This window comes from Lolium perenne, chromosome 4, assembly GCF_019359855.2.
Source record: "Lolium perenne isolate Kyuss_39 chromosome 4, Kyuss_2.0, whole genome shotgun sequence".
Lineage (NCBI taxonomy): Eukaryota > Viridiplantae > Streptophyta > Magnoliopsida > Poales > Poaceae > Lolium > Lolium perenne.
This window is the reverse complement of record NC_067247.2, coordinates 31212692-31284780: the sequence shown is the minus strand read 5'-3', so window position 1 is coordinate 31284780 and position 72089 is coordinate 31212692. Positions and strand designations below refer to the sequence as shown.

The following is a 72089-nucleotide window of genomic DNA, read 5'->3' as shown; positions in this document are numbered from 1 at the left end:
CGACCTCGCCCCGTCGTTTCTTATGCGAACCGCCGCGTCCTCTCACTGACAACGCCCCCACCCACGAAAACCGTCGTTCCGCGAGGCGTCGGCGCCCGATTCGCGCCCTTCGCCAAGGGGCCGGCACGGGGTTACCGGCGCTTCTATTAGGCTCAAAAATTAGCCGGCGCCGTTTGGGGCGCACCGGTGCGAGCCTAAAAACCACGCCGGCTCCTAAATCGCTATCGGGGCCGCTATGGCGCCGGTGGAGATGCTCATAGTCTCTTATTGATGATCCCATTGCTTAGAGCATCTCCACTCGCCTCCCCGAGAAGCCCCCCACAAGCCGTTTTTTACATCCGGACGGCGAAAAACGGCCCAGTCGCGCCCCCAGGTCCTCGTTTTCGTCCGGAAAACGGCATAATTTCGTCCGGACTCCCCGGGCCATCCTCGGTTTCCCGGGGACCTCTCGGGGACTCCGGATGGAGCAAAACCAACCGCCCACGCCCACGTGTGTCCTCTTTCTCCCCCACGTTCTCTGTCCCGAACGTTTCTCTCTCCCCCGAAGCAACCACCACGCCGCTTGGGGAGCACACGACTGGAAATATACTGCCCCCATGCCAAAAATTGATCCAATCCGGGGCTATTTTCATCCGGAATTTGCCCTGAGGGCCTCCAACGGCTGGGGATGCTCTTACCTGCTCGAGGATATGTCTTCACATTTCTTTTTTTTTGGAAAGGAACTGTTTTTTTGCTTCGTTATATGGAGTGAGATGAAAGGAATGCCCTTTTCTCGGTATATCAAGACTTGGAAATTTGCCCATGCATTGCGACAGATTGATTTTCTATTTAATATTTTGTAGACCGTGAACAATTAATTTGGGCTTGAGTGAGTACTGAAAATTAGAGAAATACTATTTCTCGAAGATGCGAACTTACAATAGCTGTCCATATAAGCAAAATTTTATGTCATTCCGACAAAACTCGGAAGTAGTACATCTTGGTAGGATCACACAATTTCCAAAGGAAAACACATTTATCAGTAATACAAAGTCCATAGGAAATTCCATATCTAAAAAAACATTATATGAGACATGCCTCACAAGAAAATGTTCTTGCATGGAAATTTATTTGACATTGTGTTTTGTTTGTTAAATGAAACAATTATTATTATTATTATGGGGAATCTGTTATTGTATTACAACAATATCATGAAGAACATTAATTTTTTTTTGAGGTAATTACACGATTTCATCTGAATTTTCAGTACTTGCTAGTGATGTGGAAACCATCACCACCGCCCGGGCAACAGGAATCGCTGGTGGTTTCTTTTTTTTTGCGAATGGAATCGCTGGTAGTTTCAGTAGGCAAATCCATCCCAACTAATTCCCTCTTTTCTCTATGCGAAACTTCACGGACTCTTGACCAGCACGAGAACACGCATCAACCGGGGCCAACGCCAGCCGTGCAAATCGACTGTTCTGCTATGGAGTCTGGAGACACTTCGTTCTGAGCTTGTGCAATGGAAGAGCAGACGCAAAATTCCAATTCCTTCTTCCACTAAAAGAGAAACTAATAATCCATTTCTCACATGCCAATGCTGCTAGGTACCATCGCCTCCTATGTATAAAAAAAATTCAGAGCCAACCTATTCATCTGATTACAGAAACATGACTTTCCCCAAACCAGGGAATCTCGTCGATTCCACGTCAAACCGATTGAAGCAACCGCTGTGCTTGGGCCGGCAATGCAGCAGCATGGTTTCATGCAACTCGTGCTCTCTGAACCGATGAATGTGTGCCAAGGTGAAACCAGTCTCATATCCTTGTGCACATCATGATGGCCCTCCTCACCGGCGTCAGTGGGCGCGTCCTAGCAAGCCGGTGGATCCGTACACCTCTTCGTCGAGCACCCACACGCCGGTTTCGATCATATGCCACCTCCTCATGCCGCACGATGTGTTCGTTGCTGCTCTCCATCGCGGAGACGATCCTTGCATCCAGTGCGTAGGCGACGTATGTCAGCTGTCGTACGCCCTGGAGTTGTCTTGGCCACCACACAACCGCCCGCCGTCGAGATCCTTCCCGCTATGTACCTTCCATCCTCGGTGATCTTCTCTGCCTCAAATCTCGGAGTCACCAGCGAGACTGACGAGAGCAACATACTTGAGCATATCAGAGGGAGAGGAGGCCGCTCAGCCGTAGAGGCGGGACTGGGCATCGACCTCAGCCTATCTTTTTTTTTTCTTGCCGTGGAGGCTCGTCGCAAGCGTAGTCGAGGCGAGCGCGACATGTCGGCTCACGCCGGGAGCCCTCTCGCTGGCTCGATAGGCCGCTAGGGCGATAGGAGCCGCGCCAGCAGCTCTCTCGCCGACGCCGCGAGTAGCAACGTCGGAAGGTTATCACAATCAGTTGTCTTCCTCCATGCATGTCATGTGAGTCCCGGGCTCTGTGTAGAGTTGGCCGTCAACAACACCGCCCTCCTCCTCCCGATGCCCGACCGTGCGGTCTTCCCCCACCTCCTGCGAGTCCCAACACGGTGGAGAGTATAGCTGCAGAAGGCGCTCCCCTCAGCGACCATGGCCTTCCGCCTGGCTTCTCCAGCGGCGATGCCTACGTCAATGGTCCTTCATTGCGCTAGCCCTGACGCGCGGTTCGGCTTGTTGCTTCAACTTAGATGTTGACCGTCGCGTTTGTTGATTAGTTTATATTAGTAATCATCAGGACACGGGTTTCTAGTCTTACACGTTACTCCCGGGTGAGACCGGGCGGCATGCATGCCATGCCTCACTTAACAAACAAACTACTCACTCCGGATCAGATTAACCGGTGCCATTTGCAAAGGTGAACGCTGGGCATCGGTCGCCGGATCTGGGGCCAAAAATCGGTTGTCTTTCGCGCCGTCCGATGGCGATCCGACGTCCAGAATCAGTCGCATAAGAAGTTTACATTATAGCCCCCGATTTTGTGGAGAATCAACCCGCAGTACTATATTTCTCAGATAATAGTTTAAATGCAGTTTTACATTTGCCACCCTCCTTTTTTTGGAAACCAACCCGCAGTACCTCCCTAATGTGAAAAGTATTACAACAAAAATCATCTCTCCGCGTACAAAACATATATACTATTACAACAAAAAGTCGCAACATTTTGAAAAAGTAATGTCACAAATAAAGTGGTTAAACCAACAAATTGTTTTATTGGAGATCAATTTACAACAAAAGTAGCCATTATTATTAACAAAAACCGGAGACTATTACAACAAAAATCCATATGTTTACAAAAAAAAGAAGAAAACATTAATTTGTTACATATTGAATTACAACAAAAATCACCAACTTTTTTTACAAAAAGTCACAAACGATTACAATAAAAAATCAATATGTTTGCAAAATTGATGCAAAGTGGTCAAGCGATATTTAATTTGCTACAGATTGAATTACAACAAAAATCACCTACTATTTTATCCAAAAGTCTCAAATGGTTACAACAAAAAAAGCACTTTATTAGCATCAACAACAAAAAATGTTGTCTCTTTACAACATTTGTTAACAACAAATCCTACAAAAATTACGAATTGTTTACAATAAAAAGTTCATCATCTAACTCATGTGTTTTCCAGCAAAATCATTGTTGGGCCAAAAACACAGGGCCATTAAGCCGAAGGACGACCGATCGCTGGCGAGCGATTGCTCGCCGGATCGTAAGCGTTTTCCATTTGCAAAACATGCAGTTTCTTTTCTCCGTGTTGATTTAGGCGTCTTAGCATTAATTGCTGTTTAATTAACATATAACTCTCTCCTCCCGCAGCCCCTTCCCTCGCTCTCAGCCATGCGCCCATCCGTGTGTCGCGCCGTTTCACAACCATCGCACGGTTCCTTTTCTTTCCTTCACATTTAACATTTATCCCTTTTATTGGTAAAAAATAATCGCAAAAAATACCACAGAAATACATGTCTAGTCCCTCCGAACGTGTGATGCCAACGTGCTGGAGCTTGGAGCTGATAACTCTTTTTTTATAATGGGCGCTTTATTACTCATCAAAAGCAATTACACCCATAGCGGACGACGTCGCTGGAGATGATAACTCATGGTGGGCGACGTCGCTCGAGCTGATAACTCATGGTGGTCGCCATCACTGGAGATGATCGCTCGTGGTGGCCGATGTCGCCGGAGCTGATCACACGTGACCGCCGCCTGGTCAGGCCGGGAGCACCACCATGCACCTCTCTCATCATCATGCTACCATCTTCCATCAATTATTGCTGGTCTTTATAATTTTTTTTATTGATGGTCAAGGAGGTCGTGCGGATGAGGTTCATCAGCGCTATATGGAAAAGAGAAGAGTAAAACGGTACCCCCCTCGGGTTGTCTCCTCTAGGAGACTCAGGGGCGGAAACCCTAACCCCCCCACCACCGCCTCTCCCACCCCTCTCCCCTCTCCTCGCTTTCCCCTAAGGCTGTCGCCGGTGAAGCCTGGCACAGCCGGTGATGGGGGCGGCGGGGATCTACTCGCGGGTCCCCTGGTGTGGCGGTATGGAGGCAGGCCTCCGCGCTGGGGGGATGGCCCCGACATCTGGCGGCGCGGCGGACCTCCTCTCCCTCCCTCGCCTTGGCTCACCGGTGCTTGGGTGGCCGCGGGGTATTGCTCCTCGTCCAGGTCCGGGACCACAGTAGCAAGGGCGGCGAGCTAGGATGGCGGAGGCAGCGTCGACCTGGCAGCGAGTAGCGGGCGTCCGGTGCTGCTGACCGTGGCTCTCGGCCGTGTGAGCGGTGAGGGGGCGGTGGGTGTCAGCGAGGTGCGGCCGTCTGGCATCAGGTGAAGGTTGCTCCTCCTCCCCGTGTGCCCGTCTCACCTCCCCGACCACATATCTAGATCTGGTGGTTGGTGGATGCAACCGAAAGAAGGGCTCTGGACTGGGGAAAACTCTTGGCTGACGGTGGCGGTCACGACGTCGACGATGCTGCCGGCGCCGATCTCTTTCTTGAAGGCAACATCGAGGTCTATTCCCTTCCTCCATGACCTACCTATCTCGGGTGAAAGCCCAAAGCTTTGGTTTGGGCGGCGGCGCGGAGCGCCGTTCCCTTGTTGAAGGCGTCACCTTGAAATAGCAGGGTTGGTGGATGTGCTCGGCGGTGGATGGTAGGTAGCTGGTTGCGGTCTCATCGCATCTTCGTTGTCTTCCCTCGGCAGTTTGGTCTCGTTTGTTGCGGTTGATGCCGCGGGCGACAGTGAAGTCTGTGGATGGCGGCGTGGCGAGGCGATTGCGCGGAGCCTTGTCCTCTGGCGGCAAGTGTACAATGCTCATGCGTGCTTAGGGAGAGCTCTCTACCTTTTGACAGGTACGGCGCCCTTCGATCCGGGGCGAGAAAGCAGGGAGCTTTCTTCAGAGGTGGAAATGGATGTCATTGTGGCTTGGGTTGGCCTCTGGAGGTTGGCGAGGGTGAATACCTCAAGGACGTCCTTCTTCTCCAACTTCGCGTCTTCTTCAGCTGGATGGCAAGGCCGGACAATGGACTCGAAGTAGCTATTTTTTCATTCCTTTTCTTTTGTTTGCTGGTTGTTCTTCGGTTCCTGTTAGCTAATCTTCAGCATTTTGTGTCTCTCTGCCAGCAACGGCCTTATTAATTTAAGGCAGGGCTACGGCCTTATGTTTAAAAGGTATGGAAAAGAAAGAGATGAGAATTGCGAAGCCCCGTTAATTGTTCTTGTCTGCTGCTGCTGCTCCATAGAAGTTTCTGAGGAGGAAACCATGAACAAAGTAAAATAGACAAGGGAGAAGAATAGAGAAGGAAGAAGAGGGAAATAATTCAATCAAAAAAGAAGAGGGAAACAAGCCAGACTTGTGAATTTCAGCAAGTTCAAAGGAATTCACGTTTATATTGGTGTAATCTCTAGTAATTAGTCCTAGTGCGCCGCATGATTATCCATACAATTACCATATAGAATTGAGGTCCAGTATAAGATCTGATTGGTTTGATTGTTAGCTAGCTCGCGATTGTTCGCCTCTGCTCGTGGATTTGTGTGATACCCATGTTTCTCCGGACGCCTGAACACAGTTTACAGACGCGGTGTTAGAGCATCTCCAGTCGCGTCCCCCAAACCGTCCCCCAAACCGCGCCAGATTGAGCGTTTGGGGGACGTGTTTCGTTCGTGCCGCGTTTGGGGGACGTCGCTCCCCAGTCGCGTCCCCCAAACAAAATTTCGCAAATTTTAAACTTAACTAGATTCGATTAGATTCATCCAAACTTACATAGATTCGAACGAAATTTGACTAACTTTAAAACTAAACCTAATCTAGAACCACTTGCGGCGGCCGGAGGCGTCGTAGTACTGCTGGAAGTTGTACATCTCGTCGGTGACAACCTCCTGCTTGCCGCGCTCGTCGACGGGCTCGTCCACGGGATCGTCCTTCACCAAGCCGCTTGGTCCTGCCTCGCCGTCGTCGGTGAGGTCCACCAGCGGCTTGCCGGAGTCGCGGATGGACATGGCGATCGCCGCGTCCAGGTCGCCCCTCCAGGCGTCCTTGTCGTCCATGGACGCCATGAACGCCGCCCGCAGCCCTGGGCAGTCCTCGGGGTCGTCGCTGCTGGCGATGAGCCGCTGCTGCCGCTCGTACTCCGCCAGCAGCGCCGCCTGCGACGCTTCCTCCGGCTCCTCCTTCACCTCCGGCTTCGGGATGAGGAGGGCGCCGCCGCGCCTCCCTTGCTGCCGCCCGCTGCCGCTACCGCCACGCCTCGTGTTGACGAGCGTCGCCGGCTCCTCCTTGACCTCCCGTTTGGGGACGGTGTAGGGCGCCGACCGGTACGACGAGGACGGCGTCGATCGCGCCGGTCCCGAGGAAGAAGAGTGCGAGGAGGACGAGTACGTCGTCCTCCTCGGCTGCCATTGAGGAGACGGCGGCGGCGACGACGGCATCTCCAGCCTTGGAGCGCCGTTGCGGAGGCCGCGGATGACGTTCTCGAGGGTGCGCCCCGGAACGCCCCAGAACAGGGCGCGGCCTTCCCTGTTCCAGCTGTTGGGGCCGCCGACGAGCCCGTCGGTGCTGTGCATCTCGACGTCGTACTTCGCCTGGAAGTACGACGTCCACCAGGCGTCGTTGTCGTTGACCGCCCATGTCGGATCCCTCCGCTCCTCGGCGGTGAGTTGAGCCCGACGGGCCTTGATGGCGTCCCTCCATTGGTCCGTGCGCGGCTTGGGCGGCGGCGGAACGCCAATGCCGTTCACGGCCATCTTCCAGCCGCCGCTGCTTGGCAGCCGCATGTCCGGCGGGACTGGATACCGGGCGAGGTACAGCGCCCACGCCTCCGCCACGGTGAGGCTGCCGCGTCCGAAGCCGTTCGCCTCGGCGATCTTGCGGGAGGACGAGCTCGACATTTTTTGAGCGGCGAGGAGAGGATCTGGGAGGGGGGAGGCGGCGGCGACGAGAAGGATTATGAGCGGCGATAACTGCAGGGCGTCTTAAAACAGCGGCGGCAGCGGGTGGTTGCACGAAATAACTCCGGCGCGGACGGCCACGCGGCCATGCACGACGAGACGCGTCCCTGCGTCGCCTGGGAAAACAGGGACGCCATTAACGTCGCTTGACCAAAGGTAGGCGACGGGGTTTTAGCCTTCCGTGCCGCTGACGGGTCGGCCCCGCGTCGGTTGGCCTCGCTTTTCGTTGTGTCCGGCGTCCCCGGAGCATCCCCTGTGGGACGGGGACGGGCTCGGGGCGCCGGACACCGTATAGGACCGCGCCGGACAAAAAAGAGCTTTGGGGGACACGGCTGGAACGCTTTTTTTGTCCGGCGCGCCCAAATCTCTTTGGGGGACGCTTTGGGGGACGCGACTGGAGATGCTCTTAGCAGCCTTGGCTCAGGTGATCGGCTCCTCCTTCCGTCTGCAAGGGAGCCGCCGGCAGGCCGGCCGGCCGACGCCTGCTGGTTGTTTGTTGACTCGATAAATACGGAGGGAGTCGTATGATAATCCGTATTCACTTACCTTTTCCTTGAAAGAAATATCTCTAGTAGAGAAAAACACGGTCAAGTTGTTGGATGTGAGCGGCGCACGGATGGGCGCATGCATGGCCGCGGGGCGTAGACAAGTCCCGTCCCTTCCTTTCCCCTTCCTTCGCATCATGCGGGTGTAAAACGCGGACATGCAAGTGTCATGCAACTAATCTTTCGTCTCCAGCATTTGTTTTCTCATCATTCAGCGAGACAAAACAGCTCCACCTCTCGTTTTTCACAGCGCAATCTTTCTAGTTCGCGGGTTAATCCGATCCGGAGAGAATAACTACTTCAGGTGTGAATAAATGATGGACCGTGATGTGTGGATTACCTGCGAACGTTTTGACTAACCTTAACCAGATCAGCCATTATCCAATGTAATGTTTATCCATCCAACGCACACTCCAGCCATCTATATATTCGTGTGCACTCCTTGTTGCTTTCATTGTCTCCACACGTGACTGTCTTCTGCTCACTGGACATCAACATGGCCGGAGGTTTTGCAGTAGACGGTAAGACCAGCGCCGGCTGCCATCGAGAATTCAAGGCAAAGATTACATGGTATGTATGGATCTGTGGAATAATCGCTGCTACCTGTGGGCTCATGTTTGGATACGACATTGGGATCTCTGGTATAGTTGTGTCTCTTCTTCAATTTAATATGATTTATTATCGTGGATCTAGTGCATCCAAGTGATCTGATCTGATGGATGATATTACGTTTGCACAGGTGGTGTGACAGCCATGGATGATTTCCTGGTGAGGTTCTTCCCAGCCGTGTACGCGCGGAAGCATCGTGCCAAGGAGGACAACTACTGCAAGTTCGACGACCAGCGGCTGCAGCTCTTCACGTCGTCTCTCTACCTGGCCGCGCTCGCCACCAGCTTCGGGGCATCAATGGTGTGCACACGATTTGGCCGCAAGCGCACCATGCAGGCCGCCTCCATCTTCTTCCTCATCGGCGCCGGGCTATGCGCTGGCGCCATCAACATCGTCATGCTCATCATCGGCCGCATCTCCCTCGGCATCGGCGTCGGCTTCGGCAACCAGGCGGCGCCGTTGTTCCTCTCCGAGATCGCGCCGGCGCACATCCGCGGTGCACTCAACATCCTCTTCCAGCTCAACGTCACCATCGGGATCCTGGTCGCCAACGTCGTCAACTACTACACCTCCAACATCCACCCGGCCGGATGGAGGTACTCGCTCGGCGGCGCGGGCGTCCCGGCGGCGGTGCTCTTCCTTGGCTCCCTCATCATCACCGAGACGCCCACGAGTCTCGTCGAGCGCGGGCACCGCGAGGCCGGCCGCACCATGCTGGAGAGAATCCGCGGCACCAAGGAGGTGGACGACGAGTTCGACGAGATCAAGTCCGCGTGCGAGACGGCGGCGGCGCTGTGCGCGGAGGAGAAGCCGTTCCGGAGACTTAGGCGTCGGGAGAGCCGGCCGCCGCTGGTGATCGCTATCGTCATGCAGATCTTCCAGCAGTTCACGGGCATCAACGCCATCATGTTCTACGCTCCCGTACTGTTCCAGACCATGGGCTTCGAGAGCAACGCATCGCTCCTCTCCGCCGTGGTGACCGGTGGCGTCAACGTCGTCTCCACCCTCGTCTCCATCATCCTCGTCGACAAGATAGGCCGCCGCAAGCTGCTCTTGGAAGCCTGCGTCCAAATGCTCATCGCCCAGGTCCGGGCACTGACTAATTAATCAACACTCAGAAAATTCTTAAAATCCTCATGCATGGCGCGTGCTCATCTAAGATTATATATCTGCATTGCATTGCAGGTGACGGTGGGTGGGATCATGTGGGTGCAAGTGAAGGCGAACAACAGCCCTAGCCACCCGTGGGCGCTGGCCATTGTGGTGCTGATCTGCGTCTACGTGTCCAGCTTCGCGTGGTCGTGGGGTCCACTCGGCTGGCTGATCCCGTCGGAGACGTTCCCGCTGGCGATCCGGACGGCGGGGTTCTCCTTCGCGGTGAGCTCCAACATGTTCTTCACCTTCGTCATTGCGCAGGCGTTCCTGTCCATGATGTGCACCATGAAGGCTTTCATCTTCTTCTTTTTCGCCATCTGCATCGTCATCATGGGGGTCTTCGTGCTCGCGCTGCTGCCGGAGACCAAGGGCGTCCCCATCGACGAGATGGTCGACATGGTTTGGCGGCGGCACTGGTTCTGGAAGAGGTACTTCAGTGACGCCGACGACGCCAAGATCAGTAACTGCTAGTGCTAGCTGCTGCTGACGATAAGACCAGATTCAGTTGTGTATTTATCATTTGATATGATGATGATGGTGATAATTTCTGGGATGCGAGTAAACGATACTCGATGGAATACTGCTGGCTAGTAGGAAACATTAATTTACGCTTCTTTTGGTCAGAGGATTCTGCTACGGTTTTTATTTAAGCCCGGCAGGATCTGAGGCTAACAAGAGTTCACATTACAACTTTTATTTTTTTGAAACATTCACGGTACAACTTGGAGACGGTACATGCAAGCCAGATTTTACACAATCTTTAAGATGAGACTCGTGAATGCCTCACGGTGTCACACTTGGAACAATTTACAAATAACATGCCACCCACGGTTGTTATTCCGCAAACTACTGGAACTAAAAACCAGGCGACTCCCGAACAATATGCCACCCTTATCCCGCAAACTCTCTACAAAATAGACACCTCATTTATCTCAACAACGAGTAACAAATATATCATACTCTGCTACCATCGCTACACCTCCTCGTTTATCTCAACCAAACTGCTGTAATCTAATCGCTAAAGGTCGTGCCTTTTCCCGTGTCAAACCCAATTCTTCGATCCTCCCCAACAAACCACTAGTTTTCAATCTCACCCCGCCACCAACCGAGCAGCCTCCACAGCCACCGGTAACAGCCAAGCAATTCAAGCCGTAACTACCGCCGGCGAGGTCGATGAAGCACGCAGCCCCGTCCGGTGTCGCCGCGTCGGGCGATGCAGTCGTTCGGGATCGGCGTCTGGCTTTTGTCGAGTTCGGAAGGAGCAGGCCAACACCAAGTCACAGTCACCACGGGTGCCACACGGCAGTCCATCAGTTCCGGTAATCATCCTCCCATCCTCGCGTTAATTAATTCTAAATTAATCACATACATGTCTCGTTTTCTCTAGGGATGTGGAGGAGGAGATTGAGGCTGTAGCTGCACAATCCTGTTCCATAGCCTTTGAGAGTCCCGGGCTTGCCAGCCAGTTGAGGCCGAACAGAGCTGCCGTAGCTTCAGCTTCTTCTGCATCAGCACAAGTGGCCAAGGGACAGTAGGTAGCGAGCAGGACAGAGAAGACAAACTAGGTGCTGGAATATTTACCAAGAGGCAAAACTACGTCTGGGTAACCTTCATGAGTATGTCATTGAGCTATCCAAGAGAGAATGAAACATAGTTGTTGATTCACTAGCCAAACTAACCAGCTCCAGTGGACACCAAATGTTGAGAGATGATATCCCACTCTCTGATAAAGAACTTGTAATGAGCGATGTAGACTCATGTAACAACCCTTAATATATAAAGTTTTCTGTTCTAAAAAAAACTATTTTGCTCGTACGATCTTGGCTATCACTCGTCTCTTGTGACAATGGCAATGAGCCAGGTACACCGAGATACAGGTCGGTGGCGGCAAAGTCGGCTTGGACGACCAGCTGGTGATCAACTTGCAGTGACGAGTTGCGGGCTGTATCCCCTTTTCCATTGATTAATTGCTAAAGATTTCGAAGAAATTTTCATTTTTATTGCATGCACTCCATCGAACAGTAAAGGATAAGTAGCTATTTTATTGACACTTCAGGCAGTTCATGAATGAGTATTGGCAACTATTTCTGTGAATTTACCATGCAGGAGTGAATTGCAATTTATTCTGCAGTCATAGTACTTATGGTGTTCTGAGTGTGTCAAGCAAGTCTTCTATTTTCTAATGACAACTAGGAACCAGATGCAAATGGACTTCATGTGGTGACTACTACAATGGATGCTATTGCTTCCTAGATGAATGGTATAACTTTTTCATAGTGTACCCTATCATTTCCATGATTACATATGGTTATTTCACTTGCATCCTTAGAGCATGTCTAGCAGCCCCTCAAAACGCTGGTACCCTGTATTATTCCGGCGGGATAGGGGGTGAGAGCGAAATGGGCCGTCTAGCAGGCCCCGTATTCGGGCCGGCCCATATCGGCAGAATACGGGGCCCATCTGTTATCACCAGAATTTGACCGGATCAGAGGTGGGCCGCGATTGAAGATGGGCTTGAAGGATATACATGGAAGAAATACATGAATCGGCCTTATATACAAAGTTTGGGCTAGTTTGCCCGTGTATCTGTAATATAGTAGAATACGTGTCGGTTAGTTAGAGTTTGGCTCGTACACGGTTGGGATTATTCCCACGTTAGAAAGTCTACGGACTATAAATATGTATCTAGGGTTTATGAAATAAACAACAATCACGTTCACCACAAACCAATCTAGGCGCATCGCCAACTCCCTTGTCTCGAGGGTTTCTTCCGGGTAAGCATCATGCTTGCGATCTAGGCAGTACAAGTTTATTCGCCGTTCATGCGTTGCTCGTACTGAACCCTTTTTGATGGCGAGCAACGTAGTTATCTTAGACGTGTTAGGGTTAGCATTGTTCATCGTATCATATGCTGTCATCGTGCAACCCTGAGACGTCTAACCGCCCTTACGCCTATCTTAGGTGTAAGGGCGGCACCCCGCTTGATCATTATTTAGTAGATCCGATCCGTTATGATTGCTCCTTGTTCTACAAGGATTAGTTTAATATCTGCATAGTTAGGCCTTACAAACGGGTTGAAGGATCCAGTGGCGCGTAGGGTGTAGTTTGCTAGCCCTAGACAGGATGTTCCGGGGATCAACCTCGTGTTGGGTTTTAGGCCTTGTCTAGGGTCGGTTTACGATCACCGTGCGTGGCCGCCAGGCTTAATCACGAGTAGGATGTTCCGATTATATGGTGAAAACCCTAAATCGTAGTAGGTCGTTTTAGCTTTATCTTGATCAAGCAGGATCACCATATATTCGTACACCTCGTACGGATCATGGGTGGATCGGCTCTTTGAGCCGATTCACAGGACAACCTGAGAGCCGATCGAGGCTCGTATTTAATGTTTACGTGTATGCCATGCAGGAAACTAAGCGAGGCATATCCATCACCTTCCTGACCAGGTATAGGTCAGGTGGCACGCCCTTGCACCAGCATCGGACGTGTGTGCCGAGTCTTTGCGGGCCGTCGCTCGGAGGGACCAGGGCCAGCCGCAGTCCTGGGAGCCTCCCGGCTCTACTGTGTTGCCCGTCGCTGCTCGCCGGTGGGTTTCTGACCGCAACACATTCTGGCACGCCCAGTGGGACAATCTTCGACATCAACCGCATCGCCATCTACATCTGAGATGGCGGAAGGCACCCCAGTCACGTACGAGGATCTGACCGAGGAGCTCAAGAAGAAATATGACGAGGTCAAAGCACTCCTCGAAGCCGACCTCATCGGCTCTTTTCACAGAACCCGCTCACATGGCATCAGGTGGAAAGGGTTCGCGCCTGAAGGCGCACTCGATGGAGTGGACCTGTCCGCCCCGTCAGAAGAACGCACCAGGTCCCTGCGTCAGGAGATTAACTTCATGGTAGCTCACTCGCTGCACCGCCATTCTGAGAGCCTGGTGAACACTTTGGAGCGTGTCGCTCTTCGCGTGATCCAGGAAATCATGAGGCACCAGTACTCTCCGTTAGGACCAGCTCTCGGGACTTACCAAGGAGAGATGCCACTTCAGTCCCGTCCACCGCTGCCATTCGCGCTGGCAGCACCAGAAGTGCCGAATTCACCGGCATACGTCGTCTACAAGATCGGTGGTGACCCTAGTGACTACCAGTTCTTGCATGAGGCGCCTAAGGAGATCCCTCACGGATACACGTGCACATACATGCCAGACTGCAGTAACTGGGCACTCACAAACCAGACTGCAACAGCAGGGACTTCTGGAACAACAGGAGGAACTTCGGGAACAGATCTTGAGAAGCAGACGTGGCTAGCTAAGTATGCCACTCCGACAAACCTCCAGAGCTCAGCTCCTGCAGTTGGCTCAGAGCTGGAAAAGCAAGCATGGCTGGCTAAGTATGCCACTCCGGCGAATCTTCAGAGTTCGACTCCTGCAGCCAGCACCGCGGATCAGATCAGTACCATCCTGAGAGACCAGTTCGGCATGGTGCCGAAAAGGAGGGCAATCGGCTATTCCAAGCCGTATCCCAACGAGTACGAGGTGATCCCGTTACCACCCAAATATCGGCTCCCTGATTTCTCCAAGTTTAATGGATCAGATGGTTCCAGCTCCATCGAGCATGTGAGCCGATATTTGGCACAGCTGGGCACGATCTCAGCATCAGATGAGCTGCGTGTGAGGTTCTTCGCACAGTCCCTCACAGGATCGGCTTTCGGGTGGTACACATCGCTGCCACCAGACTCAATCCGGACTTGGAAGCAGTTGGAAGAGCAGTTCCACATGCAGTATCACTCAGAGGCTTCCGAGGCTGGCATTGCCGATTTAGCACAAGTACGTCAGAAGCGCGGAGAAACAGTGTCAGAATACGTCCAGCGCTTCAGGACCGTTAGGAACCGATGCTATTCGGCTCGTGTGACTGAAAAGGAAGCTGTCGAGTTGGCGGTGGTGGGTCTCGCATCATCGATCAAGGACGTGGCCTCCCAAGCAGACTACCCTTCACTAGCGCACATGGTGCAGAAGCTGTCAGTATGTGAACAGCGCCACCCAGATGTATACCAGGATAAATTCAAGCGTGCGATGGTCCTGGTTGAGGCAGATGAAGACGAAGGCTCTGCGGGAGATCAAGAGGTAGCAGTGGCTGAATGGACTCGGGGGGCAAGCCCCGTGTCCTGCAAGTGGGTTAAGCCACAAGGTCCTCCCAGAGGGTTTGACTTCGACGTTACCAAAGCTGAGCAGATTTTCGACCTCTTACTTAAGGAGAAGCAGCTAAAGGTACCCGAAGGCCACAAGATCCCCACGGCGCAGGAGCTGAATGGAAAGCCATACTGCAAATGGCATAACACGTTCACCCATGCCACCAACGACTGCAGGGTGTGGCGGCAGCAAGTCCAAATGGCGATAGAACAAGGACGTCTAATTTTCAGCCAGTACGCCATGAAAGTCGACACACACCCTTTCCCCGCCGTTAACATGGTGGAGTGCACTTACCCAGGAGGGTGCCAGCCAGGATTCTCGTTCGATATCAACATGGTAGGACCTGGACACCACTCTGGTAAGGACGGAGACGAGGGCAGCTGCTCTCGTAGCAAGGACACAGAGGAAGCCGCTCCACGCGATCGGCTCCGGCACAATGGCAAGCGCTATGTCACAGAGGGAGAAGTGAAGAATATACGATACCAACGACCTCTCTCTGATCACCTCCTCAACAAATACGTGAGTCAATACGACCAGCACCGGCGATGTGACGACGATGACGAAAGAGATCGTCTGGCTAGTAGAGACGCCAGGAGAGACCGCCGGCATGATCGCGACGAAGAGAGATATGAGCGCTATGCCAAGGAAAAGTCAAGAGAGCAAGACGACGAGGATAGGCACTGGGACTGTCCCTTCTTCAGACACTGCTGGGATTCAGGAATGAGCCGATTGCCTACAATCGGCAACTGCCCAGAATATAGACAGAAGAGGAAGGATGCAGCTAACGTGTCCGTGTTCAAACGTCTAGGGCCTCTCCCGCCTCGGAACAGGCACGCTGAGTCCTCTCGGGTGGAAGACCTCGAGGAATTGGAAGACGATGAAGAAGAGGAAGATAAGTACCACCGGCCAAGGTGGTGCCCTGATGGACTCAGCCGTTCCCAAAAGCGTAGGGTTCAGCGACTACGTGGTTTGGAGGAAGCCGAAAGGTTATACCTGCACACGTTGAGGAAGGCGCGGCCTGATCTGGCCGCTAAAATTCAGCGAACCCTGGACGAAGAAGGTCGGCCACAAAGGAAAGAGTGGCGCCCCAGACAAAGGAAAGCCGATGATGAAACATCGGCTGGCACAAACATGGTGTTTAATGGCGTGTAACTCACACGTTCGCTGGGAACCCCAAGAGGAAGGTATGATGCGCACAGCAGCAAGTTTTCCCTCAGAAAGAAACCAAGGTTTATCGAACCAGTAGGAGCCAAGAAGCACGTTGAAGGTTGATGGCGGCGAGATGTAGTGCGGCGCAACACCAGGGATTCCGGCGCCAACGTGGAACCTGCACAACACAACCAAAGTACTTTGCCCCAACGAAACAGTGAGGTTGTCAATCTCACCGGCTTGCTGTAACAAAGGATTAGATGTATAGTGTGGATGATGATTGTTTGCAGAGAACAGTAGAAACAGTATTGCAGTAGATTGTATTCGATGTAAAAGAATGGACCGGGGTCCACAGTTCACTAGAGGTGTCTCTCCCATAAGAAATAGCTTATTGGGTAAACAAATTACAGTTGGGCAATTGACAAATAGAGAGGGCATGACAATGCACATACATGACATGAAGAGTATTGTGAGATTTAATTGGGCATTACGACAAAGTACATAGACCGCTATCCAGCATGCATCTATGCCTAAAAAGTCCACTTTCAGGTTATCATCCGAACCCCTTCCGGTATTAAGTTGCAAACAACAGACAATTGCATTAAGTATGGTGCGTAATGTAATCAATAACTATATCCTCGAACATAGCATCAATGTTTTATCCCTAGTGGCAACAGCACATCCATAATCTTAGAGGTTTCTGTCACTCCCCCAGATTCACGGAGACATGAACCCACTATCGAGCATAAATACTCCCTCTTGGAGTTACAAGCAATGACTTGGCCAGAGCCTCTACTAGCAACGGAGAGCATGCAAGATCATAAACAACACATAGATAGATTGATAATCAACATAACATAGTATTCTCTATTCATCGGATCCCAACAAACACACATGTAGCATTACAAATAGATGATCTTGATCATGATAGGCAGCTCACAAGATCAGACAATGAAGCACAATGGGGAGAAGACAACCATCTAGCTACTGCTATGGACCCATAGTCCAGGGGTGAACTACTCACACATCAATCCGGAGGCGACCATGGCGGTGTAGAGTCCTCCGGGAGATGATTCCCCTCTCCGGCAGGGTGCCGGAGGTGATCTCCAGAATCCCCCGAGATGGGATTGGCGGCGGCGGCGTCTCAGTATGTTTTCTCGTATCGTGGCTCTCGGTACTAGGGGTTTCTCGACGAGGGCTATAAGTAGGCGGAGGAGATAGGTCAGGGGGCCGCCCGAGGGGCCCACACCACAGGCCGGCGCGGCCAGGGCCTGGGCCGCGCCGCCTGGTGGTGTGGCCACCTCGTGGCCCCACTTCGTCTCTCCCTCGGACTTCTGGAAGCTTCGTGGAAAAATAGGACCCTGGGCGTTGATTTCGTCCAATTCCGAGAATATTTCCTTACAAGGATTTCTGAAACCAAAAACAACAGAAAACAGCAACTGGCTCTTCGGCATCTCGTTAATAGGTTAGTGCCGGAAAATGCATAATAATGACATATAATGTGTATAAAACATGTGAGTATCATCATAAAAGTAGCATGGAACATAAGAAATTATAGATACGTTTGAGACGTATCAAGCATCCCCAAGTTTAGTTCCTACTCGTCCCGAGTAGGTAAACGATAACAAAGATAATTTCTTAAGTGACAATGCTACCAACATAATCTTGATCATACTATTGTAAGCACATGTAATGAATGCAGCGATCAAAACAATGGTAAATGACATGAGTAAACAACTGAATCATAAAGCAAATACTTTTCATGAATAGTACTTAAAGACAAGCATCAATAAGTCTTGCATAAGAGTTAACTCATAAAGCAATAATTCAAAGTAAAGGTATTGAGGCAACACAAAAGAAGATGAAGTTTCAGCGGTTGCTTTCAACTTGTAACATGTATATCTCATGGATATTGTCAACATAGAGTAATATAACAAGTGCAATATGCAAGTATGTAGGAATCAATGCACAGTTCACACAAGTGTTTGCTTCTTGAGGTGGAGAGAAATAGGTGAACTGACTCAACAATAAAAGTAGAAGAAAGGTCCTACAAGGAGGAAAGCATCGATTGCTATATTTGTGCTAGAGATTTTATTTTGAAAACAAGAAACAATTTTGTCAACGGTAGTAATAAAGCATATGAGTTATGTAAATTATATCCTACAAGTTGCAAGCCTCATGCATAGTATACTAATAGTGCCCGCACCTTGTCCTAATTAGCTTGGATTTACATGGATTATCATAGCATAGCACACGTTTCAACCAAGTGTCACAAAGGGGTACCTCTATGCCGCCTGTACAAAGGTCTAAGGAGAATGCTCGCATTGGATTTCTCGCTTTTGGTTATTCTCAACTTAGACATCCATACCGGGACAACATAGACAACAGATAATGGACTCATCTTTAATGCATAAGCATTCAACAACAGATAATATTCTCATAAGAGAGTGAGGTTTGTTGTCCAAACTGAAACTTCCACCATGGATCATGGCTTTAGTTAGCGGCCCAATGTTCTTCTCTAACAATATGCATACTCAAACCATTTGATCATGATAAATCACTCTTACTTCAGACAAGACGAACATGCATAGCAACTCACATGATATTCAACAAAGAAATAGTTGATGGCGTCCCCAGAAACATGGTTATCGCACAACAAGCAACTTAATAAGAGATAAAGTGCATAAGTACATATTCAATACCACAATAGTTTTTAAGCTATTTGTCCCATGAGCTATATATTGTAAAGGTGAAGAATGGAAATTTTAAAGGTAGCACTCAAGCAATTTAATTTGGAATGGCGGAGAAATACCATGTGGTAGGTAGGTATGGTGGACACAAATGGCATAGTGGTTGGCTCAAGGATTTTGGATGCATGAGAAGTATTCCCTCTCGATACAAGGCTTAGGCTAGCAAGGTTATTTGAAACAAACACAAGGATGAACCGGTACAGCAAAACTCACATAAAAGACATATTGTAAACATTATAAGACTCTATACCGTCTTCCTTGTTGTTCAAACTCAATACTAGAAATTATCTAGACCTTAGAGAAACCAAACATGCAAATCAGATTTTAGCATGCTCTATGTATTTCTTCATTAATAGGTGCAAAGTATATGATGCAAGAGCTTAAACATGAGCACAACAATTGCCAAGTATCACATTATTCAAGGTGTTATACCAATTACCACATATATCATTTTCCAATTCCAGCCATATAACAATTTAACGAAGAAGAAACTTCGCCATGAATACTATGAGTAAAGCTAAGGACATATTTGTCCATATGCAACATCGGAGCATGTCTCTCTCCCATAAAATGAATGCTAGGACCCATTTTATTCAAATAAAACAAAAACGAAAACAAACGGACGCTCCAAGCAAAGTACATAAGATGTGACGGAATAAAAATATAGTTTCAGGGGAGGAACCTGATAATGTTGTCGATGAAGAAGGGGATGCCCAAGGCATCCCCAAGCTTAGACGCTTGAGTCTTCTTGATATATGCTGGGGTGAACCACCGGGGCATCCCCAAGCTTAGAACTTTCACTCTCCTTGATCATGGTGTATATCATCCTCCTCTCTTGATCCTTGAAAACTTCCTCACACCAAACTTAAAGCAACTCATTAGAGGGTTAGTGCACAATTAAAATTCACATATTCAGAGGTGACACAATCATTCTTTATACTTCTGGACATTTCACAAAGCTACTGAAAGTCAATGGAATAAAGAAATCCATCAAGCATGACAAAACAGGCAATGCAAAATAAAAGGCAGAATCTGTCAAAACAGAACAGTTCGTAAAGACGAATTTCTAACAGGCACCAGACTTGCTCGAATGAAAAAACTTAAAACTAATGAAAGTTGCGTACATATCTGAGGATCACTCACGTAAATTGGCATAATTTTCTGAGTTTCCTACAGAGAATTAGCCCCAGATTCGTGACAGCAAAGAAAACTGTTTCTGCGCAGTAATCCAAATCTAGTATCATACTTTTATTAGAGACTTTACTTGGCACAATAATGCAATAAAACTAAGATAAGGAGAGGTTGCTACAGTAGTAAACAACTTCCAAGACTCAAATATAAAACAAAATTACTGTAATAAAAACATGGGTTGTCTCCCATAAGCGCTTTTCTTTAACGCCTTTGAGCTAGGCGCAGAAAGTGTGTATCAAGTAACATCAAGAGACGAAGCATCAACATCATAATTTGTTCTAATAATAGAATCATAAGGTAACTTCATTCTCTTTCTAGGGAAGTGTTCCATACCTTTCTTGAGAGGAAATTGATATTTAATATTACCTTCCTTCATATCAATGGTAGCACCAACAGTTCGAAGAAAAGGTCTTCCCAATATAACGGGACAAGATGCATTGCATTCAATATCCAAGACAACAAAATCAACGGGGACAAGGTTATTGTTAATGGTAATGCGAACATTATCAACTCTCCCCAAAGGTTTCTTCGTAGAGTTATCAGCAAGATTAACATCCAAATAACAATTTTTCAATGGTGGCAAGTCAAGCATATCATAAATTTTCTTAGGCATAACAGAAATACTTGCACCAAGATCACATAAAGCAAAGTCATCGACCTTCATCTTAATGATGGGCTCCCAACCATCCTCTAGCTTCCTAGGAATAGAAGTTTCACGTTCTAGTTTCTCCTCTCTAGCTTTTATGAGAGCATTTGTAATATGTTTCGTGAAAGCCAAATTTATAGCACTAGCATTAGGACTCTTAGCAAGTTTTTGTAAGAACTTTATAACTTCAGAGCTATGACAATCATCAAAATCCAAACCATTATGATCTAAAGCAATGGGATCATTGTCCCCAATGTTGGAAAAAATTTCAGCAGTTTTATCACAGGCAGTTTCAGCAGTTTTAGCAATTTCAGGCGGTTTTGCTCGCTTTGCATTAGAAGTAGAAACATTGCCAACACCAATTATTTTATCATTGATAATAGGAGGTGCAGCAACATGTGTAGCATTAGCATTGCTAGTGGTGGTAATAGTCCAAACTTTAGCTACATTATTCTCTTTAGCTAGTTTTTCATTTTCTTCTCTTTCCCACCTAGCATGCAATTCAGCCATTAATCTTATATTCTCATTAATTCTAACTTGGATGGCATTTGATGTAGTAACAATTTTATTTTCATTATCCCTATTAGGCATAACTTTCAATTTCAAAAGATCAACATCAGCAGCAATACTATCAACTTTAGAAGCAAGTATATCAATTTTCCCAAGCTTTTCTTCAACAGATTTGTTAAAAGCAGTTTGTGTACTAATAAATTCTTTAAGCATGGCTTCAAGACCAGAGGGTGTATTCCTATTATTGTTGTAAGAATTCCCGTAACAATTACCATAGCCGTTGCCATTATTATAAGGATATGGTCTATAGTTGTTACTAGAATTGTTCCGGTAGGCATTGTTGTTGAAATTATTGTTTTTAATGTAGTTTACATCAACATGTTCTTCTTGTGCAACCAATGAAGCTAACGGAACATTATTAGGATCAATATTTGTCCTATCATTCACAAGCATAGACATAATAGCATCAATCTTATCACTCAAGGAAGAGGTTTCTTCGACAGAATTTACCTTCTTACCTTGTGGAGCTCTTTCCGTGTGCCATTCAGAGTAATTAATCATCATATTATCAAGAAGCTTTGTTGCTTCACCAAGAGTGATGGACATAAAGGTACCTCCAGCAGCTGAATCCAATAGGTTCCGCGAAGAAAAATTCAGTCCTGCATAAAATGTTTGGATGATCATCCAAGTAGTCAGTCCATGGGTTGGGCAATTTTTAACCAAAGATTTCATTCTTTCCCATGCTTGTGCAACATGCTCAGTATCTAATTGTTTAAAATTCATTATGCTACTCCTCAAAGATATAATTTTAGCAGGGGGATAATATCTACCAATAAAGCATCCTTGCATTTAGTCCATGAATCAATACTATTCTTAGGCAGAGATAGCAACCAATCTTTAGCTCTTCCTCTTAGTGAGAAAGGGAACAATTTTAATTTTATTATGTCACCATCTACATCTTTATACTTTTGCATTTCACAAAGTTCAACAAAATTATTGAGATGGGCAGCAGCATCATCAGAACTAACACCAGAAAATTGCTCTCGCATAACAAGATTCAGTAAAGCAGGTTTAATTTCAAAGAATTCCGCTGTAGTAGCGGGTGGAGCAATAGGTGTGCATAAGAAATCATTATTATTTGTGGTTGTGAAGTCACACAACTTAGTATTTTCAGGAGTAGCCATTTTAGCCATAGTAAATAAGTAAACTAGATAAAGTAAATGCAAGTAACTAATTTTTTTGTGTTTTTGATATAGCAAACAAGATAGTAAATAAAGTAAAACTAGCAACTAATTTTTTTGTGTGTTTTGTTTTAGTGCAGCAAACAAAATAGTAAATAAAATAAAGCAAGACAAAAAACAAAGTAAAGAGATTGCGATGTGGAGACTCCCCTTGCAGCGTGTCTTGATCTCCCCGGCAACGGCGCCAGAAAAAGAGCTTGATGGCGTGTAACTCACACGTTCGTTGGGAACCCCAAGAGGAAGGTATGATGCGCACAGCAGCAAGTTTTCCCTCAGAAAGAAACCAAGGTTTATCGAACCAGTAGGAGCCAAGAAGCACGTTGAAGGTTGATGGCGGCGAGATGTAGTGCGGCGCAACACCAGGGATTCCGGCGCCAACGTGGAACCTGCACAACACAACCAAAGTACTTTGCCCCAACGAAACAGTGAGGTTGTCAATCTCACCGGCTTGCTGTAACAAAGGATTAGATGTATAGTGTGGATGATGATTGTTTGCAGAGAACAGTAGAAACAGTATTGCAGTAGATTGTATTCGATGTAAAAGAATGGACCGGGGTCCACAGTTCACTAGAGGTGTCTCTCCCATAAGAAATAGCATATTGGGTAAACAAATTACAGTTGGGCAATTGACAAATAGAGAGGGCATGACAATGCACATACATGACATGATGAGTATTGTGAGATTTAATTGGGCATTACGACAAAGTACATAGACCGCTATCCAGCATGCATCTATGCCTAAAAAGTCCACTTTCAGGTTATCATCTGAACCCCTTCCGGTATTAAGTTGCAAACAACAGACAATTGCATTAAGTATGGTGCGTAATGTAATCAATAAATATATCCTCGAACATAGCATCAATGTTTTATCCCTAGTGGCAACAGCACATCCATAATCTTAGAGGTTTCTGTCACTCCCCCAGATTCACGGAGACATGAACCCACTATCGAGCATAAATATTCCCTCTTAGAGTTACAAGCAATGACTTGGCCAGAGCCTCTACTAGCAACGGAGAGCATGCAAGATCATAAACAACACATAGATAGATTGATAATCAACATAACATAGTATTCTCTATTCATCGGATCCCAACAAACACACATGTAGCATTACAAATAGATGATCTTGATCATGATAGGCAGCTCACAAGATCAGACAATGAAGCACAATGGGGAGAAGACAACCATCTAGCTACTGCTATGGACCCATAGTCCAGGGGTGAACTACTCACACATCAATCCGGAGGCGACCATGGCGGTGTAGAGTCCTCCGGGAGATGATTCCCCTCTCCGGCAGGGTGCCGGAGGTGATCTCCAGAATCCCCCGAGATGGGATTGGCGGCGGCGGCGTCTCAGTATGTTTTCTCGTATCGTGGCTCTCGGTACTGGGGGTTTCTCGACGAGGGCTATAAGTAGGCGGAGGAGATAGGTCAGGGGGACCGCCCGAGGGGCCCACACCACAGGCCGGCGCGGCCAGGGCCTGGGCCGCGCCGCCTGGTGGTGTGGCCACCTCGTGGCCCCACTTCGTCTCTCCCTCGGACTTCCGGAAGCTTCGTGGAAAAATAGGACCCTGGGCGTTCATTTCGTCCAATTCCGAGAATATTTCCTTACTAGGATTTCTGAAACCAAAAACAGCAGAAAACAGCAACTGGCTCTTCGCCATCTCGTTAATAGGTTAGTGCTGGAAAATGCATAATAATGACATATAATGTGTATAAAACATGTGAGTATCATCATAAAAGTAGCATGGAACATAAGAAATTATAGATACGTTTGAGACGTATCAGTGTTCATCCTTCCGACGGAGTTTAGTGCTCCAGGATTAGACGAAGCACCTTTTGCACAACTTGACTGCGGCCCACGGCCGGTTATCTTTGAGAAGCCACGAGAAAAAAGCTACAGACATCTGAAGGCCCTGTACTTGCGAGGTTATATGGATGGGCAGCCTATCAACAAGATGCTGGTGGACACCGGAGCGGCAGTCAACATTATGCCATACTCCATGCTACGTCGGTTGGGACGCTCTAGCTCGGATCTGGTCAAGACCAACGTGACATTGAGCGATTTCAACGGCCAAGCGTCTGACGCACAAGGTGTTCTGAACGTGGATCTGACCGTAGGAAGGAAAACCATCCCTACGACGTTCTTTATTGTCGATAGCAAGAGCACCTATGTTGTCCTGCTAGGAAGAGATTGGATCCACGCCAACTGTTGCATTCCGTCCACGATGCACCAATACGTAATACAGTGGGATGGAGATGAAGTAGAGGTCGTCCATGCAGATGACTCAGCCGAGATTTCAACGGCTGGCATGAACGTTTGGGAGACAGCAGGCCAAGAGCCACTCTCAGGCATCAATTTGGACGACTGCGAGCGCATCGACGTCACGAAGGACGGGGTTAGGCTGGTCTTATCCACCGGCCTGACTGTGTAGCAAGAACAAACCTAGGAACAAACGTGGCGAGGCCGGTCCTTGATCGGCCCCAAAGATCTATGGAGGAACATTGCAAAATCTTCATTGAGCGATTCAATCAACGTGGAGGCCGATTCCAGCAATCGGCCAAAATTATCTTCACCACACGTACTGCCTGTGTTCAGCGTCAATCTAATGGGCAGCGGTTTTACGTCGGCTGATGAGCTGGAAGAGTCAACATTGGTCCTAACGGAGCCGACGTCCAAATACAGTGCCTTGGCTAACCACAGAGCCAATATCCGCAGTTACCTGGCAGATTCGGCTCGGGGGGCACCTAATTAGATAAACATGTGCGATACATGCGCAATGAAATATTGGGGGCCGATAGAAAATCGGCCAGTAAAAAAAAATTCTCATGATGTACAGCCGATGCACGGACATCGACTTTAGAACTAAGAAACAAAGCCGATGCACAGCCATCGACTCTAGTACAAATTACACAGGATCTACCCGCTGCGTGTTCAAGACGCGGATTTTCACTAAGTTGGTCTTCAGTTCAGGTTCAAGGCCTTCTGCTTCCTTGAGGGAGTGAACAATGAGAGCTTCCTCACGGCAATGAGCCGATCTTGGTGCCCGAACCTTCTCTTCGAGGACTTCCAACCCCTTGCGCAAGGTCGCCAGTTCAGCAGTACTGTCAGAGGCATCAGTTTCGGCATGCAAGGCAGTCTTTTGCTCATAAGCCGTTGGTGTTTTCGTCTACAATATCGGCTTTCAACGGAAGAAGAGGCAATCGATGGGGGCAAGTGTGGCCGGCTCGGCATGGTGGCTGTCTCAGAATTACCTGAGTTCAAAACCCTTCGTCTGATCTGTGCATCCTCACCGCTATTCTCGCCTTGACTGAGGCTCGGGGGGCAGCTGGCCTGGTAGATGCTCTGTTTTAGAAGCCGATTGAGGTGTCATCGGCTGGTCCTTCGTCGCAACCTTCTTCAAAAATGGGAGTTCGCGCAGAAGAGGATCACTGGGGCTGGTGGGAGGAATTTTAAAGCTCTCTTGAAGGCAAGGGTCTTCCACATTATCCACCAGATCTCAAAGTCATCATTTGAAGAGTTGAAGGATAGATTGTGAAGAACCGATGCGTTGCTATCGGCTCATTGGGCATTGGCTAAGTGAGCAATCGGCAAAGTCAGTATGAGGGGGAATCGGCTAAATTAGCTTAAAGGAAATCGGCAAAATCAAACTGGGGGAAATTCTTCATTGATAAATAAGATTTCTTACATAAAGAGTTGATTGCTCTCAAAAGGAAATACTAGTGGGTACATTGCCCCATCTACTACTGCTGATCCTATGCTAAGGGTCCTATCTACGGGCTATCGCTGCCCTCGTCGTCGCCGTCGTCGCCGCTGTCGGCGCTACTCCCGGCGGGCTCGTCGTCGCTGCTGCAGCGGCCACCGGCCGGGCCCTCGTTGTCCTCGTCCTCCTCGTCAGCGTCGTCGTCGTCGCTGTCGAAGTCGCTGAGGTTCCCCGGCCAGGGGCAGAAGCGCTTGGCCGGCGGTTCGTCGGAGGAGGTGTCGTCCTCCTCCTCCTTCTCCTCCTCCTCCTCCTCGGGGGAGGTGAAGTCATCCCAGGAGAAGCGATCGTCATCGCTCTCCTCCTCCGTTTCCCCGTCGGCGAGGAAGCGGAGGTCACTTTCCCCGTCGGTCGAGGACTGGTTGTCCTCAGACCAGACGGAGAAATCGTGACTGGATTCCTCCCCGGCTTCGATGGCGCGGCGGATCTTGGCCGCGTGGGCCTCCTCCGGGTTCCACTCCGGCGTCGGCTCGCGGGAGGAGGAGGACTGGGTGGAGAAACCCGATGAGGCAAAGGAGGAAGAAGACATGGTGGCGCAGGAGGTCTTTTGGAGTGCTAATGCGAGGGGGATGAAAAGGTGAACTGCAGGATGCGGTTAAAATATATGCGATATAGTGGAGATTCAATGCCACAGCAGTTTCCGAAAAAGTGGTGCCCAAAGAAAAAAAAAAACTGCAAAGTCACGCGGAGAAGTTGAGAAGGCAAGGCATCATGATGAAGGATACTGCGACGGTTCTGCCACGACATGACTCGACGAAGAAAAAGCAGAGTGATTTTGGAAGTATCAATTCCAAAACCAGGGAGGCATGTGTTATCACCAGAATTTGACCGGATCAGAGGTGGGCCGCGATTGAAGATGGGCTTGAAGGATATACATGGAAGAAATACATGAATCGGCCTTATATACAAAGTTTGGGCTAGTTTGCCCGTGTATCTGTAATATAGTAGGATACGTGTCGGTTAGTTAGAGTTTGGCTCGTACACGGTTGGGATTATTCCCACGTTAGAAAGTCTACGGACTATAAATATGTATCTAGGGTTTATGGAATAAACAACAATCACGTTCACCACAAACCAATCTAGGCGCATCGCCAACTCCCTTGTCTCGAGGGTTTCTTCCGGGTAAGCATCATGCTGCCTGCGATCTAGGCAGTACAAGTTTATTCGCCGTTCATGCGTTGCTCGTACTGAAGCCTTTTTGATGGCGAGCAACGTAGTTATCTTAGACGTGTTAGGGTTAGCATTGTTCATCGTATCATATGCTGTCGTCGTGCAACCCTGAGACGTCTAGCCGCCCTTACGCCTATCTTAGGTGTAAGGGCGGCACCCCGCTTGATCATTATTTAGTAGATCCGATCCGTTATGATTGCTCCTTGTTCTACAAGGATTAGTTTAATATCTGCATAGTTAGGCCTTACAAACGGGTTGAAGGATCCAGTGGCGCGTAGGGTGTAGTTTGCTAGCCCTAGACAGGATGTTCCGGGGATCAACCTCGTGTTGGTTTTTAGGCCTTGTCTAGGGTCGGTTTACGATCACCGTGCGTGGCCGCCAGGCTCAATCACGAGTAGGATGTTCCGATTATGTGGTGAAAACCCTAAATCGTAGTAGGTCGTTTTAGCTTTATCTTGATCAAGCAGGATCACCATATATTCGTACACCTCGTACGGATCATGGGTGGATCGGCTCTTTGAGCCGATTCACAGGACAACCTGAGAGCCGATCGAGGCTCGTATTTAATGTTTACGTGTATGCCATGCAGGAAACTAAGCGAGGCATATCCATCACCTTCCTGACCAGGTATAGGTCAGGTGGCACGCCCTTGCACCAGCATCGGACGTGTGTGCCGAGTCTTTGCGGGCCGTCGCTCGGAGGGATCAGGGCCAGCCGCAGTCCTGGGAGCCTCCCGGCTCTACTGTGTTGCCCGTCGCTGCTCGCCGGTGGGTTTCTGACCGCAACACCATAATACCCACCCCGCCGCCCCCTACAAATAGAGGGTGAAGGTGCGAGTGGGGGTCCAACCCCTCACTCGCAAACCTAGCCCCGCCGTGCGCTGCCGCCAGCCATAACCACTCCGGCGAGCCATAACCACTCCGGCGATCCATAACCACTCCGGCCCATATCGCCGCCAGCCATGAGCGCACAGCGTAGGTGCATCCTCGCCCGCCGCCGGATCGAAGCCGGCCACGTTGGAGGAGGCGTGGTGCCGCCACTGCAAATTGTCCGCCGCCGCAAGTCGGTGTGAGGCGTGCAAGTACGTCGGCTCCGAGTGGATGCCGCCGACGCTCCGGGACTTCGCGGAGGCGGCCCCTACCACAAGATCGACCCGCTGTTGAAGCCGTTGAGCGGCGGCGATTTCGAGAAGTGGTGGCACGCGTGGGAGAATGAGCGCGCGTGGAAGCCCGCATGGGAGGGGAGCTCCAGCGGCGGAGCGCCGCGAGCCAGCGACGAGGAAGAGGAGGCGGAGGAGGGGGAGGACCCCCTCTTCTTGGAGGCGGTGGCCGTGTCCAAGAAGGAGGCCGCCGACAAGGCTCAGGCGGACGCGGAGGAGGCGGCGCAGGCCATCGCCGCCGTCAAGGAGCTGATGGCTCGGGAGGCCACCTCCACCACTCCGATCATCATCCTCGACGACTAGGCTAGCACTGTAGAAGTCACGATCCAGTAGGATCGTGCAATTTTGTATATCCCCTATCTATGATCAATGTGAAGAACTATCTATGAATTCTCCCGGGTTTTGCATTTTTAAAAATACGGGGTGAAATAAGGGGTCTGTTAGACGGAATGGTTCGTGCGTAGCAATTTTTTGATACATGGCCCTGTATTCACTCGATACGGGGCGAGCAAATATAGGGTATGTTAGACATGCTCTTATAACCTTTTTATTTAGAGTAAAGTCTAAAAAGAACCTTGAACTTGTAGCGGATGTTGGAATCAAACCTCGAACTTGGAATACCGGAAATCAGCACCCTCAACTCAGAAATCCCGGTCGCTTCTAGTAGGATGCTTGTTTTAGGTGGGATTCGCTGACGTGGCCATAATCAACGCTGGGATTGTTCACTTTTCCTGAATTATTAGCATATCTGAAGAGGAAACAAAGGCGTTCTGTTGCCATCTTCGAACCTTGATATCTCCGATATCTCTCTAACACGTACGTTACATACCAGCAATTATCGAGCAGCTTGCACATAGCAGCAAGGCAGCAGCTAGCGCTACCCAGTAGCTAGCTTAGCACGCAGCAGAAGCGAGCACACAGAGCAGCTGAGCCACAGCAGCGCGCCCTGCAGCAGAACGGGAAGTCGGGCATGCAGTGCAGGCCAAGCTGCACAGCCACGGCGGAGGAAGATGGCGCCTTCGATTCGAGCTAAGAAAATGCCAACATGGGATGAGCTCGGGCAGGCGCCTCGCCAGGGCAGGAAAGGATCGACGGGAGTGTGAGCCGACGCAGCTCTGGGCAGTCCATGGCAACGCGGTCGAGCTCGGGCAGACTGCGAGGTGAGAAGCGGCAGGAGTAGCACCATCACCGGCACCCGCTCGCCAAGCTGCTCTTCGCGTTGTCCTTGTCCATACTCTCGTCGCAGCTCCGTGCACCACCTCTTCTTGCCCAAGTACACGACGCCCATGGCGCCCATTGACCATTACGTACGCGGGCGTCTCCGTTGAGTAAGCAGGTGAGGTGCGGGCGAGATTTGGCGGAGGTGCTACGGCGGCATGTTCGGGCACTGGTGGCCGATGCATAGCGCGCCGCTGCGAGGTGGCTGGAGTTGCCGGCGTGCAATTCACCTGTTGCGTGCACCACTCAGGCGTGTTCCGGCGCTCGTCGAGGGCGGCATGGACAACCCGAAGGTGGCGAAGAGGTGCCTCACCGACGTGCCCGTGACCGATGTCGACCAGCTTCGTTGCTCTCTGCGTGGCTGCTCGGCGCTTGTGGCTCCCAAGAAAGTGTCAGCAGAGAGCTCACACACGCACGAGATCCAGAATAGGGATGAAGAAAGGGGAGTGGAGAAAGATGATAGATATGACATGTGGTCCACAGTTGTCATTGAGAGAGAGATTTTTCATGTCACCAATCCTGTTTGGTAAGTAAATTATGACCGGGAATTAAAAGTTCAGGGTGCTGATTTCAGGGATTGGGAGTTCGGGGTTTGATTCGGACTCCCTCTACGAGTTCAAGGTTTTAAACAGACTTCACTCTTTTATTTATCAGGTTCCATGTCCTAACATTGAGTGTCAATCAGAATGTCACGACCAACCATGTTCGGAACTGAACGGTATGGCAGCATGGAGTAACCCTTATAGTACCAAAAATAATTAATAGTAGGTTTTTTTGGTCTAACTATTGTGTTACACATACAATGAAAGTTTTTTTACATAGCATTTCAAAGCCTATTTGGATATGTTACTCACTCCTTTCATGGCGGAACCAAGATAACACACTATAAGACCTGTCAATTTTTATCAAAATATTCATCATATTTTCATCAAGATAAGCTGCATCGCAGGCCAGAAGCCTGGACGCGTGCTCAGGCTTAGTGACGGTTGGACCTGCCATTGACCTTTCCATATTAGTTGTTGAAGAGGGAGTAGTTTGTAATTAATTATATTGATTCATTTATTCATAGGTTTCATTGCTTTTTAATTGTACACTGCAAGTGCACTAGCACGTGAGCTGCTGGCTATCAATACTTTTCTAGAATTAAAAGTGTTGCCACATTAAAAAAAGGTTAGCTCATAACACTCTGGTGTAGATCCTAGCTTTTTAAACAATATTGATTGATTTTTATTTAAGACCTACTTCATGTGCAGAGGAAGATATTAAATTTGCGTACACATTTTGCTTTTGAAATAGGTTAGCAAAATTTGAAGAGCTTGAAGTCCATAAAGGAGAGATAGTCAACAGTTTTTTTGTTCTCCCGTTTTACATGATCATATAGTTAAAGCGCTTTTTGCGAGGGGATTTGAGTGTGCCTTGGACAGTTGCGTTGTGAGTAGAGGTGCAGGTTCTTGTTACACCGCATGTACTCCTCAAAGTATTGTGTTGTCCGGTTTGTTATTTCTAGAGAATAATATCTTGGTTGTATATAATTAGGTGGAACCGCTATCTGCGAAAAGAGAGTCACCCCGAGTTTTTTTCATTCAGCTATTGATGCGCATGTAAACTTTCCATTCTTTTTGTCCGTAGCCTAGGTTAGCCTCTCTATAACTCTTGCTCCTCAACTTTGAATAAACATTTTATAGTTTCCCTCCTTTTGCCGGATATGGTCCAATGACAAAAAAAAAAATCCTTACATAGGCTAACTTACTTCCTTCTGCTATTAGTTTCAGACAAAAAACTTATTCAACTTGCCATTATATTAGAGAAAATGTTTATGTTTTCCCTTTTTGTTGTCCGCGAGGTCATAAATTTGATCGTATGTACCATCCCAGTGTTGATTCCATAATATGCATTATCATATATATTTCAATTTCGCCTCTTTTTATAGGAAAAAAGTGAAGTAATATATTGAAACATTTTTGTAAGGGAGATCAACGATTCAACTACCTCTTGTTTGCATGATAGAACTTGATGCGGAAAATTGACAGTTTGCTTTCTTTTGCATTCTCGAAGATGGGCATACATGTGTATTCACGATTTTGGTTTTCATTATCTCTTCTGGCATCTTTCTGATCTTCTTTACCTGGTTGTGGAACAAATGCTAAATAGTTAAAAAAATGATAAGTTTTGATATGTGCAATTATGCGATAGAAATACTTATTTTATGTGCAATGTGCCATCAGATTTTGTCATATAATATTTTTATTTCATATTCCATTGCCAACTTTATGATTCTTTAGAAACAATGTTGAGCAGTATGAGTTTGCACCATTGTATTTTATTTGGACATCTTAAACATTTCAAAAATCGCATTGATCTATACCAATGTCACCGGCACAGTGCCACAGCGAACCGCACATAGCTTGCTAGAATTAGTGTTGAATTACAACTTTATTGGATTGTACTTATAGTGAAGTTAAACCTCAATGTTTTGGAAATATCATGCGACATCTTTTAATACACTTAAATTTTCACTTGTATTGTATTGTCATGTAGTGCGATGAAATAAAATTTTGCGGAACCGTAGCAATACACGGGCATTCAACTAGTTTAGTAGTACTTTTTCAATGTTATGTAAGAGCATCCAGTCTCCTGGAGAAAGCCCCCAAGATCCCTTTTTTCATCTGGATGGACGAAAACGGTCCAGTCGCGCCTCTGGATTCTCGTTTTCGCCCGGATTTGGGCTTTTATCCATCCGGCGAGCCCAGGTCATCCCGACCCCCCGGGGAGTGCTCGGAGAGTCCGGACGAAACGAAAGCGCGGGAAACATCGAGAAAACTTCCTGCGCGGCTGGTGGCCCCGACTTGTCGACGAGAAAGGCCAATCGTCTTCCGCGCGCTGCAAAAGTCTGTCGCCGGTCAGTCTTCGCCGGACGCATAGCTTCCGTCGCCTCGAATTCACGCGCGGCTCCCTCTATTTATCGCGCAACTACCGCGTCTGGTCGCATTCACCACCGCCATCTCCCTTCTCTCCACAACCCAGTGTTCTTTCCCCAATCCTCCTCCAACGAGCAATGGCAGGCCACGGCGAAGGCACAACGAACAATGGTTTTGGCCGGCGTTCCCTACACCAGCGATGAGCAGTGCCGGCGTTCCCTACACCAGCGATGAGCAGTGCGCGGAGGAGCGGCTGAGCGCGCGGGGGGGGGGGGGGGGGGGCGTCCCGATCCCGTCGCTTCCGGTGGAAGGCGACGCGCTCGACGCCACGATCGACGATGTGCGAGTCACCCTCAGCGATGAGCAGTGCGCGGAGGAGCGGTACCTCCCCAACAACTACGACGCCTGGAACGAGTTCTTCCGTCGCCGGCACGAACGGGAACTCGTAGCGTACGACGGTCTTCCTGTTAGAATAGATACCGTATATGTATAGGAGTCCTATGTAATTGTATTATGTACACCTATATAATGAGAAGAACCCTACCCAACGAGGCACGTTGGGTCAGACAAATCAATCTACGTTTTACTTTTATTATGGTATCAGAGCGAGCGATCACGGCCTAGTTTTCCGCCGAGACGTGATCTCCGCTAGTTTCCGCAAACCGTCGCTGCGCCTCCGCCGCGCAAATCAAGCAACGCGATCTCCGTCCCTGCCTCTTCCGCGCGTCGTCGCTGCGAGCGATGACCACGTCCGGGACGACCTCGTCAATCTCTGCCTCTTCCGCGGGATCTCCAGCACCTGCCGCGATGCTACCTTCCGCAGGTTCCGCGGGGCTTTCAGTGCCTGCCGCGATTACTTCTTCGGGGCTTCCAGCGCCCGTGTCTGTCGCGGCGCCGCCCCCTGCTCTGAGCGCCGGCCATGGCGCGACACCGCCCGGCGTGTCTCCTCCTATGCCCCCTGCTTCAACCCTGGGCGCCGGCGCTCCAACTGTGGTACAGCAGCACGCGATCTCCGTCGGGCAGCAGTCCGTCGTCACGGACGTTCCTCCGCTGCCGTCCGCCACGATGGACACCATCTTTTCGGATGCGGCAATCTACTCCGACGCTCTCGCTGCCTCCCTGCGCTACCCTGGGTATAACTACCCGCAGATGGCAGGGTTTCCCCAGGGCACATACCCCCTTGCACTAGGGTTTCCTCGAGCGCCACAGCCGTCTCACGCCAGCACGTCATCGCTGCCATATGGTGGCGCCCTGCCCTACAGCTCGACGCCGCCCGGCTTTCCGCCCCAGCAGCAGCAGCCACCGTTCTATGGTGCCGGCCAGTTCACCAATACCGCACTTCCCAGCATCGTCACCATCGCGCCGGCTATCACCATCAAGCTGACCAGCGATAACTACATGTTCTGGCGTGCTCAGGTTGGCCCGCTGCTCCGCAGTCATATGTTGATGGGCTATGTTGATGGATCCTTCGTCTGCCCCGACTCGCATGTCGTCGTCAGTCATGCCGGCAGCCTACACCCACAGCCGAACCCGGCACACCAGCACTGGATTCAGCAGGACCAGGCCATCCTCTCGGGCTTCGTCTCCTCGATGACCGAGGGTGTCTTGGGCATGATCATGTTCGCCGGTACTTCTCGCGAGGCTTGGGAGACTTTGAGTGGCGCCTTTGCGTCGACGTCTATTGCTCGTGCCTCGGCCCTCAGGCAAGAGATGGCTGACTTGAAGAAGGACAACAAGACTATCAATGTCTACTTCCATCAGATGAAGGCACTCTCGGACTCGTTGACTAGTATCGGGATGCCTCTACGCGATGACGAGTTCATATCTTCCCTCCTCGCCGGCCTCGGTGAAGAATATGATGCCCTGTTCGAGGTGGTCAATGCTCGTACCACACCTATGCAGATTCGTGACCTGTTTTCGCAGCTCCAGGCTACTGAGCAGCGCAAGCTGGCGCAACGCCGCACTCACGGAGGTGCTTCTCACTATCCGGCGGCGCACACTGCTGCCTCCACTCCCGCTGGACCTGTCGCTGCATGGACTGCTCGTGGCAGCCCCCGACCCGCTGCTCCACCGCCCAAGACGGCGCCCCCTCCCACGGCTTCTAAGCCGACTGCTGGGCGTGGCAGTGTCGTCTGTCAGCTCTGTGGAGTCCCTCGTCATACTGCTTCTCGGTGCTACAAGCGGTTTAACCGTGACTTTCTCGGCATTGGCAATGATGGGCGGGACACTGAGAAGCAACTCTCCATGGCGATGACTGCCTCCCATGGATCCTCCTCTGGCGCCCTTCAGATTGCAGACCCAGCATGGTATGCAGACTCTGGCGCCACTCATCACATTACTCATGAGTTGGACAAGCTCACCTCCCGTGAGCCCTACCACGGCACCGACCAGGTTCATACAGCCAATGGTTCAGGTATGCGCATTCATAATATTGGTCATGCTATCTTACCTACTCCATCCTCTAGGTCTCTAGCCCTTAATCGTGTCCTTCATGTTCCTAAAGCAACTCGTAATTTATTATCTATGAGTAAACTTTCATCTGATAATAATGTATTCATTGAACTTCATCCCCATGATCTTTTTGTTAAGGACCGGGACACGCGGGCACCCATTCTTAGAGGTCGTTGCAGTGGTGGTCTCTATGAGATTAAAGCTCCTGTCATCAAGCAAGCACTTAGCAGCGTCAATGTGTCTCGTGATATGTGGCATCGTCGTCTAGGACATCCAGCATTACAAGTCGTTCAACATGTTCTTCGTAGTCATGAATTACCATCTCTCCATGAGTCCAATAAAATTGAGTCAGTTTGTGATGCTTGTCAGCAAGGGAAGAGTCATCAGTTACCCTTCTCCTTGTCTACTCGTGTAACAAAGTTTCCATTAGAGATTATTTATTCTGATGTATGGGGTCCTGCCCAACCCTCTGTTAGTGGACATCGGTTTTATGTCAGTTTTGTTGATGCTTATAGTCGTTTCACTTGGCTCTACTTACTTAAGCATAAATCTGATGTCTATGATGTGTTTCTTCAGTTTCAAAATCATGTTGAGCGCTTGTTAAGTCGTAAGATTATTCATGTCCAAACTGACTGGGGGGGTGAGTATGAGAAACTTCACCCCTTCTTTCACAATTTGGGTATCTCACACCGTGTGTCTTGTCCTCACACTCACCAACAGAATGGCACTGCCGAGCGTAAGCACCGTCACATTGTTGAGACCGGTCTTACCTTGCTTGCTCATGGGTCTGTTCCCTTATGCTACTGGAGCGATGCTTTTGCTACTGCCTGTTTCCTCATCAACAGGCTTCCTAGTCGCACCATCGATATGAAAACTCCTCTTGAGCGTCTTCTCAAAGAAACACCGGACTACACCTTTTTTAAGGTGTTTGGCTGTGCGTGTTGGCCTCATCTTCGTCCATATAATAATCATAAACTTGAGTTTCGATCTAAGAAGTGTGTGTTTTTGGGCTACAGTTCTCTTCATAAAGGATACAAGTGTCTTCATGTTCCCTCCAATCGAGTATATATATCTAGAGATGTCATATTTGACGAGAATGTCTTTCCTTTTGTCAATTTGCCCAACTCACATACACTACCACCCATATCGGAGTCGTCTTTACTTTCAGCTGACCAATTTATGGATGATGCACATGCCTCTCCGTTGCTTGCTAACCATGGTGCAGTACTGGACGAGGAGGTCGACTGAAAATTTTAATCCCGCACGCGCCGCCACGGAACGTTGAACAAAATGCTCCTGTTATGCATGGCTTGCAGCACATGCATGGCTCGGCCTCGGGCTGCGTGCAGCCATGCAATACAGCAGCCCCAGCTAACCCCGCCTCGGGCTGCGGTGAGCCATGCACCAGCTCGGCTGGAGGCTCAGCCGGCTCTGCCTCAGGCTACGTGCCTGCATGTGACGCCATGCACAGACCCGAGCCTGAACTGGACAGTGCTGCTCCGTGCATGTCTCCAGCTCGGTCCCTGGACGTGGAGAAATGGCCTGCTCCTGGCCTGTCCGCGCCTGTGTCCGCGCCTGTTCCTGGCCTGTCCGCTGATGGGTCCCTTGACGCGACGTGCACGCCAGTGCGTGCGTCTGCTTCCCGCGCGTCGACCGTGTCCCCTGCTGCTTCGACGCCTGTGACAGCTACTGCTCCGACGCCTGTGATAGCTACTTCATCGCCCGAAATTGCACTGCCTGTTTCGTCTGCTGCTCCTGTTCCTCCGCCGATTGGTCCTGTGACACGCCTGCGTCGAGGTATTCAGCAGCCTAAGCAGCGCACTGACGGTACAGTTGCTTGGAATTGCATTCTTCAAGCTTATTCTGCGTCGAAGCATACTCAGGAACCCCGGGATTATAAAGAAGCTCTGCGTATTCCGCACTGGCGTGATGCTATGGAGGCGGAGTTTTCAGCTCTACAGGATACTGGCACGTGGCGACTAGTTCCTCCTATTCCTGGTGTTAATTTGATTGATTCCAGATGGATTTTTAAGGTCAAGCTTCATGCTGATGGCTCTATTGAGCGGTACAAGGCCCGTTTAGTTGCTAAGGGATATAAACAGCGCTATGGTCTGGACTATGATGAGACTTTCAGCCCTGTGGTGAAACCTGCTACCATTCGGTTATTACTTGGTATGGCTCTCTCTCACCGCTGGTACCTTCGTCAGCTCGACATTCAGAATGCCTTTCTCCATGGTTATCTGGATGAGGAGGTTTACATGAGGCAACCTCCTGGCTTTGTTGATTCTGCTCGGCCGGATCATTACTGTCGACTAGTCAAATCACTATATGGACTGAAGCAGGCCCCTCGTGCTTGGCATGCTCGTCTCAGTTCCGTCCTTGGCTCCTTGGGCTTCTCTCCGTCAGTGGCAGATACGTCTTTGTTCATTCTTCGTCGCCCGGATGTGACTATCTTTCTGTTGGTTTATGTTGATGATATCATTGTTCTCAGCTCCTTGGAAGGTGCTATTCCCAGGTTGATTGGCAAGCTTCGGTCTGAATTTTCTGTGAAGGATCTTGGTGCTCTCCATTATTTTCTGGGTATTGAAGTGTCATCACCTTCAGCTGGTCATCTTCTTCTTCAGCAGCGTAAGTATGCCTTGGAGCTTCTTGCGCGCGCTGGTATGTTGAAGTGTGCTCCTGTGACTACTCCTATGGCATCTTCTGAACGTCTATGCAGCTCGGATGGTGATGTGCTTTCTCCTGAGGAGGCCACTCAGTATCGCAGTATTGTTGGAGGTCTTCAGTATCTCACAGTGACACGACCAGATTTATCTTTTGTGGTTAACAAGGTCTGTCAATTCCTTCATGAGCCTCGTACATCTCATTGGTCTGCTGTCAAGCGAATCCTTCGCTATGTGCGTCACACTATTCACTGTGGCTTGCATTTTCGGTCTTCTTCCTCCACACTACTATCGGCATTCTCTGACGCTGACTGGGCTGGCAATATGGATGATCGGCGATCCACAGGGGGATATGCTATATTTTATGGAGGAAATTTGATCGCCTGGAGTGCACGGAAACAGTCTACTGTCTCGAGATCGAGCACGGAGTCTGAGTATAAAGCTCTTGCTGATGCTACAGCTGAGCTTGTTTGGGTCCAGTCCTTGTTGAGAGAGCTTGGTGTGACCCAACATCGTCCTCCAGTCTTGTGGTGTGACAATATTGGTGCAACTTACTTGTCATCCAATCCAGTTTTTCATGCGAGGACGAAGCATATTGAAGTGGACTTTCACTTTGTTCGTGAGCGTGTGTCACGGAAGCAACTTCAGATTCGGTTTATCTCATCAAAGGATCAAGTTGCTGATATCTTTACTAAACCACTCCCTTTACCTTTGTACGAACATTGTAAGCGCAATCTCAATCTTTCATTAGTTGAGATTGAGGGAGGGTGTTAGAATAGATACCGTATATGTATAGGAGTCCTATGTAATTGTATTATGTACACCTATATAATGAGAAGAACCCTACCCAACGAGGCACGTTGGGTCAGACAAATCAATCTACGTTTTACTTTTATTACTTCCCCCTCCTCCAGCGCGTAACAACACCGTCGGCCGCCGCCGCTGCGCGCCGGGCCGCACACTCGATGGTGTGCTCGCGCACATCGAGGGCGGCAACTCCCCTGTCCTGGGGATGCCGCCGTTGGTGCCTTCCGTATCGCGCTGACACGTCCTCATCGGGGTCAACGTCAAGGTTTCGACATGTAGAACGCCGTTAAATTTTAGTTTATGTTTCTCCTTGGCCGAATTCAAATATATTACAGATTCGGCCTATATATGTACAAACTCGCTATATATGTTAAATATCTCTAAATTTCACCTATGTTTGAACTTATTTCGTCTGGTTATGTCTGAATTCGCCTATATTTGTTCAAATTTTACATCTACCCTGGGCTCGCCGCTGGCAAAATGGGCCTCCCAGGCCGAATTTTACATCCATCCGGCGCTAAATAGCGCCGGATTTCGGCCTGGGGAGCCCCAACCGTTGGGATGCTCTAATTCTTCGGTGGTAATTTTTGAAGGTGCATAGGCAATAATCTTTAGTAGTAATTTCTCAATCTTAACTCTGCTATGTTAACTGCGACAAACAAAATACTCCACTATTCGCTGCCTCTTTTATCCGAAAAAATATCAATACCTTCCATATGAGATTAATACTACCTTCTTTCACGGCAACTTTAACAAAAAATTACTACATTATCTATTGCTTCTTCTATTAGAGAAAATTGTTACTATGTTTTTATTGATCACTTGATGATTACCTTACGAAGTGTGCCGGCGTGCCAACGCTTTCTAGTAATTATATATAACTTCATCTAGTAGGATTAGCTAGAGTTCATGCATGAACCGTATAGTTTATTTACCTTTTGTTAATAATAATAAGATATACACGTCAGGAACTGCACATCGCCTGCATCTTTTCTTTTCTTGTTCAAGAGACGTGCACGGCGTATATGCATGGAATATCCAGTGAAGCATCCGCTCCGCCCTCCGATAGTCCGATTCCTCCTAGGTAGGTGCGCTGCGCATTGTCATCCATGGCCAGCGGCAGCACCCATGCCCGCCACCTCTACCACCATTGCCTCCTCCAGCTCCTCCTCTTGCTGCTACCATGCCAGCAGTTCGCTTCCCATCTCGTCGATGGCGGCGGCATTCCGACCACGCTGGACGGGCCGTTCACGCCGGTCACCCGCGCATTCGACCGCTCGCTCCGGCAGGGCAGCGCGGACGTCCCGCTCTCCGACCCCCGGTTGGCCCCGCGCGCCCGCCCGCCGTGCCCGGAGCAGATCACGCTCGCCGCCTCCGCCGAGCCCACCTCGCTCTGGGTCTCCTGGGTGACCGGCCGTGCCCAGGTGGGCACCCACCTCACCCCGCTCGACCCCGCCGCCGTCCGCAGCGAGGTCTGGTACGGCGAGCGTGCCGGCCACCACCTGCGCGTGGCTACCGGCTCGGCGGAGGTGTACAGCCAGCTGTACCCGTACCCGGGCCTCCTCAACTACACCTCCGGCGTCATCCACCACGTGCGCCTCGTCAACCTGACGCCGTCCACCCGCTACTACTACCGCTGCGGCGACAGCTCCCTCCCCGAGGGCGGTCTGAGCGACGAGCGCTCCTTCCGGACGCTGCCAGCGCCGGCGCCCGACGCGTACCCTCGCCGCATCGCGGTGGTCGGGGACCTGGGCCTCACCGGCAACTCCACCTCCACCGTCGACCACCTTGCCAAGAACGACCCTTCCCTGATCCTGATGGTCGGCGACATGGCGTACGCCAACCAGTACCTCACCACCGGTGGCACAGGAGTCTCCTGTTTCTCCTGCTCCTTCCCTGATGCCCCGATCCGAGAGTCCTACCAGCCACGTTGGGACGGCTGGGCAAGGTAAGTTTTCGAATTTTTTTAATAATATATTTTTACGTTATTTTCACAAATAATACTCGTTTTAAACAAAATTCACAAATAAATACACCGTTAGGATAATGTTTTCCGATTAGTAGTTATCGAGCAAACGTTTCCGACTACTCGAACTTCGGTGGACAGTCTGATATGAAAAAAAAATATTTCACAAATAAATACACCGTCAGGGTACTGTTTTCCGATTAGGCCATCACCAAACGGGGCGACGCAAACGGACGCTGTGCGACTGTTTGCATCCGAGCGGACCGAAAATGCGTCTGCACCATGCTCTAGCGGGGTGATGCATCGTGTCCGGGACGTCCGCAGCGACGCAAACGCGACGCAAATATGCGGCACGTTTCCGTCTCCGCGGACATTGCGCGGTCGAGCCGAGCGTCCGCTCACTTCCCCCACGGGCCCGCCTGGCAGTGACCCCGTATCAAGGGCATCGCTTCTGCAGCCAGTGCTTCCGCGGTCAGCGCTTCCGTGTCTGCCTGTTCTGCGCGCGCACTGGCGGGCGCCGACTAGGCTTCTCTGCCGCCTTCAATGTCATCGTATCCCGCGCGCGGCCGGCCTTAAAAGTCGACCGGCACAGTTCATGCCCTCGCCTACACCTCCACTCCCACCTCCACCGCCGCGCGCCGCCGCAGCACCATGGGGAAGAAGAAGAACGACTTCGAGGCGTCCGACAGCGGCACCAAGAAGGGGGAGCGGACGCAGAGGGTGCCGCTGGCCATCAACGTGGGGAGGCTGATGCACGGAAAATGGATGCCATGCGACGCCTGGTCGGGCGTACAATTGCCTGGCGGCTGGCGGCTCAGCTACCGCCGGGTGCCCGTCCCTCCCGTGCCTGCACGCGAGCCAGATAGGACCGCCGAGATCCGGCGAAGGAGGTGGTACCTGCCGCCGGACCTCCACGCCGATCCGGCGTACGCCATCGACTCCGACAGCTGGCGCACGTATCTCATGTCCGAGAGGGATCCGAGGAGGAGGGCGGGCTTCATGGGCGACAGGGACTTTCCCTTCGACCGTCCACCGCCGCCTCGTCCTCAAAGACTGCAGGCGCCGACGCGTGCGCAGTACGACGACGACGACGACTACATCGAGGCGCTGGCGTACCACAATGAGGAGGTCAAGGACGACAGCGGCGACTAAGTTGCGGTCGTCTTCCAGGAATGGCAGCTGGCCATGGCGGAGGGCCGCAAGTTTGAGTACCCGGACAACATGACGGACGACGAGATCGCGAAGCTCGGCGTCCTCGTCTCCGAGAACGACCGACCTGTGCAGCCGCCGCTGCCCCGCCACCGGCTTCATGCCGCCGGGCGTGTCGGAGGATGAAGCCCTACGACTGGCGCTACAGGACTCGGCCACGCCACAACCGCCGCCTTACAATCCCTGGGCTCCTCAACCGCTGCCACATCCCTGGGCGCCTCCACCGCCGCCACATCCCTGGGCGCCTCCACCTCCGCCGCAGCCTTGGGCGCCTCTACCTCCGCCATAGCCACAACCCTGGGCATCTCCACCACCAGTACCACCGGTGCACCCGGCGTATGTTCCGCCGGCGCGCCCGGCATACGTTCCGCCGGTTCCCAACTGGCCGTGGGTGGTACCGGAGCTCATCGTGCTCGACAGCGACGAGTAGAAGCAGTAGGCGCATGCGTTTAGGGTTTATTTCCATGTGAACAACTATGTAAATTATGTTTTCATGTTATAAAAAAATGAAAATTCGAGCAAAAAATGCGTTGTGCCGCTGGAGCCACCCCGACGCAAATGGACGCGCGATCGATTTTGACCATTTCGGCCGACGCAAATGGACACGCGAGGACATTTTTGGATGGAGAAATGCATCGCGCCACTGGAGATGCCCTTAGTAGTTATCGAGCAAACGGTTTCCCACTACTCGAAATTCGGTGGACAGTCTGATATGGAAAAATATATTTTTATTAATATATTTTCCCGTTATTTTCACAAATAATACTTATTTTTAATAAATTTGGAATTTGGTGCACATGGGTGTCAGTGCTCCCTCCGCTTTCAGTTTTTTGAAAATTTTAAAATCTCACTTTTTTATGTTTTTAAAAATTGTGGCATTAAATATATAGATAGATATGTTCATGAGAAGTGTATGCAAAAAAGTCCCGGTAAAAAATACTTTAAATTTTGGGAAATACAAAAAAAAACAAATTTCTGACAAAAGGATACACTATTGTAATACTAATTTACTTCCATTAACTGTCAGAAATTTGTCTTTTTTATATTGTTCAAAATACAAAGTATTTTTTAACGTGAGTTTTTTGCATACACCCCATCCATATATATCTATTTATATATTTAACGTCATAATTTTTTGTGACTTAGAAATGTAAGATTTTAAAATTTTAAAAAATCTAAAAGTGAGGAGAGCACTGGTACCCATGTGTCAAAGACACTTTCCGATAAATACACCGTTAGAGTACTATTTTCCGATGAGTAGTTATCGAGCAAACGTTTCCGACTACTGCCTGTCCCATTTGATGAATCTTGTCAGGCTGCTGCAGTCCAAAACCACAAGGCGTGAGACGTGGAGCTGCTGCTACCTATGCTACACAATAATAGTACGTGCAAATAGTGTTGCACTGTGCACCATGAGCAGCTGCCGGTGAGCTCGGGCTGGCTCACGCGTTGCTGTTGGAGCGATGCCAAAAGCGAGGAGCAAGCTGAATCGCTGAATCTCTGGCTAATCAGGTTACGACAGCCCGACTAGAACTAGTCCGGTTCAGCTAGCCTGGGTAGTGTGCACGGAATCACGAGCTTTCGATCAATGTTTGTCCGATAAGTACTAATCGAGAAATAGTAGCCGACGTGTATTATTTGTGAAAATTGTTAAAAACGAGTATTATTCGTGGAAATAAAGAAATAACTGTACTATTACTAAAAAAATTGGTAACTTTCATGTCGATCATCGACCAATGGATCGTCACCGTTGATTTCTTCCTTGTCAACCGAGCGGGTTCTGTGTATCACGTTCTGATCGTGCTTGTGCTTGCGTGCTGGACTCGATCAGATTCATGGAACCGCTTGCGTCGAGGGTCCCGATGATGGTCATTGAAGGGAACCACGAGATGGAGCCGCAGGGGCACGACGGCGCAGTGACGTTTGCCTCCTACTCGGCACGCTTCGCCGTGCCGGCTGAGGAGTCTGCTTCCAACACAGAGTTCTACTACTCCTTCGACGCCGGCGGTATCCATTTCATCATGCTCGGCGCGTACGTCGACTACAATCGCACAGGTATAATTATTGAGTTGATTCATCACCGCCGATCCTCATGCATGAGTGAAAAAAATGATCTACATATATATATGTAGGAGCTCAGTACTCGTGGTTAGAGAAGGATCTGCGGAGAGTCGATCGAGTAGTCACCCCGTGGGTCGTTGCTTCTTGGCACTCGCCCTGGTATAACAGCTACGCCTCGCACTACCAGGAGTTCGAGTGCATGAGGCAGCAAATGGAAGGGCTCCTGTACCAACATGGCGTCGACATTGTCTTCTCAGGACATGTAAGTCTGTCAGCACATTATTCATTTACTTTGTCAAATGGTTTCATCACCCTGAAGAAAGAACCTACCCATTTTACTTATCCAAATGCAGTAAGAGAGAAACAACCTTGATCACTGTAAGAAAGAATCAAAAGACTCTTTAAGATCTGTTATCTCCGTTCTAAATTACTCCTTCCATCTCATGAAACTACTGTCTAGATACATTTCAATTTAGACAAACTTGTGACATATTTCATGGGAAGGAGGGAGTAAAAGCTTTCTTAGAAAGTTAGCTTAGCTTTCTAAAACAGCTTATGTTTTGAAACGGATGTAGTATTATTTACTATTCATCTAAAGAGGACATATAACCACAACACATCCATGGTAAATTAAATCCAAAAACCTCTTGATTTACTTGATTCTCCATGTTTGTTTCATCCAAATCTGATTTACTTGATTCTAAATTTATTGGTTGATTAAGGTACACGCATACGAAAGGATGAACCGGGTATTCAATTACACGCTCGACACCTGTGGACCGGTTTACATTACGATCGGAGATGGCGGTAACATTGAGAAAGTCGACATTGATCATGCGGATGATCCTGGAAAGTGTCCCTCCCCAGGTGACAACACCCCTGAATTTGGTGGGATCTGCCATCTGAACTTCACATCAGGTCCTGCGAAGGGGAGGTTTTGCTGGCAGAGACAGCCAGAATGGAGCGCGTTCCGGGAAAGCAGTTTCGGCCATGGGATTTTAGAGGTAACACTGGTGGAAAAAAGGGCTTTGGTCGCGGTTGGCAACTGCCATTAGTCGCGGTGGCGCAACCGCGACCAAAGCTGCGCGACTAAAGGCCCCCCCCTTTAGTCGCGGTTCCTTACGAACCGCGACTAAAGGCCCGTCCACGTGGGCCGCAGGCGGCGAGAGGCGGAGGACCTTTAGTCGCGGTTCTTCTGGCCAGCCGCGACTAAAGGCCTCCGCAGGGTTTAGGGTTTTAGCCCCCCTCCCCCTAAATCTGGTTTCTTTTTAATTTGTATTATTTTATTTCTTTTGGGTTTTAATTCTGAAGGAGTTTCACATATTTAGGCCAACCGCGACTAAAGGCCTCCGCAGGGTTTAGGGTTTTAGCCCCCCTCCCCCTAAATCTGGTTTCTTTTTAATTTGTATTATTTTATTTCTTTTGGGTTTTAATTTTGAAGGAGTTTCACATATTCTACGGTACTGTATACATACATGCATATGAATGTACAATTTCAAACAAATTTGAAATTAGAACCAAAAAGAATTCAAGAGGAATATACAATATATATTCAATATCGGATCACCATATACAATATATATTCAATATCGGATGACCATATACAATTTTGAACAAGTTAGTTACAAATTCTGGTGCATATAAAGTTCTACGTCATCGTAATAGTGTTCTCCTCTAGGATCGATGACTTCCTCGCCAACCATCCAGCTAGTTCCTCTTGAAGTGGTCGGAAGCGAGCTTCGGACTAAGCGTCTTCCGGAGGTTATTCCTCGTGATGTTGTTCTCACACGTCTGGTCCCGCTCATTGCGTATCTCCGGATCCTCTCACAAACATAGTATCCACATAGATTGGTCCCCGGTGGCTGAGTATCCCCGTCCGCACTGCCATTTTAAAAGATAGCTCTTTTTGAATTCACCGACCTTGGTATCTACGAACCGTCTCCAAACCCTACGAGGCAAAGAAAATTAAATAAACAAGAGAGTTATTAATTAGTTACTTGATATTAGGAAATGATGAACGAAATAGGCCGATCGATATAGAGCGCAAATGAATGAAAATAATTACTTTTGCAACATTTTTCTCATGTCGCCCCAAAGCGCCGGATCCATATTCAGAGAGTCGTGGACGAGAACGGAGGAGGTCTGAACTTTAATTACCATAAGAATCCAGTGGAACCTGCGGACACGATACATGCACAGTCATGCATAACTCATCGATTAGCCACATACCATGCATGGAGTAAACAAAAGAGAATGTGCTCAAGACAGAAACACTCACCCAAAATGGTAAGGAAATAGAATATCACTTTTCTCGTTGCTGTTTTCTAATAAACCGCCACAGGTCATCCTCCACGTCGGCGGGGTGGTGTTCTAACACATGTGAATTAACGATGTGTGGGTCAATGAACCCAACATCATGGATGTTCCTTATTCGCATTTCCCGCTTCTTCATTCTCGCATAATAGCGTACACAACAAGATAGTTAGGACAGTGCAGGTGCAATGAACGAGATGGGGTAGAAATTAATAAATCACTTACGTAACGTAGCAACCGATGATAGATTTGTCGAGGTCGCGCAGATTGAACAAATGGAACAATTCACTCAGAGGAATTTGTACCCAGTAATGTTTGAAGTGATGCTCATATCTAACTTCCGCATAGATATAGTCTTTGGCGTTTTTATGTTTTATGTAACCCTTGTACCAATTTAGCAGACCTAGCATTTGTCGAGGTAGATCCCCTTCCTGCGCAGGCTCGACGAGAGGGCCATTCTTCACATATGTAAATACTACGTCCTTCATTGGCGCCTCATCAAGGCCTAGCAGTGCACGAAGAGTGATACCTAACTCGGCCGCTTGTTCTCTCGGGCACTCGTTATAGTCAATCCATGTGCCGCAGCTGCTACGATATCGGGGCATCCGGATCGGCGGCTTGCACTATGAGCGGGGCGATCGATTGTTTACTTTGTTCCCCGAGCTGGGCAACTTCTTTCCCCCTTTCTAATTTTGACTCGGCCTCGTCCTTCACGGCTTTCTTCTCCGCCAACTCTTTCCTGTTCTTGAACGCGAGTGCTTGCCTACGAAGTTCACGTAAATAGTCGTCAGGCAGATTCTTCGCGGCTTGGGACGGTGTGTTCAAAAATGACTTAGCCCACCGTTTTCCTTGTCGAATATACCGGCTTGGGCTCGCCCTCTATTTTCCTCTTGACGCTCGCCTTCCATTTCTCTAAATCAGCAGCCGCGCCCGCCTCGACTTCCTCGGCACTACTTTCCCAAGGCCTCGTGGGGAGAGGCTTCGGTGATACCTCCGGTACCTTTGTTTTCTTAGGTACGTAAGGGTCCGGGTTAATAACCCAGGACTGCTTCGCTTTCTTCGCCGGAGGTGGATTGGGGGCGGCACGGTGTCCGATCACCCGCCGGACGAGGATCGGGGGCGGCGGCGTGGGCTGACGTGAATGAGGTGTATTAGGTGAAGCACCACCGCCACCGTCACCGCCACCGCCACCGTCACCGCCACCGCCACCGCCACCGTCACCGCCACCGCCACCACCACCACCGTACGGTGGACTTGTTGGCGCCTCGCCCGGAAACTTGATAAATTTCTTCGCCATAGAATGAATCGGCGCTTGACATCTCCAAGTCTTTTCACCCCTTCGTGTGTAGCAATGTCAATGTCCGTGTTCTCAAACCCTTGGACTATCTCCTCCACCGTCACACGAGCATAGCCATCTTGAATGGGGTTGTTGTGGTGGAGTGCGCCAGGTGGTAAAGCACTGCCGATGGCTACCTTCATGGACATGTTCCCGATAGGATAATACAGATGACATGCTTTCATCTCCTTTATATCGTCCACGGGGTAGCGAGGAGGCTCCGGTGCAGTAATTTCGACCACCAGAGGCTCCGGTGCAGTAATTTCTATCGTCGGTGCACCAGCCGGTGAGGCCTCCGTGGAAGCCACGCTGCTTCTTCTCTCATGCTGGCTTCCGAGATCCATTGGATGATCTTCAGCATGTCGCGCCCGAGCTGCATCTCTTTCGGCGACTAGTACACTCACGGTTTTCTTCATCACATCCATTTCCGTTACCAACTTCGCCACAACATCTGCATCACGATCCATCTTTCTCTTACGGCTTCAGAACCGTACGGGTCATCGTTCCGGGGAACCCTATTTTCCACGGAATGGGCCCCATGCCTCGTATACGTCCTCCGTGTTCGGGATTCCCGAGGGCTTTTGTCGTGCGTCGTTCTCTCTCCGTTGAACCTGATCCTCCCCTCTTGAGCCTCCTCATTGCCTCAATAAGCTTTTGGGTGGGTGTAATTATTTTGCCCCGATAAACACACTCCCCTGTCTCCGGGTTCAGCGATCCCCCATGCCCGTACTCACCAGCTTTTGGCCCTTGGGTCCCATCCCTCCGCACTGGACGGATTCCTCGCGCCCTCAGCTCGTTCTCCATCTTCTCCCACTTAGGCTGCCAAAAGCGATACCCTCCTGGCCCCATTTTATGATTGTACTCCTTCTTGGCCGCATTTTCCTTATTTTTTTCGATAGTTCAAGGAACTGCTCCGATTTCTTTTGCTTCACAAATTCTGGCCAATCATGTTGCAGTTTCTCATATTGTCCTTTGAAATCCGGAGTCTTGCCCTGGTTGACAAAGTCATGGGCTAGATTTTGCTTGTATTTCCGGAATGCGTTGGCCATCCTAGAAAGAGCGAACTGTTTGACTAGCTTGCGCCTCTTCTTGTTTTCCGCAATCTTGTTACCCTCCTCATCGTATTTGCGGTATTCCGGAGGTAGAACGAAATGTTCCATAAGCTTGTTGAAGCAATCTTTTTCTCTCTTATCGACAAAAGTGAAACCAACACGTGCCTTCTTTGGCTCATTCCACTCCTGGCGGGTGATCGAGACGTTGTCTCTAACAACGGCTCCGCATTGGCTGACAAACTTGGTGGCGTTCTTGCTGGGCTCCAGCGGCCTGCCGGTTTCTTCGTCGACAACATCGATGGTGCATGTTTCTCCTGCTTTCATCGTCTTGGTTGCGCCACGCTTTGACGACGTACTCGATTTTTTCGACGATCCGGCCGAGGGCTAAAATAAGAAAGAGAGTCGCGCGCGTTAGTACACACACATTTATTCAAATCAGTTAGTTGTATCACCGTACGCTCAATATGTATATATATATATATACCTCGGCGCCGGAGGTGGTTGCTACTTCCAATTGAAGATCGTCGTTTATCGACGTTTCTTCGGCATCATCCGCTTGTCGACGGCGCCCTTCATCTTCACACTCAAGGTTCAGATAAGAAGAGATATCATCTTCTTCTTCTCCGGTCGGCACATATGGAATATCGCCTTTTATGATGCCGAACATATGGTCTTCAGCGTCCGGATCATAGTTGTCCAGAATCGGGTCAGCTCTATCGTCCGCCATATGTCAGTCCTGAAAACATGTAGTCAAAACAAATTAATTAAGTGAAGAAGGGGTGGTGGCGGTGGCAAAAGGGCGGTGGCTAAATGGAGGGGGCCGGCGAGCTGGAAGGGGTTGGGAGAGGGTGTCGCGGAAGAGCGCGAGACGGGGCGGTAGACGACGGCGTCACGGAGAGGGAGGCGTATGCGGAGGGGGCGACGAGGGGCTCGCTCCCCCTCGCATACGCGCGGTGGCGGTGGTGAAAGGGCGGTGGCGAAAGGGCGGTGGAGTGGTGCCGAGGACACATAACCCTCGCGCGGTGGTTAAGTTATGTGTCCTCGCGCCCTAGTGCGTGTGTGTGGCACGCCGTCCTAATGCGTGTGTGTGGCGCGCGCCCCGGCCGGCCTTCGGGCCTCCGTCTCCCCTAGATCTAGTACGTTTTATTAAGTCAAGATTTTAAGTCAAAATTATTAAGTCAAAAAGTCAAAATTTTAAGTCTCAAATTACAAGTCTTCTTTTAGTTTTTTAAGTCTCAAAATTTTAACTCTCAATTATTTAGTTAATTTTAAGTCTCAAATTTTAAGTCTAAAATTTTAAGTCTCAAATTTTTAAGTCTCAAATTTTATGTCTTCTTGTAGTTTTTTAAGTCTCAAATTATAAGTCTCAATTTTTAGTTAATTTTAATTTCGAAATTAACAAAAACTAAAACTTAAAAAAAAAGAAAAAATTGGCCGGGCCGGCCGGTATGCGCGCGCGCGCGGCGCCCTATCGTGGGGCGCGCCTCTCTTCCGGGGCGGCGCGCCTCTCTCGGCGGTGGCGCGCGCGGGGCCCGCGCCTCTCTCTCTTCCGCGGCGGCGCGCCGGGGTACGTGCGCGGCGGCGGCCGGCGACACTGAGCGGCGCGGGCGGGCGGCGGCGGGGCGGTTTGGATCCTTACGGGGCTACGGCGAGCTGGTGGCGGCGGTCGATGGCGCGCGGTGGCGGCGGTCGATGGTGCGCGGCGGGTGGCGGCGGTCGATGGCGCGCGCGGCGGCGTCTCGCGTCCGAGGAGGCGTCGGCGGCGTCGTCGAGGCGCGCGGCAGAGATCGTCTCAAGACACGAACGGGCGGAGGAAGAAGAAGCGCGCGCCGTTCGGCCGCGCGATATTTATAGCGGATGACCTTTAGTCGCGGTTGGGGTCACCAACCGCGACTAAAGGCTACCCTTTAGTCGCGGTTGGTGACCCCAACCGCGACTAAAGCCTTTTTTCGCCCCATTTGAGGTTCCCGCGAAAATGATTTTAGTCGCGTTGGCCTGGCCAACCGCGACTAAAGGCTTTTTTTCAAATTATTTCATTTCAGAAATGTTTAGAATACATATAATATATCAAAAAATTCATAAAAATAAAACTAATTCAATTCAAAATTTTAAAAATACAAATAATACATCAATAAATTCAGAAAAATAAAACTAATTCAATTCAAAATATTAAAAATACAAATTATATATCAAAAAATTAAGAAAAATAAAACTAATTCATTTCAAAATATTAAAAATACATATAATATATCAAAAAATTCATAAAAATAAAACTAATTCAATTCAAAATTTTAAAAATACATATAATATATCAAAAAATTCATAAAAATAAAACTAATTCAATTCAAAATTTTAAAAATACATATAATATATCAATAAATTCAGAAAAATAAAACTAATTCAATTCAAAATGTTAAAAATACAAATAATATATCAATAAATTCAGAAAAAAAAAACTAATTCAAATAAAACTAATTCATTTCAATATGTTAAAAATACAAATAATATATCAAAAAACTAAGAAAAATAAAACTAATTCAATTCAAAATGTTTAAAATACATATAATATATCAAAAAATTCATAAAAATAAAACTAATTCAATTCAAAATCTTAAAAATACAAATAATATATCAAAAAATTCATAAAAATAAAACTAATTCAATTCAAAATCTTAAAATACAAATAATATATCAAAAAATTCAGAAAAATAAAACTAATTCAATTCAAAATTTTAAAACCCCCTCTTCCCGCCTCTTTCCGCCGACCCCTCTTCCCTCCTCGTCTTCCCGCCATTTCTTCCCTGTCTTCCCGCCTCTTTCTTCCCGCCAATTGTTTCCCGCCAATTTCTTTCGGCCTCTTTCTTCCCGCCAATTTTTTCCCCGCCAATTTCTTCCCGCCACTTTCTCCCCGCCTCTTTCTTCCCGCGTCCCCGTCTTCCCGCTCCCATTTTTCCCGCCATTTGTCAAGACATATAGGTAGCCCGCCTTGGCCAAAGCATCACATCTCTACAATCTCTCATCACTCTCTCATGGCTTCCACCGCACCCACTCTAACCTACCAGCAGGTGGAGGAGCTTTGCGCCTCGAACTACCCTTGCCCTCGTGGCTACCGCGTCCTCGCCGGCCGGAGCCTAAGCGCCGGCGGCGTGCCGGTCCCTCCCGTCCCTCGTGGTACCGCGCGCCGGCGGCCATTACGAACCACTACTACCTCGACCTCACGCCGGAGCAGCGGATGAATCCCCGTTGGCATCCCGATAACCAAGATACTTGGGACGCCTTCTTCATCAATCGGCGTGAGAGGGCGCTCGCTGTGTATGAGGAGGACGGTCCGCCTCCCGGAAACTTCCACGAGGCCGGCCGTCGGCTATGGTGGTACGGCCGGACTCTCGCAGAGCGTCATGGACTACATCACGGCCGGCGATATCCCCGCCTGCGCTACCCTCGCTTTGAGCCACGAGCGCCGCCCGACGACAGCCGACGATGCTAGCCGACGACGATGCCGGCAACTTAGAAGGCGACGACTACAGCACAACGGCGGCGGCTATGAAGACTACGAGTATGCATATTATACGCCTAGGCAGGAGTATGACTAAATCACTCCAAATTTCATGTATTCATCCAGGAGTATGACTTAGACACTCCAAATTTCCGTATGAAGGAGTATGACTTAGTCACTCCAAATTTCATGTATGCATGCCGGAGTATGACTTAGTCACTCCAAATTTCATGTATCATCAGTGCTATCTCGAGTCAATTGAATCATTCGAAAATGGACACCAAACACATCACGGGTAATATAATTCACATGATTCATTCAACAAAGTTTGGTACAATAAATTATTACACATCATTTCTTCCCTTGTGTCCCCGCTTGCTTACGATTGTGCCGTATCCATGGAGCATCCTCATCATTTAACTTAATGCTTGGGTCGGTGTTCACTTTGAAGGGCGGAATTTCAGCAAACATATTATAATCTTCTCGACATGTCTGTCTTGTCCTCCACTCCCACGATGTTTCTTTTCCCCGAAAGAACAATGTGGCGCTTTGGATCATCGCATGATGTACCGATCGTTTTCTTATCTTTCCGTTTCCTCGATTTGCTACTCATGTCCTTCACATAGAAAACCTGAGCGACATCTTTCGCTAGGACGAATGGTTCGTCAAGATAACCAAGATTGTTGAAATCCACCATTGTCATTCCGTATTGCTGGTCCACCTTTACCCCACCTCCTCGTTAGCTTGAACCATTTGCACCGGAACAAAGGGACCCTAAAGGAGGGTCCATAGTCAAGTTCCCATATCTCCTCTATGTAACCATAATATGTGACCTTTTGCCCATTCTCGGTTGCTGCATCAAAGCGGACACCACTGCTTTTGGTTGGTGCTCTTTTTATCTTGGGCGATCGTGTAAAATGTATTCCCATTTATCTCTGTACTTTGGAAAGTCGTTATAGTCGAAGATGGTGTCTTGGCCAACATGTACAGCTGATCTACAACCTTATTGTCACTCATTAAATGTTTTCTCAACCAACTGCCGAAAGTCTCCATGTGGGCCTTCCTAATCCAGGATTCAAAGCTTCCTGTGGTTGTCCGAGCGTAAAATATTCTTGTGTTTCTCAAAGTACGGAGCAACCAAGCTGGAATTGGTCGAACCGTGTGGTGTGCTTCATCGAGAATGGCCGTCCATACATATCATTGATTTCCTTCCGATCGTGCCTTTTCCACTTAGTCTCCCCTCGTGCCGCGATTGAGGAAGACCAATCGGCTTAAGGTCAGGAACAAAGTCAACACAAAACTCAATTACCTCCTCATTTCCATAGCCCTTGGCGATGCTTCCTTCTGGCCTAGCACGGTTACGAACATATTTCTTTAATACTCCCATGAACCTCTCGAAGGGGAACATATTGTGTAGAAATACAGGACCGAGAATGGAAATCTCATCGACTAGGTGAACCAGGAGGTGCGTCATAATATTGAAGAAGGATGGCGGGAACACCAACTCGAAACTCGACAAGACATTGGATCACATCGTTCAGAATCGTGGTAGAACTTCTGGATTGATTACCTTCTCGAGAGATTGCATTGAGGAATGCACATAGCTTCACAATGGGCAGTCGAACATTTTCCCGCAGAGCCCTCAAAGCAATCGGAAGCAATTGCGTCATAATCACGTGGCAGTCGTGAGACTTCAGGTTTTGGAACTTTTTCTCCGCCATGTTTATTATTCCCTTTATATTGGACGAGAATCCCGACGGGACCTTCATACCGCTCAGGCATTCAAAAAAGATGACCTTCTCTTCTTTGGTCGTAGCGTAGCCGGCACGACCTTGAAACCGCTCCGGATGCCGTTCATCAGGGTCTTTCAAACTTTGCTGGTCCCGCCGTGCTTCCTTTGTATCATTTGACTTCCCATACACGCCCAAGAAGCTTAGGATGTTCACGCAAATATTCTTCGTAACGTGCATCACGTCGATTGCAGAGCGGACTTCTAGGACTTTCCAATATTCTAGCTCCCAGAATATAGATTTCTTCTTCCACATGGCTACGTGCCCGTCAGCTCCCTTCGGAACTGATTGTCCGCCAGGACCCTTTCCAAAGATGACTTTCAAACCCTTGACCATATCAAATACCTCAGCACCAAGCAGTGTTCCGCAGCTTCGGCCGGTGATCTGCCTTGCCGTTGTAATGCTTGCCTTTCTTTCTTATCGGATGACCTTTCGGAAGAAATCGACGATGCCCAAGGTACACGTTCTTCTTACAATTTGGCAAATGTACACTTTCAGTCTCATGTAAGCAGTGCGTGCATGCATTGTATCCCTTATTTGACAGTCCCGAAAGGTTACTAAGAGCAGGCCAATCGTTGATGGTTACGAAAGCAACGCTCGTAGGTCAAATTCCTCTTCTTTGTGCTCATCCCACACACGGACACCAGGTCTGCCCCACAGCTGTAAAAGTTCATCAACTAATGGCCTTAGGTACACATCGATGTCGTTGCCGGGTTGCTTCGGACCTTGGATGAGCACTGGCATCATAATGAACTTCCGCTTCATGCACAACCAAGGAGGAAGGTTGTAGATGCATAGAGTCACGGGCCAGGTACTATGGCTGGAGCTCGCTTCGCCAAAAGGATTCATGCCATCCGTACTTAGACCAAATCTTATGTTCCTTGCGTCACCTGCAAAATCTTTGAACTCTCTCGTCGATCTTTCTCCATTGCGTTCCATCTGCGGGGTGTCTCAACTCCCCGTCCGACTTACGGTCCTCTTTGTGCCATCGCAACAACTTGGCATGCTCTTTGTTCCCGAACAGACGTTTCAACCGTGGTATTATAGGAGCATACCACATCACCTTGGCGGGAACCCTCTTCCTGGGTTTCTGGCCCTCAACATCGTCACCAGGGTCATCGCCTCTGATCTTATAACGCAATGCAGTGCATACTGGGCATTCATTCAAATTCTCGTATTCACCGCGGTAGAGGATGCAGTCGTTGATGCATGCATGTATCTTCAGAACCTCTAAACCTAGAGGGCAGACAACCTTCTTTGCTTCGTACGTAGTGGCGGGCAACTCGTTATTCTTTGGAAACATATTCTTCAACATTTTCAGCAAGTTTTCAAATGCCGAGTCAGCTACACCTGCCTGTGCCTTCCATCTCAAAGCAAATCCAGTGTGCAGCCCAGCTTTTTCAGACCATCATCGCATCCGGGGTACAGCGCCTTCCTGTGATCCTCTAACATGCGATCCAAATTCTCCCTCTCTTTTTCAGTTTCGCAGCGTCTCCGTGCATCAGCAATGGTCCGACCAAGATCATCAACGGGATCATCACGTGCCTCTTCTTCACCTTCCCCTTCACCTTCCCCTTCACCTTCAGCATCCTCCATGAAAGTATCACCGAAATGAGCAAGATAGCTTTCATCGATGAAATCATCCCCTTCTTCATCTTCTTCCATTATAACCCCTCTTTCTCCATGCTTGGTCCAACAATTATAGCTTGGCATGAAACCGTGCCGAAGCAGGTGCATGTGAACATCTCTTGAGGAAGAGTAACCCTTCTGATTCTTACATTTAACACATGGACAGATAACAAAACCCTCCTGCTTGTTCGCATTAGCCACTACGAGGAAATCTTTCAAACCCGCACTGAACTCGCCGGAGAGTCGGTTACCGTACATCCATTGTCGATTCATCTGCATTATTATAATATAAAATATATAATTAACCATCATGCATTTGTTAAACTAACTAGCTACAAACAATATAAATTAAACAATGAACTACACACACATGCACATTTTATCAACGACACATCAAAGGTTCAAGTTGCTAACCGCGATCGAGGAGGAAAAAATAAATGAGAAAGCTCAAGTGTGGCTCCAACACTTCATATCATGTTTGTTTCATGCTCTTGGGGCATTTCATCAAACACCTTATGTGCATAAGAGGAACCAAAAGCAAACCTAACACCCACTTGTGAGCTTGTGAAGAGAATGGCACCAAATGGCTAAGTGTTGGCTGCTGGATGGGTATATATAGGGGAGGGGCTTTAGTCCCGGTTGGCCTGGCCAACCGCGACTAAAGGCCTTCGGGCACCTTTAGTCGCGGTTGGCCTGGCCAACCGCGACTAAAGACCCCCCACGTGCACCGGCTGGCCACCGAGCGCCCTGGGCCCAGGCCTTTGGTCGCGGTTCTCCTCCCGAACCGCGACTAAAGGTACCATTTGTCGCGGATCCTGCAGCATCGCGACTTATGGGGCTCACCCGAAGCCTGTTTTTCCACCAGTGTAAATTAAATTAAATTACTTGACTATCTAATTCTCATCACCTATTGCTTTTCTGTGCTTACAAGGAACCGCATATGCTGATATGCATACTTGACTCTCTCCTTCTCATCATCATCGTCACATGCTAGAGTTCATACAGGTTGTGAATTCGACATATGCCTTGTGGACATGGCACCGTAACCAGGATACATATGGAGAAGACAGTCTAGGGGATCAGATCTACATAGTACGGCAACCCAAGGAGTGTCTAATTCAGTCTAGGAGTGTGTGACTTCACCCGAATGGTGATAATTTTACAATAATTCCAGTTAGTTTTTTGTGTTGTAATGTTGTATAGGGCAGTCCCGATGCAGGGTGCCCCTCATCGTTATTGAGTAGCAGCCCAGACGCTAAGCAAGCTGCTATAAGTATCCATCCCGTTTGGACTATGAATATAATCTAGATAAAGACTATGCATCATTGATGTAGAGACTAGGGCGTACTCTTTGAAAAATATCTCTTTTGAACTACATGCATGATTAATCAGTACAGTTTTCAAAGACCATTTTGGTTCCTACTCCTAGCTTTGAGTGGGCAAGAAGCCATAGTGTTGTGGCAAGATTATAGCTTACCTTTTGGGTAGTGTTGGTGTTGTTGTATCTATTTATTTATTTTAATACTAGAAGATTTGTTAAATAATAATTATTGGCAATATATCTAGGTGTTACAACCACAAAAGAGTTCAAGCCCTCGGTCCGGGGATGTACACATCCAAAATGCACCAAACACCAAAACAGAAACAAACCTGACAGCAAACATTATGTCGCTAAAGATAAGGACACACTCTTGATGCTTTTTTTTTTTGAGATAAAACGCTTCGATATATTAACTCATAATAGAATCCAATACAAAGTTTTTCCTAGCAAATTCTGGTGCAACATTCCACACCGTACACACTTTATTATCGCAGCCTTCCTTCGCTAAAATGTGCGCTGAACCATTCGCCGATCTTCGCACCACCTGCATTGAAATGTCGCCAAAACCTTGCATGAGGGACTTGATTTGCACAACCAACGGACCGTGGATAGACCGATCCTGATCGTCCCTTCTCAGCTTGGCAGCCACTCCCGTACTATCCATCTCCAGCACCACCTTCTGAATCCGCCGATCCCTCGCGAGAAACAGCCCCTGTCGACATGCTAGAAGCTGATCAGCATGTTCAGCATCGATGGGATGAGGGAAAAAATGGCTTGCCCCTAAGACAAAATTGCCATGATGGTCACGTAGAACCACACCGGGACCACAAACTCAATTCGGCTCCCGGGTGCGTATGATCCATCTACCATAAAAACATATTTCTAAGTGTTAAAAAAATTTGACAAAAAAATTTACATGTACATCTCCATAATATATGTGTATTCATCAAGTTTCACGAAAAATGATATTTTCATGTACATCTCTTGTGACAAGTCTTTGTTTGAGCACCGAATTTTATCTTTTTTACACACGCCACATGACATGTCGATTTTTCATGAAACGACTTTGTGAGCGCGTAGCACATGAAGATGTACGTGCGAAATTTTTGTTTCGATTTTTTTGACATTTTAAAATGTGACTAATATGTATTTCAAAGTAAAGGGAGCATATGCTCCCATGTGCCAAAACATCACTCCCGGGCCCCCTCCAACACCATCAGCCGAATGATAAGCTCCATCAGCATTCACTTTAACCCAGGCCGGCTCCGGTCTAAGCCAGTGCTCAGATGATTTAGCTCCAGCCGCCTGTGAAGATGTCTTGTGCACCTCCCTCCATTCTTCTAAGGCTGTGGCCGTTTTCAGCACCACCGAGTTTGGGTCTGCAATCAACTGGGACTCTCTCTCATCATTTCTTGCTTGCCAGATATTATAGATTGTCAGAGGCTTTTCCAATCCAATCTAGCAACCAGCCCTTGAGCTCCGAGTGGCACCTTAGTCATTTCGGTGGCACCTCGAAGGAACACCGTGACCGGGTATAGGCGAGCGACCATACTGACTGAGAATGAGGACACGACCATAACCGATGTACCAAGTCTTCATTTCTGCCGCACACAAGACAGATTACGCCGTCTTTTATTTTTCGATGACTTAGCTCTGTACCAACAGCCAGGCCGTTCTCAATTAGTCTGAAGCAATGGACTTTCACCTTTCCCAGGATTTGAGTTCCCCACGTACAATGCCAACCATCCCCTGTGCTCATCACAATTTCTTGACGTCTCAGCCCTACCCCTTGCCGCTCTCTTCCGTTGGATGGCGAGGTGGTACGCTGACTTGATCGAGAATATGCCATTTTTAGTGTAATTCCAAGCCTGAAAATCGCTTGAACCCGAACGACCAATAGGAGTGCGAAGAATATCCTGTACATCAATTGGAAGAAGGTGTTTCCGCAGCTCCTCCTCATCCCAAGCTCCACCACCATGCACAATAAAATCTTGCACTCTCTCAGGCTTATCATCAAGCAAAGACCCCAGTGGGTATTTAGCTCCTGTCCTAGGTATCCGATTGTCGTCCCATACTCTAACCTGTGAACCATCTCCAATTCTTCATACCAGACCCTGCTTCAGAAGATCTCTGCCATGAATAATCCCCTTCCATGTGAAGGATGCCCTCTTTGGACAAGAAGCATCCAAGAACTCACCTACTCTAAAATATCGGCCTTTTAGAACTTTGGAGCACAAAGAGTCAGGGTATGTGAGCAGTCTCCATCCCTGTTTAGCTAAAAACGCCTGGTTAAAACATTCAAAGTCGCAAAACCCATACCACCAGACTATTTGCTTTTACACATGCTGTCACAACCTATCCAGTGGACTTTTTTCCGCCCCTCTGAATCAGCCCACCAGAAATTCGATGAGACGGAACTGAGTTGTTTGCATTGCTTCTTGGTTAGCTGAAAACAGCTCATAGCGTACGCCGGTACCGCCTGTAGCACCGACTTGATGAGAATACACTTTCCTTCCTTGGACATGCCTTGCCATTTCCACCCTTTCACTTTTCCCCATGATCTTTCTGTGAGGTACTTAAAACTTCCCTCTTTAGCTCGACCAACGATAGTGGGCAGTCCCAAATATCATTCCGAAAGAGCTTCACAAGTAATTCCAATGTCTTCTTTGAGTTTCTGCCTTAGATCATCGCTACAGCCCGGCCCAAAAAAGATGGATGATTTCTGTAATTTTACTCTTTGCCCCGAGCTTATCTCATAATCATGTAGGATTCTCCTCAAAGTTTGCAAACTACTATCCGTTGCCTCCAGAAAAACAACACTGTCATCAGCGAATAAAAGATGAGTTACATGTGGACCATTGGCACAAAAACGAACACCCCTCAATTCATTCTCCAACTGTGCCTCCCTCAACAGCGCAGAGAAGCCCTCCACACAGAAGAGGAAGAGGTATGGGGATAATGGATCCCCCTGCCTTAAACCTCGAGAAGGAAGAAACGGCGCCGAGAGGCCTCCATTAAGCTTGACAGAGAATCTCACAGACGTGATGCACCTCATAATCATATCCACCCATCTCTGATCAAAACCGAGTTTCAACATCATTTTTTTCCAAAAAATCCACTCTACCCTGTCATATGTTGTTACCATATCCAGTTTGGCCGCGCATAGTGGGACCTTCCTCCTTCGATTCCTAATAGCATGAGTACATTCATACGCGACACAGACATTATCTGTAATCAGCCTCCCCGGTACAAACACACTTTGTTCTTCAGAGATCAAAAGAGGTAGGATTTTCTTCAGTCTATTCGCCACCACCTTAGACGCAATCTTGTACAATACATTGCATAAGCTCATCGATCGGAATTGCGACAGCAACTCTGGCGCCTGGACTTTAGGTATTAATACCAACATGGTGTCATTGAAATCCGGAGGGCAGTCCCTTCCCGCCAAAAAATCATGCACATCCTTACATATTTCTCCTTTGATCAAAGCCCAGTGGCGTTGAAAAAATAAAGTCGGTAGCCCATCAGGGCCCGGCGCCTTTGTCGGACCCATCTGAAAGAGGGCCGTCTCGATCTCCTGGTCCGAAAACTCTGCGGTCAAAGACTCATTCATCTCTCCAGTGACAAAGCTCATCATACGATCAAGGATGTGATCCATGTTGGTTGCTCCTTCTGAAGTGTAGAGGTTGAGGTAGAAGGCCTGTGCCATCTCTCTCATCCCCTCATCTGTGTCACACCTCGAACCATCGGCTCTGTTAAGAAAACGGACCATGTTCTTCCTTCTCCGGTGAGAGGCACGATTTTGAATGTTTTTTGTATTTCGATCACCTGCTTTCAACCACTCCTTTCATGACCTTTGTCTATACATAATTTCCTCTCTGGTGAATAGCTCATGTAGTTGTACCTCAATAGACTTCACCTCCACCAGAGAGTTGGACACTAAAGCCTGTGCTTTTGCATCCACCAGAGCAGCTCGCAGCCTTTTTATCTCCTTCACCGATCCAAATGACTCATAGCTCCTTCTTTGCATATTGCTTGATACTTCCTTCAATCTTTCCCATACTCCCTGAACGCTTGAGCCATGATAGTTTGTTGCATTCCAGGCCTCCACCACCATACTGTCATATGATTCATGCCTAGTCCACATTTCCTCAAAGCGTAAACCTCTTGCACTCCTTACCGAGTTCTGTCTGTTAATTGCTAGAGCCCGGATAAATAGAGCAATATGATCTGACTCTTCAGTAGCAACATGCTCTACCGTGGTGAAAGGGAAGAGATGTAGGAACTTGTCATTCCCCGTTGCCCTGTCAAGCCTCGCCTGTACATTAGCTACACCTTCCCTTTTATTATCCCAAATGAACAGATATCCTGAGAAGCCCAAGTCTGTCAAGTAGCAGTCCGCAAGACAGTCTCTGAAATTTCTCATTTGCGCTTCACTCCGTTCATTTTGGCCCATATATTCCTCACGACTGAGTATCTCGTTGAAGTAACCCGCACATATCCATGGGAGATCATCTTGGGCTCGGAGATATCTGAGCACGTCCCATGTCTTACTTCGTTGATCCACCCTTGGTTCACCGTAGATTCCAGTGAATCTCCGGGAACCTTCCACCGTAGTAATCTTGGCATCAATATAGTACTGACACCAGGGCCTCACTTCGACTTCAACTCCATCACGCCACCATAAAGCTAAGCCTCCTCCTTTCCCCTTCCCCTCCACAGAAATACCATGTCTAAACCCAATGCTCAATTGCAACCTGTCCATTATTTGCTTTTTTTGTTTCGTCTCACACAAGAACACCACACTCGGGTTGTAGGATCTACTTAGATCCCTTAGCTCGCCTACTGTCGCGTCCAACCCCAACCCACGGCAGTTAAGGCTTAGGATATTCATTACTCCCGGTGGCCCTGCGTCGCAGGCGCCGCCGATGGATCCTCAAGTCGGTCAAAAAACAGAAAGAGTACGCTGCCTCTTCCCTGGTGTTTCCGTAGTCTCCTCGCCCACCACTTGCACTTGCAAAGGCATCCAAACCTTCTTAGGACCTCTCTTTTTACTTGTCGTGCCCAGTGGCACATGCAAGGCTTCATTAGGTCTTGAGGCCTCCAGCTTACGTTGTCTGCGTACATAGGTGCCTGTCTTCGTCACGGATTTATCCTTGTCCATCTGCTTCTTCCCAGTATCCCGAGCTGTTTCCCGCGCCCTATGACGCTGGTTGGACATATCTTCTCCTTCCCTCCACCTCTCATCACCACCAGTGCGAGATGAACCGGCGAAAGAATAGTCATGTGCCAAGTTTCTTCGGGTTGGAGCATCACGAACAAAGCCACCATCAAAATGCCTATGCTCAGAACCCGACGATCTGCTCGTGAAGCTACTGGTAGACATCAAGGGCCGGGCCGGTGGAGCAGGCCTCTTTGTTTTGCGAGGTGATGCACGCAGCCATTCTCCCCATTGTTGTACCCTGACCTCTCCCTCTGATTTTTCTCCTGCCATCCGACATATATCCTCCGGATGAATCAAACATCCACAGTCGAAGCAGAAATGAGGAACATTCTCGTATTTTAGATCAAAGCATTTGCCCTTCTCATCATCCTCCGAATCCCTCAGCCATACTCCTCTCAGAAGAGGTTGATCAACTCTGACCTCTGCTCTGATTCTCAGTTCCTCTCCCCAAGCTATGCCATCATCATCAACATCAGCAGCAATATACTTGCCCACCCACCCTCCAATCTGTCTCCCATAAACCACATTCATCGTATCCATGGGTAAATCCAGAACACGAACCCACATCTCCAGCGTGTTAAACACCATGTCTGACGGACGAGTCGCCCCGTCATAGTTCTTCAGAAGGATTGCATTGAAGTCAAACTGCCACGGACCGTTCCTCATCACATGCTTCCAATCACCCTCCGAGGAGAACCGCACCAAAAATCTGTTATCTCCGATCTCCTTTAAGTGAGCTGGGTGATGCAATCCCCAAGACTTCGACATGGCACGATCCATGGCTCCTAGCACGAGTTTCCTTGGGGAACACACCTTGACAACCGCCGCCCACCTTGGCCTAGGTATCGAGGCAGATCCGATCCCTCCGATCACCAGTTCGGCCGCCTCCTTATCCGTCAATAGCAAGTCACCCATCTTGGCTGACAGACCCGCAGCCAGATCATCCGCACCCGTCTTCGCCGGCTGATGTCTACGCACGCTTCTATTCCTGTAGACAGTGTTGGGCCTCCAAGAGCAGAGGTTTGTAGAACAGCAGCAAGTTTCTCTTAAGTGAATCACCCAAGGTTTATCGAACTCAGGGAGGTAGAGGTCAAAGATATCCCTCTCAAGCAACCCTGCAATTAAGATACAAGAAGTCTCTTGTGTCCCCAACACACCTAATACACATGTCAGATGTATAGGTGCACTAGTTCAGCGAAGAGATAGTGAAATACAAGTAATATGGATGATTATAAGTAGTAATTGCAATCTGAAATAAAGATGGCAGCAAGCGAACATGTAGCAGAACTTGTTGGAAACGGTGTTTCAATGCTTAGAAACAAGGCCTAGGGATCATACTTTCACTAGTGGACACTCTCAACAATGATCACATAATTGAATAAATAAATGCTACTCTCAAACACTCTCTTGTTGGATAACAAACACCATTCATTGTGTAGGGCTACAAAAGCACACCTCAAGCCAGAGTAAACAAGCTCCACAACGTCATAAAGGAGTCACACACGATGCGCACACTGTCACCATCACACCATGGAGAGTGACTCCGGAGTTCATATTAAAGTAACCTCTAGAGTGCATAATAGACAAGATCTCTTCACTTGTGCTACTCTGAATTACTCTCCTATTGGAATCACTAATCATCACGTAGTGGCTACAAAAGCTCCACTCAAAGTTCATCAAGTACTTGACAAACACCACTCATAGGGATATCCTCATCAAATCATAATCCAAGATAATACCGTTGCAATTTAGACCGAGTACTAACATAGCATACACACTATCAACAATAGCTATAAAAGGGGGAATAGATCACATCAATACTATCATAGTAATAGTTAACTTCATAATCCACAAGAGATTACAATCATAACCTACGCCAAGTACTACATGATGCACACGCTGTCCACTTTACATCATGGAGGAGGAATAGACTACTTTAATAACATCACTAGAGTAGCACATAGATTAATAGTGATACAAAGCTCATGATCACATAAAGATCACACCATGGGAGAGAGAGATGAACCACATAGCTACCGGTAGAGCCCTCAGCCTCGGGGGAGAACTACTCCCTCCTCATCATGGGAGACATCAACGGCGATGAAGATGGCGATGGAGTCGATGGAGATGGATTCCGGGGGCACTTCCCCGTCCCGGCGGCGTGCCGGAACAGAGACTTCTGTCCCCCGAACTTGGCTTCGCGATGGCGGCGGCTACGTAACTTTTCGTGGTGGAAGACCGATATCTTTAGGGTTTTCGCATCTGGGAGAATATATATGCGGAAGGGCGGCCTCGGAGGGCCCCCAGGGTGCCCTCCCCACCTGGTGGCGTGGCCAGGGGTGGGCCCACGCCCCCCCTATGGTGTGGGAGCCCCTTGGCCCCCCTCTGGCCCTTCTCTGGGTCTCTGGGTCCGTCTCGGCAAAATATCGACTTCTGTCTTCGTGGGGTCCAATTCCGAGAATAGTTCCTGTGTAGAATTTCTGAAACCAAAAACAGCAGAAAACAGGAACTGGCGCTTCGGCATCTTGTTAATAGGTTAGTGCCGGAAAATGCATAAAAATGATATAAAGTATGAATAAAACATGTAGGTATTGTCATAAAACTAGCATGGAACATAAGAAATTATAGATACGTTGGAGACGTATCAAGCATCCCCAAGCTTAGTTCCTACTCGCCCTCGAGTAGGTAAACGATAATAGAATAATTTCTGAAGTGACATGCTACCAACATAATCTTGATCAATACTATTGTAAAGCATATGAGATGAATGAAGTGACTCAAAGCAATGGTCTATAGTTTGCTAACAAAAAGATAATGACTAAACAACTGAATCATATAGCAAAAACTTTTCATGAATAGTACTTTCAAGAGAAGCATCAAAAAGTCTTGCATAAGAGTTAACTCACAAAGCAATAGATTCTTAATGAAAGGTTTTGAAGCAACACAAAGGAAGATTTAAGTTTCAGCAATTGCTTTCAACTTTCAACATGTATATCTCATGGATAATTGTCAACACAAAGTAATATGATGAGTGCAATAAGCAAGCATGTAAGAATCAATGCACACAGTTGACACAAGTGTTTGCTTCTAAGATAGAAGGAAGTAGGTAAACTGACTTAACATAAAGTAAAAGAAAGGCCCTTCACAGAGGGAAGCAAGGGTCTTCTAAGGTCAAACAATGGCTCTGATACTAACTTGTCAACACCCGGATTTTTAAGTCCAGATGCCTATTATGTCATTCATCACAATCCTAGGAAGATTGTTGTTGCGAGACATAACAGTCGATATCATATGTCATCATTCATTACAAACCATAGTCGTCTTACAAATCCAGATCACATGATCCATATTACACAAGTAGTTGATCTATTGATCAACGAACACATTACATAGCGGAAGCGTAACGGAAGTGGACTATCTAATCCACAGGCCAACGTTTGACGTCAGTAGACTCCTAGTTGTCGTAGACATCCTGGTGGTCGTCATCTTGATACTGCTGTTCCTCCTCGTAGTCTGGCCATTGGAATAGCCAGAGACACAGCCATGAGTACTTTAAAGTACTCGCAAACTAATACTAAAGTAAGTACTAACAATTGTACTAAGGGGTGCTAAGCTCTAGTTTATTTGCATAAAGCCAATTTTAGTTCACAAGCATTTCATAAAAGACTCTTCATTTGCTAACTAACTCTAGTGGGAACATTAGTGTCATTCCCACAACTCAGTTGTGATTCAAGTCAAGTCACCATTCCAATTTATCAACCCTTTTGTAAGACACACAACCGACAACTGGTACAGTATGGCCTTTCCAACCGTCCGTCACCGTGGACACGGCTATTCGAATAGATTTACACTCTGCAGAGGTTGCACACTTGTGCCACAACATTTGATTACATCCGTCAGGGATAACTCGTAACTCAGTACGCGGATCATCAACCATAACCTTTCACTTACATACCCTAGTATAGGTACCTCTCCCCATGAGCTTGGCCTCCCAGTGAAGACCAACTGTCAACCTGGGAACTGCACAGGGCTTGGGCCGTACATTCACCTCATTTCACATCATTTCACTTACAATGGAGGCAGCCTCGGCATAACCCCTATGATGCTTGTTTAGAGGGAACCCATACTAAGGTGCATAAACTTCCAGTTAAGCCCTACCCATAATCAGGTATTGTGGGGGTACTTATTAATTGGAAAGGTATCGCATTCAAACCCAACTATCAGTTGTGGTAAAGTTCACCAAGTCATATTCACCTTCAAAAATATTTCAATAGAATGACTCGTCATTCCAAGGTTTTCAAAGTCATTTCAAACTCACAAGTTCCCATCTAGAGTAGTCACATTTTAATTAGCACTAGCCACTAGTCATGAGGGTGCTATCTAGCTTGAAAGCTTGGTAGGCTAAGTGTGATACTCTTGACTACTTATCTAGCTAGACCAAGTGAATCATGAATCAAAAAGTAAACTTGAGAAACCAAAACTTGTAAGGTAAAAACTTGGGATGGGCTTATTGCACATAAAGTAAAGTAATGGTGCCTTGCTCAAAGAGAGCTTTGCACTTGCAAGAATATTAGCCTGCCTTGGTTGGTGTACTGGTCAAAGTGGTCTTCCTCCTCTTGATGGTAGACCTCCTCCTCCTGGTACTCTTCTGTGCTAGCGTCTAAAAACGGATACGAGGTAACAATCACCAAACAATCTTAGGAGCTATTCTAAGCACACCCAAGGTTCACACAAACTAATCTATCATTCCATACCTACTAAAATGTTGGTTGACTTTGTTTTCTTCTTAAGAGAAAAATAATTTCCTCTCATTACAAATACTACTTTAGGATTTCTCTTTAAGTATTAGAGGAAATAAATTCCTCTCATTGAATCTTGTTAAGATTTAATCTCCTCAAATGAATAATATATGAACCCATGTTGACCAAGGTCAACCATTCATAATCATCCTTTGGGAAAATGATTTAAATGAGGTAGAGTACCTCATACCATTTAACAATACCACTTATGATTTAACATCACCAAGTAATTCAATATGAGAGTAAGTAGACCATGGTCACAACCTCATATGAAGTTACTTGGGACAAGATTTAATTGAGAGCAACCTCTCATAAGATTTAAATAATAGTTTTGGACAATATCATTTGACTAGAATATCCATAAAGTCCTTTATTTAGTTTAGGCCATGATCACTCAAAGTAACCATGTCATATTTTTGCATAAACATGTATTATAAGTGAAATGTGATTTATGAGAGTTGGAAACAACTCAAAAGCATTTTTGGTTGATTTTTAATAATTCTTTGAAGTTGGAAAAGTCTCTTCCTTGTTATTTTTGTCACTTTAATTCTACAACGAATCTCATGATGAGACCAGTGTAGTTGGATATAGCTTTTCTCTAGCTTTCCAACCATATGTAAATCATCAAATTTGGTTGAGCCAAACTGATTCTATTCAATTTTGAACAAAGCATCTGCAAGGAATTTGGAAAAATCACTGAATTTCGAATTTGAATTAAAAGGGCCGCGCGGGAAAAATAAACAGGCCGGCCCAGCTATGCCCAAATGCACGCGGGCCAGCTGACAGTGGGGGACCCACGCGTTAGTCACTTACTAAACCCGAATCGGTACGTTTTAAAATCAGCCGCACGATTAGACGTGGATCCAACGGATCACAATCGTCGTCCTCACCGGCGAGAGAGGGTTATTGGCGCGGCGCAGGTGGGGGTCCGGCGAGCTCACCGTGGCGCCAGCAAGGGTGGGCAGTGTGCGCGGTGAAGTGGTCGTCGACGACGAAGCTCCAGGTACTGGCGGCAGCTCCGGGGATGGCTCCAATCGACGGCGGCGAGCTGCGGTACTGGCGGCCTCTGGTGGTGAAATTGGCGAGCGCATGTGGCTAATCGAGGCGAGGAGGTGGTCGAGGAGGTCGAGTGAGGAGTGGGGATGGTGATGGTGTGCAGAAATCGTCGAGGAGAGGTCTCCTTTTATAGGCGCGAAAGAGGGGCAGGGTACTGCGGCAACGACGACCGTAGCGCGGGCTCTGCGGCGGCGTAGGGAGGTAGGCGAGGGCTGGGCACCGTGCTGCGTGTCCAGGCGGTTCGTTTGGCGGCGACGGCGCGGTCGGACGGTGCCAAACTCGGTCGGGTGGTCGCGGGGTACTGCGCGGCAGTGGCGGGATGCGGTCGTCATCTCCGGCAACAGCGGGCGCGGGTCGGCGAAGCGAGGATGTCTGGCGTGTTCGCGGTACTTCGGCGAGGCGCTAGGCGAGAGAGGGGGTCCAGGGGTGGCGCGGTTGGCTGGGGCGACGCGTGTACTGCGCGCGTTCCGGCATGCACGCGGCGTCGTGACCATGCCGATCCTGTCGCGCCAGGACGTGGCGGGCGCGCGCGTGTATGGTGCGTGTCGTCGTCCTCTCGACCAAAGGCGGTTACCAACGTGCTCAGGAGATCAAGGAGGTGCTGTGAGACATGGTGGCTAGGGCTAGAGTGGAGAGAGAGAGGGGGTGTGTCCATGGGGGACATGGCCGGCATGGCCATGGCTAGGCCATGTTGTGCCCTCCTCCTAGGGTTTCAATGCCTGGGTTAGGGCTAGAGGGGACTAGGGAACAATGCTAGGTCAAGTGGTGAGTAGGGTTTGGCCAAACACTATTTGGAATAGTGATTTTGGATTTGGGTGGATTTGAATTCCAAGTTTTTGTCAAATTTGACCCATGCAATGCAATTCAAAAATTTGAAAATGGATTGGTTGGACTTGTTGCAAATGACCAGAGACACCCAAAGGTGGTGGTGGCATTTAAAAATAAAAATATTTGCAAAAGTTGCAAAATGGGATGATCTTAGTTTTGCTTCAAAGTCTCATCTTGGCTTGAGCATAACTTTTGATCTAGTATGATTTTGTACTGGTGTTCTTTACCAAAGTTGTTCACCTTGATGTTGTCTTGGATGAGGTGCAAAGAGTTGGAATTATTTGGTTTGAAAATCTCCAAATACAGAGGCTCAAAGTAGGCATCAGGCTAAAACTGGCAGATTTGACCATTAGTGCATGTGAGCACCATTTGATCTCAAATTTGATTTGATTTGACTTTGATTGATTCCAAAAGTGTTTATAAGTGTTTAGTAACATTCTACAAATAGTGGTGCAAGCCAAAATGGTCTAGGTTGAAGAATTACAAAAATGGCATAAACCATATGTGAGGGTTTTGTGATTCTTCTATTTTATTTCTTTTCTTTCTTTTTGATTTGTTTGTTGGTCCTCAAAGGATCAAGTTAGGGTTTTAGAGAGTAGCTCACAAGAACACAAGAAAACATCATGGCATTCATCAAAATTGGGTAGGAGTTCTATGCATAACACAAGTGATAATAAAAGTTTTGTTGGTTCCAAAATTTGGGTATTGAACTTCTTCTCCTTCATTGATTTGAAATTTGGGATGTTACACCAATACCATACTACTTTGTGTTTTACTTTCCAAGTCCCAGTTTTTATCTTACAAAGCTTTTACTTTGATTATCAAGGTTTAATTTTATAGTTCACTTGAGTCTAGTTGTGGAGTAGTACAAGAACATCAAAGCTAGCCTAAGGAGCTACAAGCTAGTTAGCACCCCTCATGACTAGTTGCTAGTGCGAAAACTAAAAGTGACTACTCTAGCTGGGAACATGTGAATCTTTTGACTTTGAAAACCTTGGAATGATGAGTCTTTATATTAAAAGATTTTTGAAGGTGAATGTGACTTGAATGACATGGTGATTTTGATAAAAACTGATGATTGGGTTCGGATGCGATACCATTCCAATTTTTGAGTACCCCCACAATACCTGATTATGGTAAGGCTTTAGCTGGAAATTTATGTGTCTTAGTATGGGTTCCCTCTGAACAAGCGTCATAGAGGTTATGTCGAGGCTGCCTCCGTTGAAAGTGAGATGACGTGAAAAGAGTTGAATGTACTACCCAAGCCCCGTGCAGTTCCCAGGATAGCAGATTGTTATTACTGGGAGGCCAAGCTCATAGGGGAGGTGCCTATACTAGGATGTGTAAGTGAAATGTTAATGGTTGATGATCCGCATACTGAGTTATGATTATTCAGGGCTATCCCTGACGGATGTAATCAAATGTTGTGACACAAGTGTGCAACCTCTGCAGAGTGTAAACCTATTTGAATAGCCGTGTCCGCGGTTATGGACGGTTGGATGGCCATACTGTTCCGTTGTCAGATGATTTCTAAAAGTGAAATGGTGATTTTGAAAGGTGAATTTGACTAGATCACAACAGAGTTGTGGAAATGACACTAATGTTCCCACTTGAGTTAAGTTAGGTGATACGTCTCCAACGTATCTATAATTTCTGATGTTCCATTCTTGCTTTATGACAATACCTACATGTTTTGTTCACACTTTATACCGTTTTTATGCGTTTTCTGGAACTAACCTATTGACGAGATGCCGAAAGGCCAGTTGCTATTTTCTGCTGTTTTTGGTTTCAGAAATCCTAGTAAAGAAATATTTTCGGAATCGGACGAAATCAAGACCGAAGATCTTATAATTCCCGGAAGCTTCCAGAGCACCGGAGAAAGGCGAGAGGGGAGCCAGGAGGGCCCCACCCCATAGGGCGGCGCGGCCAAGGGGGGGCCGCGCACCCTAGTGTGTGGGCCCCCTGTGGCCCCTCCGACTCCGACTCTCCGCCTATATATTCGTCCCTGACCTAAAAACATCGACGAGTTCGACGAAACCAGAGAAAAATCATCCAGAGCCGCCGCCATCGCGAAAGTCCAATTCGGGGGACAGAAGTCGCTGTTCCGGCACCCTGCCGGGACGGGGAATTGCCCCCGGAGTCATCTCCACCGCCGTCTCCACCGCCATCTTCACCGCCATCGCTGCCTCCATGATGAGGTGGGAGTAATTCACCCCCGGGGCTGAGGGCTCCGCTGTAGCTATGTGGTTCATCTCTCTCTCTCTTTGTGATCAAGTTGAATACTATCTTTGTGCTACTCTAGTGATGTTATTAAAGTAGTCTATTCCTCCTGCACGGTGTAATGGTGACAGTGTGTGCCCCGTGTTAGTACTTGGTTTATGCTATGATTGTGATCTCTTGTAGATTATGAAGTTAACTATTGCTATGATAAGTATTGATGTGATCTATGCCTCCTTCATAGTGTGATGGCGACAGTTGATGACCCACAAGTATAGGGGGTGTATCGTAGTATCTTCGATAAGTAAGAATGTCGATCCCAACGAGGATCAGAAGGTGTTGACAAGCAGTTTCGATGAAGGATTCACTGTAAATGCTCACAGACAAGTATTCAAGTGATTTTGATGTAACAGATGAATAAAGTACGAGTAAGTAAAGTGCGAGAGTAGCAATTGCGGCGAGTGGCCCAATCCTTTTTAGCACAAAGGACAAGCCGGTTTGTTTACTTATAATGACCAAACGTTCTTGAGGACACACGGGATTTTAGTCTAGTGCTTTCGCTACATATAGCTGATTAATCTTCATTGTTTTGATAAGTGTTGTGTGGGTGAACCTATGCTAATGTACCGCCCTTCCTAGGACTAATACATACTTGTGATTATACCCCTTGCAAGCATCCGCAACTACAAGAAAGTAATTAAGAATAAATCTAACCACAGCCTTAAACTCTGAGATCCTGCTATCCCTCCTGCATCGATATACTAACGGGGGTTTAGGTTTCTGTCACTCCGGCAACCCCGCAATTAGCAAACGAGTACAAGATGCATTCTCCTAGGCCCATAAAGGTGAAGTGTCATGTAGTCGACGTTCACATGACACCACTAGAAGAATAACACCACAACTTAAATATCATAACATTGAATATTACCCAACATACTTCACTACTAACATTTAGACTTCACCCATGTCCTCAAGAACTAAACGAACTACTCACGAGACATCATATGGAACATGATCAGAGGTGATATGATAATGAATAACAATCTGAACATAAACTTTGGTTCAATGGTTTCACTCAATAGCATCAACAACAAGTAGGAATCAATACCGGGAGAGTTTCCCCTATCAAACAATCAAGATCAAACCCAAATTGATACAGCGGTGACGAGGTGCTGCGGTGGAGATGGCGGTGATGATGATGAAGATGATGGTGATGGCGGTGGAGATGATGTCCAGCTCGATGACGGTG

General features: G+C 48.2%; 2 protein-coding genes across 3 annotated transcripts; both read left to right on the top strand.

Annotated features, from left to right (window-relative positions):
- Window positions 1-8305: 8305 nt before the first annotated feature.
- Window positions 8306-10432, top strand: LOC127292089 (sugar transport protein 8). The gene is made up of 3 exons (XM_051321441.2): window positions 8306-8602; window positions 8701-9656; window positions 9756-10432. The coding sequence occupies exons 1-3, from the start codon at window positions 8458-8460 to the stop codon at window positions 10194-10196; spliced, it is 1542 nt and encodes a 513-aa protein (XP_051177401.1). The 5' UTR covers window positions 8306-8457; the 3' UTR covers window positions 10197-10432.
- Window positions 10433-39563: 29131 nt separating this feature from the next.
- Window positions 39564-56770, top strand: LOC127292088 (purple acid phosphatase 23). 2 transcript variants are annotated; one of them, XM_051321440.2, is made up of 5 exons: window positions 39564-40491; window positions 43550-43773; window positions 43851-44041; window positions 44502-44783; window positions 56390-56538. In XM_051321440.2, exons 1-5 carry the CDS (start codon window positions 39653-39655, stop codon window positions 56405-56407), a joined length of 1554 nt encoding a protein of 517 aa, XP_051177400.1. In that variant the 5' UTR covers window positions 39564-39652; the 3' UTR covers window positions 56408-56538. The 2 variants fall into 2 exon arrangements, with proteins under 2 accessions (XP_051177400.1, XP_051177399.1); XM_051321439.2 differs by having other exon boundaries at window positions 39565-40491; window positions 56401-56770.
- Window positions 56771-72089: the final 15319 nt, after the last annotated feature.

What these genes read in the sequence shown, in the direction of transcription:
- LOC127292089 (XM_051321441.2), top strand. Translation starts at nt 8,458, where the DNA reads ATGGCCGGAGGTTTTGCAGTAGACGGTAAGACCAGCGCCGGCTGCCAT. An exon ending in ATACGACATTGGGATCTCTG is followed by an intron (nt 8,603 to 8,700) that starts GTATAGTTGTGT and finishes ACGTTTGCACAG; the next exon opens with GTGGTGTGACAGCCATGGAT. An exon ending in TCCAAATGCTCATCGCCCAG is followed by an intron (nt 9,657 to 9,755) that starts GTCCGGGCACTG and finishes ATTGCATTGCAG; the next exon opens with GTGACGGTGGGTGGGATCAT.
- LOC127292088 (XM_051321439.2), top strand. Translation starts at nt 39,653, where the DNA reads ATGGCCAGCGGCAGCACCCATGCCCGCCACCTCTACCACCATTGCCTC. An exon ending in CGTCGACTACAATCGCACAG is followed by an intron (nt 43,774 to 43,850) that starts GTATAATTATTG and finishes ATATATATGTAG; the next exon opens with GAGCTCAGTACTCGTGGTTA. An exon ending in TCGGCCATGGGATTTTAGAG is followed by an intron (nt 44,784 to 56,400) that starts GTAACACTGGTG and finishes GAGTTCATACAG; the next exon opens with GTTGTGAATTCGACATATGC.